The sequence below is a fragment of the Piliocolobus tephrosceles genome, chromosome 16 (assembly GCF_002776525.5).
Source record: "Piliocolobus tephrosceles isolate RC106 chromosome 16, ASM277652v3, whole genome shotgun sequence".
NCBI lineage: Eukaryota > Metazoa > Chordata > Mammalia > Primates > Cercopithecidae > Piliocolobus > Piliocolobus tephrosceles.
This window is the reverse complement of record NC_045449.1, coordinates 35,754,000-35,814,544: the sequence shown is the minus strand read 5'-3', so window position 1 is coordinate 35,814,544 and position 60,545 is coordinate 35,754,000. Positions and strand designations below refer to the sequence as shown.

Here is a 60,545-nt window from a genome sequence, read left to right as displayed (position 1 = left end):
AAGGAAGGAGGAAGGAAGGAAGGAAGGAAGGAAGGAAGGAAGGAAGGAAGGAAGGAAGGAAGAAAGAAAAAACTGCTAGGAGAAGGTAACAGAGCCTCCTCCTGTCTGCTAGGGAGACATATAACCCATCCCAAATATTTCTTTTTCTCATCTACAAATCCCTCCTCTCTCCAAAGGGGGCTGCCTGGCAATGTCCCCATCCCTTCCAACAGCTCATGCTGCTCCGGGACACCATTCAGAGAAGCTCTGCCATCTGCACACCCCTCCAGAGGCCAGGGACAGCTTAAGCCAGAGTGCCTGGGTTCCTCACTTCTCTGGGGTAGAGCTAGTGGATGAATCCCAAAAGGGGTAAACATGGGCATATAAAGCCATCCTTGAGACAAGAAGTCTGTTTGTTTGGTGTTCTAGGAAAGCAACAAAAGGAAATGCATTTGAGTCAGGAAAGAGAAAAACAACCCTGCCCAGCTATGAATGACAGCCAAGCCAGCAGACAAGGGTGAAAACAGACAGCTAAGGAAGGGACTAGCTGCGCGCCCATGGGAAACGGCACCTGACATGGGCCCAGTGTGAGAGCTACAATCACCTTACACAAACAGATTGGTCACTGTGTTACTGACCATGAGTATCCTTTGGATCAACCAAAGGTTGTGTATGCAGCATGCAGCATTCTAATTCTAGAAGGCGACAGGTGAGCCAGCTATGTCCAAAATCAGTCTCATTTATAAACTGTGTGTTTCTGGGAAGTGTGCATGCATGTTTCTGTATGTGTGTGGGTGTGTGTACTGCCATGTGCCAGCAATAGACCTTATCTTCATTGGGTACTCCCTGCTGCTGCTGCTATTGCTAAAATATCTTGGACTCTGCACTGTCATATGAGAAGCTATTGGCCTTTTTAGCTTTCTCCTGGACTTTCTGCCTTCCACTCTCCATTTCTCAGGCCAATTTGCCATTCTCACGTGGGAAGACATCTACCTGTGCTACAGATTTGACTAGACGGAGATAAACCCATGACAACATGTCATCACATGTCAGCAAAGCTCTAAAATAAAAATTAGCTATAGGACAATAGGCATGTCACTGTCAGACTGACTGCCTCCAGGTGTGCTTCATGCCAATATCAAGGAAGGACATTACTGGGCTGGAGTTGACACTGCCACATCCTATTTGACCCATTACAGAAAGACCAAATTTAGGACATATCATATCATGTCATAACGTGATAAAACCCAGGAATGATCAGACCTGTATTTTGCTATTACCCTGACTCCATAACTCACTGTATTTTGTACATAGGAAGCAATGTTATCCCATAGGGTCTCCTAAAAGGAAGTTCCATCTTCAAATTATTCAGAACCAACTAGGTCAAGATCTGCCTAATGACACAACTTCCTGAACACATTAAGCATAAAACTGAGAGGCAAGAACCTTGAGAAGCATGTGCCAAAGTTCAGGGAATGGTCAGACAAAGAAACAATGCTTGGCTAAGGAGATGAAGTATGTTTCAAAGAAAACAGGAAGAGCCTGATGTCTCACTCACCTCTCCTGGACACCTGCCTTCTTCTGAGATGCCCAACTCATTTGCCTGGATTCATCACAAGAGAAGCAATTTTTAGACATATTCCATAATCTAGAGAAAGGAAATATCACTTTTTTGAAGGTGAACCAAGAAGTCTGGTTTGGGGTTGATACATTTTTGACAGTTGCTCCCAGAGTATTTTCAGCTCAGAGTATGATTTCGTAAAGAGGCTTATTATGTTTTAAATTGTCTGTCTGTAAAATACACTCTCATGAAATTTTGTTTTCTCAGAATCTTCCTGTTTCCTTCTTGTATGAATCTAATGAGCTTGAATTTCTAAAGTCATTGAGGTAGGAAAGGTATGTAGCATTATTCTTGAGCTTTAGGTCAATAATTTATAGGATAGTGGTGGTTTGGTTTTGTTTTGTTTTGTTTTTTGAGACAGAGTCTCGTCCTGTCACCCAGGCTGGAGTGCAATGGCATGATCTTGGCTCACTGCAACCCCTGCCTCCCAGGTTCAAGTGATTCTCCCACCTCAGCCTCCCAGGTAGCTATTGCTAAAATATTACAGGCATGCACCACCATGCCTAGCTAATTTTTGTGTTTTTAATAGAGACGGGGTTTCACCATGTTGACCAGGCTGGTCTCGAACTCAAGTGATCCACCCACCTCGGCCTCCCAGATACTGGAGTTTTTTAATGGGCCACCCTATAGAAGGCATGAAGTCATAGAATCATAATAATCACCAAAACCAACCATTGATTTCAATACTAGAAAATTTGAGACACCAGAAGGTGAAGTGACTTGCCTAGAGCCATACAATGGCAGAGGCAGGGACTGCAACCCACTATCCTAATGACAAGCTTAGGGCTCTTCTCACCCTTTGATGGCCAAAAGTATTTTGAAATTTTGACCAAAAAAAATTAATGTTTATTAATCATTTTAAATCCAAAAGATGAATCCATTGGATTCCACAGTAAACTGGGTGGAAAGTAAGGGAGGGATCAAAGGGCAGCGAATATATGAATGGGGAGGAGAACCATTTAGGTTGGTGCAAAAGTAATTGCGGTTTTTGCAATTACTTTTGCATCTACCTAATAATTGTTCATAATTCTAAGAGCTATTCGGATCCCATTAGGAGTTTAAGAGGGACAAATGTGCCCAGGGCGTGCAGCTTTGCCTTCCAGGACTAGATCAGGATCATGCATTTAAGTTGGAAGATGGAAAGAGGAGCTGCTTCACCCACAGTCAGTGGTATTGCATCAACCAATCCCTGCCATTCTGCAGTTTCCTGGTGCATGTGCCCAGAGTCACATGGTGTTTCCTGCTAAGCCTCAGCGTCTCCTCCAAGCCACACCAAAATCTTTCCTTCTGGGCCTTTCCCAGAAATACATTCTTGCTGGAAGTTATAAAAACCAGCTCCTCCAAGCAGAGCAACTCCCTGGCTGCTGCGAAAAGACAAGGCACTGGGCAGGTAAGACTCGTCAACTTTCATCTTTCCTGGTTTCTGCAAAGTTGATGATGAAATTTCCTAACGTCTTCTCAGAAAGCTTAGTACTGGATTTGGACTTGTCTCTATCAGGCATTTTCTGGTGCCAGCTTTAGCCACCCCATGGCACACTCCCCTTGTTTGGTATATGAGAGAATGTAATTAAGCCTCCCCCACCACTGTGGGGAAAAAGGCTTCTCTGTGTCTGAAAACTATGTCACAGAATCATGGACTCTTAGGGCTGGAAGGTACCATAGACCTCTCTTATCCACCCTGCTTAGGAACTGAGATCTAAGCAATTTAATGTGTCCAGAATCATATGGGAATTTAGGGAAAACCATTGACACAATGGTGCTCCCTGTGCTATTCTTGAGACAGTGTGATGAAATCTGGCCTCTCCACTATAGTGGAAATTTTGCAGTGTTTTAAGGTGTTCCCTAAGCCGGAGCTGTCAGGTCTTCATCTCATTTCCAGCATCTCATGCCTGCCATCTGCAGCAGATCTGACCATCTAGTTTGCCCAGTCCTAGCTGTCTGAAGTGCCCTGTGGACACCTGGCTCTCAAGCAGATGTGTGACCTGTTTGCAACAGTACTAGGCAGGCTTCATTTTGGGAGAATGGGATGGTTAAATCATATTTGTTTTTGATGCAATTGTGTGCCTCAAATCTTTTGGTTGAAGTAGATTATTTCTGCTCTAGAGGGCTTGATAAGAGCTATCTCTTCATTCTCATCCTGATCTTGGAGTCACTCAAAAGATCAAGAGAGTGTTCCTGTGGGTGATGGGGCAAGAATTATGGCTTTCCTATTGGCTCACTCCACCACCCTCCACAGGGCTCTTTCCAGTCATGGAAGAGAATCTCACTGACTTCATCCCTTATCAGGCCTTCCCCCATCTCTTTGGTGACTGCTCAGCAATATTGAGAACCAAAGTCTGGAAGGCCTTGGTACTCAGAGTGTGGTCTGCAGACCAGCAACATCATCATCACCTGGAGCTTATGGGAAGTGCAGACTTTCAGGCCCCTTCTATGACTTTCTGAGTCAGAATCTGCGTTTACCCCAATCTCTAGGTGATTAGTAGGCACATTACAGTGTGAGAGGCTTGCCAAGAGACCATCTCTGCCCTCTCCCTCTGCAACCTCCAGATGCCGAACTTCTCTGCTCTAGGAGTTTCATTCATTCAGCATGCACCCAACACCTATTATATTTTGACATACTTAGGTCCTGGAAAACAAATACATTAGATGGAGCCCTTCAGGAGTTCATGGTCTGATAGGGGAAACAGATATGAAGACAGTAATATGAGATATGGATGAAATATTGTGGGAGGACAGAAAAAAGAACGATCTAACTTTTCCAGCAGAAAACTGGTAAACTTCACAGAGAAGGTGGCATTTGGTCTGGGTTTTGAAGGATGAATAGGAGTTTATTAGGCAGAGAGGGTATTGTATAAGGAAGAGCATGAGTGGAGGCATGGGATTGTGGACCAGCCTGGCATTTGAGGGGCAAAGGCTGTGGCTCTGTCTCCAGATAGTGCTTCACGTCCCAGGGAAGGCTCCAGGCTTTGCTGCAAACCAAAGGGCTTGGGAAATGGTTTCTGCACTCACCATGTTGATAAGAATGCAGATAAATATCCACACATCACAGAAGACTCTTGTTGGCCTTTTACACTCTAAAGCCCCATGCCCTCTTGCCCTGCGTGGTTCTGGCTGCAGGCAGTGTCCCTCTAGAATCTTTTTGCATACCCCCTTTTCGGTGACATGACCTTGTATTTACCTGGCTCTGATTTTTGTTCACACCCTTCCTTCACACCCACCAAGAACATTGCCAAAGACATGGGAAAATAATTTATCTCCGGCCTTGAAGTCCCCCCTCCTCCATTTTCCAGTGAGGAGAGCATGAAGGGGGTCCCAAAGAAGAGGAGAGGAGAAATGAGTACTTAAGTATTATTTCCTGTTTAATTTTCTCAACTTTCATGTCTTCTTCTATGATCTTGTCTTCCTCAGGCTGTCTCAGATGATGCCTTTTTAAAACATGGACTAATTTTTTACCTTGTGTTTGTCATTTATTATGAAATGCATTAGTCATTCAAAGAACAACATAATGAATGCTTGTGCCCACAGCCCTCTTAAAAATATCAGTGATGTGCTGGCTGCCAGGAGCTGGGGGGAAGAGGAAATAGGGAGTTGGTGTTCAATGGGTTAGGGTTTCAGTTTTTACAGGATGAAAATGTTCTAGAGATCCATTGTACAACATGTGAATACACCTGACATTATAGTGTTACATAGTTTAAGTGACTAGGATGCTAGATTTTATGCTATGTGGTTTTTTTGGGTTTTTGGTTTTTTCTTTTTTTTTGGAGATGGAGTCTCACTCTGTCACCCAGCTGGGATGCAGTGGTTCAATCTTGGCTCACTACAACCTCCACCTCCCAGGTTCAAGCAATTCTCCTGCCTCAGTCTCCCCAGTAGCTGGAATTGCCAGTGTATGCCACCACCCCTGGCTAATTTTTGTATTTTTAGTAGAGACAGGGTTTTACCATGTTGGCCAGGCTGGTCTCCAACCCCGACCTCAAGTGATCTGCTACCTTGGCCTCCCAAAGTGCTGGGATTACAGGCATGAGCCACCACACTTGGCCATTTTTTTTTTTTTTTTTTTTTTACCACAATTTGTTTTTTAAAGTCAATGATACCTTTTCCTCCAAAACCATCATCTCTGTTTGTTTGAAGGGCAGATTTCTGCTAACTCAATGAACCCTGCAATGGGTCCCCTGAAGTTGCAAAATATGGTGACAGAGGGATAGGAGGTCACAGAATCTCTTCCTCCTTGGGGCCATACAACTCTAAGGACAAGAGCCCACTGAGAGGTCAAGCTGTTTGAGAACTCATCTTGGGGAAGGGGGAAGTAACAGAAAGAATCTTGGCCAGAGAGGTATTTATTCATGCCTTGCCTTTTCTCTAGAGTTAGCTTACAGAAAGTACATCCAACAAGATACAAATTATTAGAGGGAAAAATTGGAGGCGGACAGGGGTGAAAGAGGCTGAAATGACCTGATCCAGATACAGAGTTTTCCTGGTCTGGCCTATTCCAAGTGGAGAAGATTTGGAGAGGGTCTGCAAGACAGGTGGGGAAATCTGTCAGGCAGAGCTCCAGAATTTCTCTCTGGGAGCTGAGCCTTGGGGAGACGTGGCTGGGGCGCAACCTGAGGCTGCTCTCCCTGGTGTGCTTCTGGATTCCACCAGTGAATGCCATGCTGCAGGGAGAGCCCATGCGCTCTTGTGAAAACTGAGGAGCCTCTCAGGACCATGTTCTAAACACACAATCATTCCATCTGCACGCTATGGCTGCCTCCCCGGGCTGGAGCCAGAATCTCCTCAGAAGATATATGGGGTCTGCTCCACTAAGCCCAATGAAGACCCTCATCAGAAAACAAAGCTGCACAAAATTTAGTCTAAAGACTTTCGTTCAGAGTTAAAGCTCATGGCGAAGGTGTTAATCCATGAGCTGGAATCTTTCCAGGCAGGCTGGGGCACAGCTGTGGGCTCAGGGGAGCTCTGAGCTTTGTCATAACTTTCTTTCAGTATTGCCATCAAGGTGGCACTTTGAGGGATGGGGAAGCCCCTGCCAGGTTTCCGAAGGGAGGCGCTGAGTGTCTACCTCTCAGGCACTCTCCCCTGGGGCTGGGCCAGAGGAAACTGGCTTGCAGGGAGCAATGCATCCTGGAGGGAAGGAGGGAGGAGAACTCAAAGGCAGGCTCCAGGCTTGGTAATAGCGTTTCTCACACATGTGACAAGACAGGCACAGTGTCTCAGGACCACAGGCTGTCAGGACAGAATTGGACATTCTGGATCACTTGGTCTCACCTCCTCCCATAGCAAGCCAGGACCCCAGAGATGTTAAGTAACCTGCCTAAGGTCACAGAACTATTTGGAACAAATGCAGAATGATAAATCAGGGCCTTCGATCCTGAAGCCTGAGTTCTTTCCCTTCCACCACGGCTTCTCCTCTTTCCATCGCTCCCAGCACCTAGCACAGGCCTGTGCATAAAGTAGATGTTTCATTCGTTAATGTGGCTTCTCCTTCCCTGTTCCAGTGTTAGGGTGTCTGGTGTTCCTTGGGATTTCTCTGCTTTCTGTGATTCAAACCCTCCCACTTGGGCTCTAGAGAGGCTCACAGAGTGATCCTGCATCTTGTTTCAGCGATGAGGATCCTCCTCCATCTCCCAGCCCTCCTGGCTTCTCTCATCTTGCTTCAGGCTGCAGCATCTGCCACAAGAGGTGAGTCTCTCCCTTTATGGGTTTTCTGGGGCCACTGTCACAAAGCACACCAACTGGGTGGCCTAAAACAACGGAAATGTATTCTTTCACAGTCCAGGAGATAGAAGTCCAAAATCAAGGTGTTGGCAGGCCTGTGCTCCCTCTGAAGGCTCTAGGGAAGAATGCTTCCTTTCTTCTGCCAGCTTCTGCTGGTCCTGGTACCCTTGGTGTTCCCTGGCTTGTAGCTGCAACACTCCAATCTCCGCCTCAGTCTTTGCATGGCCTTTTTCTTTGTGTGTCCTCTCCTCTTCTCAAAAAACCACCATTCATTGGATTTAGGGCCCATGCTAAGGCAGTATGACCTCATTTTAATTCATAATATCTACAAAGACCCTACTTCCAAATAAGGTCACATTCTGAGGTTCCATTCATATGTGAATTTGGGAGGGCCATTATTTAACCCACTATGCTCTCCTTGTTGAGAAAACAGATCCTGTCCTCTATGCTCCAGACACCAATACAAGAGGGAACAGGGAATCCCATTACTATCATGCCATCCCCTTCTCTACGTCAGGGTCCTGGTGATCAGTGGGTCCTCTTTAATGAACTTGTGATAGTGCATGAGACCATCTCACCAGGAACCAGAAAAATCCCCACAGCCCAGCAGCCCAAGCACCCTGAGTGGCCACACTCCCTCTTCATCCCATCTCTGGGCATTCTAGTGAGATCTCGAAAAGCAATTTTGACATCTTATTGAAGATCCAAGAGTATTCTTCCCATTCTGTGCTTTTTACCCTTAAGGACTCTTATGAAACTTTCGTAATCTTGATCTCCTGCCTGCCCAGATTTGCGGGGTGGGGGTAATGGCTGAGAAAGAGGGAGACAGAAGCAGAAGACATTGCAAAGGAGTCGTGTCTGACAACCTACTTCCTGCTCCCCACTCCAACCCCAAGCACAGACCACCAGAACCTCTGCCATCTCCGATGCTGTGAGTCAGGCCAAGGTCCAAGTCAACAAGGCCTTCCTGGACTCCCGAACCAGGTACGTGAGACACACACACACACACACACACACACACTTCCCTTCACAGGCTTCCTGTTCATGACAAGCACATCTAGGCCAGTGAGGCGAACAATGATAAAACTTGCCTTTCCATCCTCCCAGCCTTCCAAGTACATGACAAGTAGGAGCAATAGCCCACATTCCTAAAGTCCCCAGCCTGTACATCACCTGGAAGAGGACAGCTAGTCTAACCCTAGAAGGACCTTTTTTTTTTTTTTTTTTTGAGACAGAGTCTCACTCTGTCGCCCAGGCTGGGGTGCAGTGGTGCGATCTCGGCTCACTGAAAGCTCCACCTCCCAGGTTCACGCCATTCTCCTGCCTCAGCCTCCCGAGTAGCTGGGACTACAGGTGCCCGCCACCATGCCCGGCTCATTTTTTTGTATTTTTAGTAGAGATGGTGTTTCACCGTGTTAGCCAGGATGGTCTCAATCTCCTGACCTCGTGATCCACCCACCTCGACCTCCCAAAGTGCTGGCATTACAGGCGTGAGCCACTGCACCCGGCCTAGAAGGACTTTCTTCCACGTGGCCCAATGTTTCCTTTGGCCGTGCATTCCAGAGTCCCAGAAAGCCTCTCAGTAAAAGTTCTTCATTCATCCAACTGATATTGACTAATTGAGGCCAGGTCCACCAGAAGTTAAATGCGAGCACTGCATTCAGATGCAGGTGACATATTACGCAAATGCTCACAGGGAAGCTGTGACAGGGTGAAGAAGCAGAAGAAGCAAAGGGGGAGGTTAGACAAATAAAGTGACTTCAGGTCTAGCCTCAGCCTGACCCTACAGGGAAACCTGGAGCCGAAGTTGCTCCTCAGAGCCTGTTCCATCTTGGAGCGAGGGAGCAGAGCCCTCATCTGCCCACATCAGTCAGACATGGCTGCAGGCTTGCAGGTGGCTGAGAGGTGTTGCGGCACACCTGTGGAATTCCCCGGCACCCCCAGCCAGGCCACTCCAGTGGCTCAGAAGCAGGCACCCAACAAGATTACTGGAGTGAGCTTGCAGCAGATGCACCCGTGGCAGCAAGGGGAAGAGCCCAGGGCCCACAGGGCACCAATAGAGTCAACCACCCTCCAATCCTCTGCAGGAGCAACGTGGGCGCCTTCCCTCAGGAAACGCACACTCTAGGGAAAGGGGAGACATTGAGAAAAAAAGTAACCTTATTCTTTCCTCTCGCTGTCCCTTTGCACTGGACCTGGGCCACCACTCACTCCTCCTTGGCCCTTGAATGAACTCTCAAGCCGTCAGATAACTTTTTTGGTGACTTAGATGATAAAACATGCTCTGGATGCTTCTAGTCCCTAGACCAGGATTATCTCAGGAATTAAAGTGTCAGCATAAGAAGATAAAGCCCAGACCTGTCCTCTTCCTTCAGCTCAGAACTGCTTGAGGCCTCTGGCGGGAGAAGAGAGTACAGTCTCCTTCTCCCTCTTTCTGGGGCTCCTCCTTCCCAGCCTGGGATTCTGCTCCTTGGTTAAGCTGAGGGAGGGAGGAAAAAGGGGTGGTGAGTCTACATCCCCTGAACAGCTCAGTCCTCAAGAGGCCAGAAGCTCTCTCTCTGTCTCCCCTTGGGTACTTTCCTGGTTTCAGAGAGAGATTCTGCTGCCAACTCTGTGATCTGGAAAATTCTCTGGCCAGTGACTCCCAGCTCTAACCCTCTCTGCCTGGGAGCATCGGACCCACTCCTTCACCCCTCCCTACCCTGTCTTGGGGCAGGTCCCTTTTAAGCAGCCTCCAGAATACTAGCAGCTTCGCCCTGCTGTTGAGGCCGTGCAGATTCTGGATTCTGCAACGGGGCTGCCCTGCCCCTCTCTCTGTGCTGTCAGGACACTGCTCTTCAGGCAGGTGTCAAACCCCAGCCAGGACTCCAGGACACACAGTCAAGCCCTCCTCCTAAGACCTTTCTTTCTAGAATTAAACTGGCAAAGGAGGAGCCTCATGGTGGTGGGAGGGAAGTGACCAGTATTTCTGCAAATGTCTCCAAAGGAAAATTCTCTCTCCCTCCTCAAATTCATTCCCTTTATAGCCGCACGATGGGGGACAGCATAAAAGCCACAAAACCGGTGTTCATACACCTCCTTTGCATGTCCTGCACACGCCAATCAGTGCCCTGCTTTGAAATGTGGAGGAGCCCTTCCCCGCTTGTTAGTCCTTGGACTCAGGGGCCTCACAGTGACAGAACAAGTCACATTTAAACATTCTGTTACCCAAGTACACACACAGTGCAGTGACTCACAATTTATAAGGAAAATGAAGGAAATAAACAGGACAAGGGATGCCACTCTAGGCACAGGGATCAGGGAAGCCTGTTGGAGAATGGTAAGGAGCCACCCAGGCAGAGGGCATGGGGGTGGCATTCCAGGCACTGCAACAGCACAGGGTCTGAGGCAGGAAAGCCCGTGGGGTGCTCAGGAAAAGGAAGGCCAGTGGAGGCAGGAGGCAAGGAAGAGCATGCATAAGGCGAGAGCAGAGAGGTGTGTTGCCCCAGAGTAAGCCATTAGAACACTTGAATCAGCGGTGACATGGTCTGATTTTTATGCTAAAAACATCACTCCAGCAACCCTGTGGAGAACGAATGGTAAGAGGACAGGAGTGGAAGTAAGAGCTGTCTAGATGGGAGAGGATGACGGCTAGGACTGGGGTAGAGACTGTGGAGATGGCAAAGAGGTCCTTCCAAGACCTGCCTGCCCCCAACAGAGCCCAACCCCAGGGCAGAGCAGGAGGTGAGTCCCTGGTGAATCTGTGTCCAGGCAGGGAAAGCATGCAGAGCCCGGGGCAGGGCGGGAAAGGAAGGAGCATCTGGAACCTTGGATTGCACCTTACAGGCTAAGCCCGGGGGGCCCAGCGGCCTGCCTGCCTTTGTTCATGGTGTGAGGCAGAGACTCTAAAATACCTTGCAGCAGCCCCTCTGGGACCCGGCTGATGGTGACAGTGATGCTCGCACATCCTCTGTGCAGATGCAGCTCTGGGGGCTCTACATTCATTCCTCCCCCAAAATCCTAGGAAGTACTGAATCGAACTGTAGAAAACAGCTGTTTTCAAGGTCAAAAATGATGAAACAGCATGGTTCAACCTAAGGTTACTATCATTATTTTCATTATACCAATAAGGAAACTGAGTGCAAAGAGCTTAAGTAATTTGCCTCAAAGGCACACAACTGGAAAGTGGCAGTCGGGAGCCAGTTCCAGTCAGTCTATCCCAAAGTCCAAACATAAGCCTCTGATGGGATAAAACTGTGATTCCCAGTTCATAAATGAGGGGAAGTCACTCAGAGGTCATATAATTAAACCAATCCTGGTGGAACTCAGATCCACCCCTATGTCTGTCCAGCTCTAAGCCCACTTTAGGCTAGCAGGGTCCAAGATAACTTTCTAGGATGATGAAATGTTCTCTATCTGCACTGTCCAACAGAGTCATCACTAACCACACCTGGCTACTGAGCACTTGATGTGTGTCTAGTGCTGCTGAGGAGCTGAATTTTTAATCTTCATTTTAATAAGTTTCAATTTAAATAGCCACATGTGGTTAGTGGCTACTGTATTGGACAGTGCAGCAGCCTGGGTTATGAGGCCATGTGGTACACACATCCCCTCCCCCCCCCCCAGCGGTCCCCAGCCCCCTTCCTACAGGGTCCAGGCCATGATCCCCATCTCCCTCCACTGTAGGCTGAAGACTGCCATGAGCTCTGAGACTCCCACCAGCCGACAGCTCTCAGAATACCTCAAGCATGCCAAAGGCCGGACGCGTACAGCCATCCGCAACGGACAGGTGTGGGAGGAGTCTTTAAAGAGACTGGGGCAGAAGGCGTCCTTGACCAATGTCACAGGTACAGAAAACCCACCAGCCCTCTGTGGCAGGAAGGGGTCATCTCCCCACAGGAGAGAGCAGAGGCCACCCAAAGCTGCACTTCCTGTTGAGAGCTATCTACTCAGAGAAACACTCCCGTCTCTCCCTTCTTAGACCAGTAGACGAGACTGGCGGAGCAAGAAGGGGCTTAGAGGACAGCTAGGGCAATGCTCTTTTTGCAGGGGAAGGAACTGAGACCTAGCAAGCTCACATTGCCAACTCCAAGTGAGGGGACATTGGTGCTCTTTGTATAACACTATCTGGAAGGCCTCTGCCCAAAGGAAGTGCTAAAGTCAATAAGCATGGGTTCCTTGTCCTAAACCACAGTGTCACCACTTCCTCTAGTGGAAGGGATATTTAGGCCACCTGTGTCAGGGGGATTTACTGGGATAATGTCACAGGAGCTAAGATTTCCATCTTGTTCTGGGTAAGATGGAGCTATCAGTAAACGCACTTAACTGATGAAGTCATGGCCTCCTCCATCCCCTCCATTCTCACCCCCAACCAAATGCCACAGCCCACACAGGGTCATGAGGAAGGGGTTTGGTCCTGACAGGAGGAAGAAGCTGCCGGTTCTCCCTGGGAAAACATCAAGTGAGGGGGGATACCTTGCCTAGGAGTTGGGCAAATTCCAAAGCTCCAAAAAAAGGAAACTGGGACAGGGTAAGAAGTAGGAAACACTTGGCCTCTGAAATCCAAAAGGTTCTGAGAGCTGAAATCCTGCCACCTTTCAGAGATGGCCCCCCAGAGAAGCCCCCATAAGCCAGATTCCCTCACCTCCCTGTTTTTGCAGACGCCAGGGTGGATGAGGTATGCATATGAGGGTATGCGTTCAGAAGTGGGCATGTCTCTCCACTCTGTGCCCCCACTGAACCCTCTGATGCCTAAAGCCCCTCTACTCTGTCACTCCTCCCACAACCCCTGCCCTCCCTGAAAAATTACCTGTCCCTTCCCAACATCTGTCCCCGCTATGTCCCTGCTTGCTTGGTACTTTAGATGTAAATGAAGCTTTAGAAGAAAGCGGTCTTATCACACTAACTGATACTAACATATGCTTAACCTCCCAGGGGTATTTCCATTCTAAAAGAAAGATCTGTCAACTCAAATGAATCTGGACCTGGTATATCAGGAATTACTAGCAATTCTGGGGACATTACCAGTTACTCTGTGTGGCCTTGGGCAAGTCTCTTGAACACTGTAGTCTCATTTTCTTCCCTGTAAAATGGGAATAAAATTTGTTACCTTAATGTGCTGTCAGATTAATTGAGAAACACTTACTTACAATGGAATGCATTCCAAAACATGCAGGTTCACCTCTGGTCTCCATTTTCTGCCTCCCACGGGTGCCTGTGAATGGAAAAAGAACTCAGTCCCTTTGGGGTCCCTTCTGTTTCAGACCCCAGGCTGGACTTGACTTCGCTGTCTCTGGAGGTGGGCTGTGGTGCCCCCGCTCCCTTGGTGAGATGCGACCCGTGCAGCCCTTACCGCACCATCACCGGAGACTGCAACAACAGGTGGCGGGGCTTGGGGTGTGGGGACCGACCCTTCCAGCCAGCCCGCCCCGCCCCGCCAAGGCTTTTGCTCCTTGGGCACTCCAGGCAGATCTGCCACTGCCTTGCCCACCTGGGCTGGCGTTCCCACCTTCCCCACCTTCTCAAGACCGCGCGTCTCCAGCCCTCTCCCGCTAGCCCACTGTGTGTCTCTGGAAGCGGCACCTTTCCCGGGGGCAGGGGAGCCCCGCGCCTTCAGGGAGTGGGCGCAGTTCAGTGACCACACATTTGAGAGGCTCCCTTCTCTGCGTCCCCTCCGCCTCGAGCAGACGCTCCTTCCCCCATGAGGTCCTGGGCTTTGAAGCCCCGGAGCCGGCCTGCCGAAGCTCAGCGAAGATCGTGCTGGTTTCAGGAGGAAGCCTGCGCTGGGCGCCGCCAACAGGGCTCTGGCGCGCTGGCTGCCCGCGGAGTACGAGGACGGGCTCTCCCTGCCCTTCGGCTGGACGCCGGGGAAGACGCGCAACGGCTTCCCTCTCCCGCTGGTGAGGGCAGGCCGGGCGGGGGTGAAGGATGGGAGTCAGAGGGGACGGGATGTTCGCAGGGAAAGGAGGAGGAGAAATCCGTGCGGGCAGCAGGGGTGCGCGATGGAGATCTGCACAGACCCTCACCTGCCGCTAGAGGGCAGCAGAGCTCGGAGCCCGGCGCTCAGCCGCGTGGTGGTCGCGTCCCGGTCGCCGCAGGCCAGATACCCTGGGGTCTCCCGGACAGATGGCCTCCCTGCCCCATCCCGCTCGCGCTTACCCCAACCCTCGCCCCTGGAGTGCATCAGCTGTTGTTTGCCTGGAGGTCCTATTTGTTGGCCTTATGGGAGCTGGCAGCCCCTACCCAAAGCCCCTCTCTATTCCCGGACACCCGGCACCTCCATAGCTGGTATTTCAGAGGCAGCCTGTCTTTGTTTACCGTCTCTTAGTGGAAAGTGCACTGGCCTGGCAAGTCATCAAGTCATACGGATCTGGGTTCAACCTCATCCCTGTCCCGTTGTAGCAGCAGGACCTTGGAGAACTGACTTTACCTGTCCAGGATTCAATCTCCCCCTCTACAGAATAGGCTAACGCCACCCACCTCACAAACTCCTTGTAGGGATTAAGTGTACTTGTAACATGGTAGGTAATTAATAAGCTGTAGTTGCATCTGAATCCTCAAAGCACTTTTTCCTCTAATCTGCCCTCCCCTTCTGTTTCCATCTGTAGGCCCGGGAGGTATCAAACAAGATTGTTGGCTATCTGAATGAGGAGGGTGTTCTGGACCAAAACAGGTCCCTGTTCTTCATGCAGTGGGGTCAGATTGTAGATCACGACCTGGACTTTGCCCCTGACACCGAGCTGGGGAGTAGTGAGTACTCCAAAGCCCAGTGTGATGAGTACTGTATCCAGGGAGACAACTGCTTCCCCATCATGGTAAGGCCCTGCAGCTGGGCGTCTCTGACTAGCTAGCCCCTTGCCCACCCTGATGTAGCAGACATTCCCAGCTCATCAGCTAGGATCTCTGGATAGATCATGGATACTGATTTGGTAGTTTTCCATGCCTCACTCATTCATTTTTTCAGTAAACAGACATTGACCACCCCATACCAGGCAATGCACTAAATGCTGAGGATTCCAAAGGGAACAGGACACTGCTCTGGCTCTGAAGAACACAGGGCCAGCGTGGGAATTGGACAAGTAAACTACTGATAGCAGAATGGGAACACTGCCGAAGGTTGTCTACATCCCTGACCTAGCAGCATTGGTAACACCTGGGAGCTTATTAGAAATGTAGAATCTCAGTTGGGAGAGGTGGCTCACGCCTGTAATCCCAGCACTTTGGGAGGCTGAGGTGGACAGATCACCTGAGATCAAGAGTTTGAGACCAGCCTGGCCAACATGGTGAAACCCCGTCTCTATTAAAAATACAAAAGTTAGCCTGGCGTGGTGGTACATGCCTGTAATCCCAGCTACTCATGAGGTTGAGGCAGGAGAACCGCTTGAAACTGGGAGGCAGAGGTTGCAGTGAGCCGAGATCCCGCCACTGCACTCCAGCCTGGGCAACAGAGAGAGATTCCATCTCAAAAAATAAAAAAGAAAAAGAAAAAAAAAAGAGATGCAAAATCTCAAGTCTCACCCAAGATGTTAGGAAATAGATTCTACATTTTTACCAAGATCCCCAGAGATTCATTTTATGCATGTTAAAGTTTGTGCTGCTGTACATCATTGTAGAGGATGACTTCAGCTCCACTCAGAAGGACCTGAAACCTGGATGAATCCGAGTGAGCAGGGATTGTAGGAATTTCCATCTGGAAGGGAGAGGAGCTTGCAGCAATGCATCTTTTCCTATTATTCGTGGGTGTTACAGTTGGAGAGTCATTTATTCACTCACAGAACAAATCGAGGCTATGTGCTGTGGTATAAAGAGCATAAACTGTGGAATGAAGCCAATGATCTGAATCCTACATGTTTCCCTTCCAGTGTGTAAGTTCTTAGGTAACTTACTTAACTTTTCTGAGCCTCAGTTTTCTCATCTATAAAATGGAACTGAATTGTCCACCTTACAGGGTTTTTTCGAGGACTGAGGTGAGTTAAAGTATGCATAATTCCTGGCACATAGTAAGCCCAAAATAAATACATGGCAGCTGTCGTTAGTAGCAATTATTAACAAATCTGTTCCCACCTCATGTCCTGCTTTCCTGTCCAGGAAGCTCAGGACTCCCTCCCCACCAAAAATTTGGAGTCCTCACTGTGAGGACTGAATGATTACCCTCAGCGCTTTCACACAGCAGGATGTAATGAACTTCAGGATATTATGAGCCCAGGGTGTGTAATGTCAGCAAGAAGTGTCTGGGGTCAGTGTCTGGTACCAGGATCCCAGGAGGGCGCCATCAGCATCTTTGCATCCAGACTTGCCCTGGGGAGAGGTTGCCAGGGCCCAGCTGTTCCACTCCTGCCCAGTCACCTATGCCCAATCTCTCTGCAGTTCCCACCCAATGACCCCAAGGTGAGGACTCAAGGGAAATGCATGTCTTTCTTCCGAGCTGGATTTGTCTGCCCCACTCCACCCTACAAGTCCCTGGCCCGAGAGCAGATCAACGCTCTGACTTCTTTCCTGGATGCCAGCTTTGTGTACGGCTCCGAGCCAAGCCTGGCCAGCCGCCTCCGCAACCTCAGCAGCCCCCTGGGCCTCATGGCTGTCAACCAGGAGGTCTCAGACCATGGGCTACCCTACCTGCCCTATGACAGCAACAAGCCAAGCCCCTGTGAGTTCATCAACACCACAGCCCGTGTGCCCTGCTTCCTGGCAGGTGAGTCTAGCCTGGGAACAGAAGGGCCCAAGGACAAGGGGATTATCCAGGGAAGCTTTACCACTGCCCCCTTCTTGTCATCTTTCTGGAAAAATGCACACTGAGCCATTGCTGTCGCTAGCCAGGTCCTGGTCCAGGACTAGCAGAAAGGCCCAGATGAATAAAGAATTCAAGAACATGTATTCACTGTAAAACAACATCAGGAAGTCCAGAAAAGTAACAAAGAAAATAAAAAGAAAGTACCAGGCCTGGTGGCTCATGCCTGTAATTCCAGCACTTTGGGAGGCCGAGGTGGGCAGATCATGAGGTCAGGAGATCGAGACCATCCTGGTTGACATGGTGAAACCCCGTCTCTTCTAAAAATACAAAAACTTAGCCGGGCGTGGTGGCGGGCGCCTGTAGTCCCAGCTATTTGGAAGGCTGAGGTAGAAGAATCACTTGAGCCCAGGAGGCGGAGCTTGCAGTGAGCAGAGATCACGCGACTGCACTCCAGCCTGGGCGACAGAGCGAGACTCCGTCTCAAAAAAAAAAAAAGAAAAGAAAAGAAAAGAAAAAATTCACACAATCCCACTACCCACCAATAATCATCATTAACATTTTAATGCTTATTTTCCAGTGTTTTTCCTATCACAGATACAGTTCTACATTGTTTTACATAATCGGGTCCTACTATAAATAATGCTCCAAAACCTGACATTTGGAGATGTCATTAATCTACTTCATGTCAGTAGATGACATTAATCTACTTCATGCCATTAACTGTTCTTCTATGACATGATTTTTAATGGCTGCCTAGTATTGCATGACACATATTACCATCATTCATTTCTTCAACCCTACTTGGGGGAATTTGGTTATTTCCAGTTTTTCTGTGTTTTGTTGCTGTTGTTTAGGTAAGGAATATCTTCACTGATAAATCTTTGTTCTCATTTTTGATACATTTATTAAGATAATTTCCCAGAAGAGGAAGTTCTAGGTGAAGAGGAATGTATATTTTTAAAGCTTTTTATAACCTGGGCACAAAACCCCCACTCCATACACCTGTGCGTGACCAAAGCCCTGCCAATTCTGTTCATTCCAGGTGCCCTCCTGGTCCTCTCTGTTTCCGGCTTCTAGAGGGCATCTCACCCTCAAACATCCTCTCTCTTAGGACAAACCCCCTGGCCACCGTGACGTTGCAGAAGGCCAGCTCATAGGCCAAGCTACCTTTATAGATGTTTTGGATTTTGCGTTCACATATACCCCACATCAATCCAGACACAAAACTGAGTTCTTTTTTGTTTTTCATAAAAATATGCACTCACACCAAGAATTTACAATTTTAAATAGACTTTCCTGGCCTGGTGCAGTGGCTCACACCTATAATCCCAACAATTTGGGAGGCTTAGGTGGGAGGATTGCTTGAGGCTACAAGTTCAAGACCAGCCTGGGCAATATAGCAAGACCCCTGTCTCTACAATAAATTTAAAAACTAGCAACACATCATGGCACATGCCCGTAGTCCCAGCTATTCTGGAGGCTGAAGCAGGAGGATCACTTGAGCCCAGGAGATTGAAGCTGCAGTTAGCCAAGATGATGCCATTGCACTCCAACCTGGACAATAGAGCAAGACTGTCTAAGATAGATAGATAGATAGATAGATAGATAGATAGATAGATAATAGATAGACTCCCCTAAAGATTAGAGGGCACAGGGGGAAGTTCCTTATCCCCTTATGAGACACCTGGTCTTTGGCCATTTAACTTCTCCCCCATCCTTACTCTTCTCTCCCTCCCACTATAGGCCCCCATCTCCAGATTATTCTCCCTTTATTACCCAGAGGAACTCAGCCCTACCCAAGCTCCTCACCTCAAACCCGCATTCCTAAAACCTTCAAAGTTGCTCTGTGAAGTAAAAAGCTCCTCATTCATTCGAAGCCCCCCTTCCTAAAAGGCGATTGGGTTATAATTAGCAAAATGTTACTGTGTAGTGTGTCACCACTAGCCTTCGTCACAGTCCTATGATAGGCTTTATTCTCATTTTCATAGGTAAGAAGACTGAGGCTCAGAAGTGTTAAGTAACTTGTCCAAGGTCACACAGATAAAAAGTGTGTATATAGATAGAACTGAGAGTCAAACCTATGATTCAGCACCCCCTCCCCATCCCTCTCCACCTGACAGGAAGGAGGGCTTGTTGATGGGGGGGTCCTGTGGGGCACCATCATTTCTTTGTGCAGGTTACTGGGTCCTGGGGCTGTTAGGGAGAATCTACCTTCCTGTCTTCTGGGCTTTCAGGAGATTCTCGAGCTTCAGAGCATATTCTGCTGGCCACATCCCACACCCTCTTTCTCCGTGAGCATAACCGGCTGGCCAGAGAACTAAAGAGACTCAACCCTCAGTGGGACGGAGAGAAGCTCTACCAGGAAGCCCGGAAAATCCTGGGAGCCTTCGTGCAGGTAGGGAGGCCCAGGAGCACTATCATCCAGACCCACCTGGCTCCCACTCCTGACTCTGCCCTCTGCTCACTGCTGCGCCTCCGGCTCCCTCTTCTGTTCCCACACCATTTCCCCGGCCTCTCTGCTGCTTCTCTCCTGTTGTCTCATCCTTTGAAATCCCCCTCCTTTCAGTTCTTCAGCTTCTCTGTCTCAAAATGAATCTCTGGATTCAGAGTGTTGGAAAGTCACTTTGCGTTGGTCCCTTCAGTGTGCCTGCCCGGTGCCATCACTGGGAATGTAGGCTCCTTCACTTCCGGGACTGCTACACCGCAGTGATTTGGGTTATTTTGATTTGATTGTCTTCCTTTTTAATTGTCTACATCTAAGCCCATCTCATGGGCATACTCAACAGATATGGTTGATTGGCTGATCAACTAACTAGAAGAGACTTACAAAGGTTGATGTGTTGATATTAACCATGCACTTATTGTTTAAACATTTTATTTTGAAATAATTATAGATTCTAATATATTGCAATAGGAGTGGGGTTTCAAAGGATGAGACAATAGGAGAGAAGCAGCAGAGAGGCTGGGGGAAACAGAGGTTTGGGAACAGAAAAGGTAGCTGGAGGCCCAGCAGCGAGCAGAGGGCAGAGCCAGGAGTGGGAGCCAGGTGGGCCCTGGTGGTAGGGCTTTTGGGCCTCCCTCCCTGCAGATGATTAGATTCTAAGAATTATACAGGAATCTTAAAAAAATGTACAAGGAGGTCCCATGCACCCCTCACCCAGTCTCCTCCAGTGCTAATGTCTTACATAACCAAGATACAATGGCAAAACCAGGAGGTTAACATTGATATAAACCATAGAGCTTACTCAGATCTCACCAGTTATAAATGTAATCATCTGTATGTGTGTGTGTGTCTGCACAGCTCTATGCAGTTTTATCATATATGTAGCTTCAAGTAACCACCACAATAAAGACTCTTAACTGTACTGTCCCCCCAAAACTCCCTCATGCTATCTCTTCATAGCCACATCCACCCTCACCCCTATATCCATAACCCCTGGCAACCACTGATCTGTTCTTCATCTCTATAATTATGTTATTTCACAGATGTTATATATATGGAATTATGCGACATGTATCCATCTGAGATGGGCTTTTTTCATTAAGCATAGTATCTTTGAGGTTCATCCATGCTGTTGTGTATATCAGTAGTTCATTCCTTTTTGTTGCTGAGTAGTAGTCCATGGTATGAATGAACTACAGTTTGTTTAACCATTCAACTTTTGAAGGGCATTTGGATAGTTTCCAGTTTGAGATTGTTATGAGTAAAGCTACTATAAACATTCAAATATAAGTTTCTGCATGAAAACAAATGTTAATTTCTTTGAGATACATGCCTAAGAGTGCAATTGTTAGATCACATGCTAAGTCCATTTTTAGGGTTTTTAAAAAATTTTTTAATGTTTTTAATTTTGTGGGTACATAATAGGCGTCTATATGTATGGGGTACATTGGATGGTTTGATAAGGGCATACAATGTAAAATAAGCACTTCATGAAGAATGGGGTATCCTGCCGGGTGCGGTGGCTCATGCCTGTAATCCCAGCACTTTGGGAGGCCGAGGTGGGCAGATCATGAGGTCAAGAGATTCAGACCATCCTGGCCAACATGGTGAAACCTCATCTCTACTAAAATACAAAAATTAGCTGGGCGTGGTGGCACGTGCCTGTAGTTCCAGCTACTCAGGAAGCTAAGGCAGAAGAATCGCTTGAACCCAGGAGGTGGAGGTTGCAGTGAGCCAGGATCGTACCACTGCACTCCAGCCTGGGCAACAGAGTGAGACTCCATTTCAAAAAAACAAAAAAAGAGTTATCCATCCTTCCAGGCATTTATACATTGAGTTGCAAACAATCCAGTTACAATTTTAAAATGTACAATTAAGTTATTATTAACTATAGTTACACTGTTGTGCTATCAACTAGTAGGTCTTACTCTTTTATTTATTTTTATTTTTTTTGAGACAGTCTTGCTCTGTCGCCCAGGCTTCCTTAGCCTCCTGAGTAGCTGGGATTACAAGCGCCCGCCACAATGTCCTGCTGATTTTTGTATTTTTAGTAGAGATGGGGTTTCACTGTGTTGACCAGGTTGGTCTCGAACTCCTGACTTCAAGTGATCCACCCACCTCGGCCTCCCAAAGTGCTGGGATTGCAGGCATGAGCCACAGCGCCCAGCCATCATTCTATTTTTTGGTACCCACTAATCATCTCCACCTCCGCCCCCCACAGCCCCTCACTACCCTTGCCGGCCTCTGGTAACCATCTTTCTACTTTCTATGTCCATGAGTTTAATTGTTTTGATATTTAAATCCCACAAATAAGTGAGAACATGCCATGTTTGTCTTTCTGTGCCTGGCATATTTCACGTAACAATGATTTCCACTTCCATCCATGTTGTTGCAATTGACTAGATTTCATTCTTTTTTATGGCTGAATAGTACACCATTGTGTATATGTATCATATTTTCTTTATCCATTCATCTGTTGATGGACACAAGTTGCTTTCAAATCTTAGCTATTGTAAACAGTGCTGTAACAAACATAAGAGTGTGGGTATCTCTTTGATATGCTGATTTTATTTCTTTTGGGTATACACCCAGTAGTGAGATTGCTGGATCATATGGCAGCTCAATTTTTAGTTTTCTGAGGAATCTCCAAACTGTTCTCCATAGTGGTTGTACTAATTTACATTCCTGCCAACAGTGTACAAGGATTCTCTGTTCTCCACATTCTTGCCAGCATTTGTTGTTGCCTGTCTTCTTTATATAAGTTATTTTAACTGGGGTGACATAATATCTCATTGTAGTTTCGATTTGCATTTCTCTGATGATCAGTGATGTTGAGCACCTTTTCATATGCCTGTTTGCCATTTGTATGTCTTCTTTTGAGAAATGTCTATTCAAATCTTTTGTCTATCTTTTGATTGGATTATTAGATTTTTTTCCTGTAGAGTTGTTTGAGCTTCTTATATATCCTGGTTATTAATCCCTTGTCAGAAGGGTAGTTTGCAAATATCAATATTTTCTCCCATTCCATGGGTTGTCTCTTCACTTTGTTGATTGTATCCTTTGTTGTGCAGAAACTTTTTAACTTGATGTGATCCCATTTGTCCATTTTTGCTTTGGTGGCCTATGCTTGTTGAATAGTGCTCAAGAAATTTTTGCCTAGACCAATGTCCTGGAGATTTTCCCCAATGTTTTCTTGTAGTAGTTTCACAGTTTGAGGTCTTAGATTTGTCTTTAATCCATTTCGATTTGATTTTTATATATGGGTAAAAGATAGGGATCTAGTTTTATCCTCCCACATGTGGATACCAGTTTTCCCAGGACCATTTATTGAAAAGACCGTCTTTTCCCCAGTATGTGTTCTTGGCATCTTTGTTGAAAGTGAGTTCACCGTAGGTGTGTGGATTTGTTTCTGGGTTCTCTATTCTGTTACATTGGTCTTTGTGTCTGTTTCTATGCCAGTAGCATGCTGTTTTGGTTACTATAGCTCTGTAGTATAACTTGAAGTCAGGTAATGTGATTCCTCCAGTTTTGTTCTTTTTGCTTAGCATAGCTTTGGCTACTCTGAGTCTTCTACTTTTAATTTTAAAAGGAACTGCCAAACTATTTGTTAGAGTGGCTGTACCATTTTACATTCCTATCAGCAATGTATGCATGAACCAATTTCTTGGCATTCTGATGATGTCATCACCATTTTTTGTTTTATCCTTTCTGATAGGTGTGTAGTAATAGCTCATTGTTTTAATTTGCATTTCTCTAATGGCTAGTAATGTTGAACATCTTTTCCTGTGCTCATTTGCCACTTCTGTATCCTCTTCAATAAAATACTTGTTCATATATTTGGCCTATTTTCAAATTGGACTATTTGACTTGTAATGTTGAGTTTTGAGAGTTCTTTATGTATTCTAGACACAAGTCCTTTGTCAGATATGTGATTTGCAGAGATTTTCTCCCAGTCTATAATTTGGTGGGCTTTTTGTTTCATCCTCTTAAGAAGGTCTTTTATAGAGCAAAAGCTTTTAATTTTAATGAAGTCCTTTTAATCAAATTTTCCTTTCCTGGATTGTGCATGTGGTGTCAAGTCTCAGAACTTTTCTCCTAGTCCTAGGTCCCAAAGACTTTCTCCTGCTTTTTCCTTCTAGAAGTTTTATAGTTTCATGTTTTACATTTAAGTCTATGATCCATTTTGGGTAATTTTTTTGCATAAAGTGTGAGGTTTAGGTCAAGATGCTTTTTTAATTTTTTCTGGCCTATGGATGTCAAATTGCTCCAGCACCACTTATTGAAAGGCTATTGTTTCTCCACTGAATTGCTTTTGTTTCTTTGGCAAAAATTATTTGGGCATATTTACATGGATCTATTTCTGGGTTGTCTATTCTCTTCCATTGGTTTGCATGTATGTCTATTCCTCTACCAATACCACAGTGCTCAATTACTGTAGCTATACAGCAAGTCTTAAAACACTTTATTCTTCTTTTTCAAAATTGTTTTGGATATTCTAGGATCTTTCCCTTTCCATACATATTATTAAGTAAGTTTGTGTATGTCTACCAAAAAACCTTACTGAAATTTTGATAGGAATTGCATTAAAACTATATATAAATTTAGGGAGAGTTGACATCTTTACAATGTTGAGTTTTCCAATCCATAAACTCAGTATGTCTCCCCAATCTTTAGAATTTTTTATTTCTTTAATCAACATTTTGTAGTTTTATCACACAGATTCTGTACATGCTTTGTTAGATTTATACCTCAGCATTTCATTTTTGTTTTGTTTTGTTTTGAGACAGAATCTCGCTCTGTCACCAGGCTGGAGTGCAGTGACGCGATCTCGGCTCACTGCAACCTCCCAGGGTCAAGTGATTCTCCTGCTTCAGTCTCCTGAGTAGCTGGAATTATAGGCGCCTGTCACCACGCCCAGCTAATTTCTGTATTTTTAGTAGAGATGGGGTTTCACCATCTCTGAGGCCAGGATGGTCTCAATCTCGACCTCGTGATCCGCCCGCCTTAGCCTCCCCAAGTGCTGGGATTACAGGCGTGAGCCACCACACCCGGTCCAGTATTTCATTTTTTTTTGGAGGAATTATAAATGGTATTACAGCTTTATTGCAGTTTCTACTTATTTTATCAGTGTATGAAAATATAATTTATTTTTTTTTTTATGTGTTGATTTTGTATCCTGTGACCTTGCTAAACTCAATTAGTTCTAGGCATTCTGCTGGAGATTGCTTGCATTTTCTACACAGGTAATCATGTAATATGCCAATAAAGACAGTTGTATTTCTTATTTTCTAATCTATATGATTTTTCTTCCTTTTTCTTGCCTTATTACGTGTCAATTCCTAGAACTTCCTAGTGGCTCAAACTTCCAATAATATATTAAATGCACATAGTAAGAAAGCAGGCATCCTTGTCTTCCCAATTGAGAAAGTATTCAATCTTTCACTATTAAGTATAATATTAGTTATAAATGTTTTGTAGTTGCCCTTTATGAAATTGAGGAAGTTCTGCTCCATTCCTAGTGTACTGAGAGTTCTTATCATGAATAGATGTTGAACTTTATCAAATGGTTTTTCTGCATCAATTGATAGAATCGTATGATTTTTATCCTTTAGACTATTCTGCTTGCTTTGGATTTATTTTGCTCTTCTTTTTTGAGTTTCTTTTTTTTTTTTTTTTTTTTTTTTGAGACGGAGTCTCGCCCTGTGGCCCAGGCTGGAGTGCAGTGGCGGGATCTCAGCTCACTACAAGCTCCGCCTCCTGGGTTTACGCCATTCTCCTGCCTCAGCCTCCCGAGTAGCTGGGACTACAGGCGCCTGCTGCCACACCCAGCTAGTTTTTTGTATTTTTTAGTAGAGACGGGGTTTCACCGTGTTAGCCAGGATGGTCTCGATCCCCTGACCTCGTGATCCACCCGTCTCGGCCTCCCAAAGTGCTGGGATTACAGGCTTGAGCCACCGCGCCCGGCCCCTTGAGTTTCTTGAAGTAGAAACTTAGATGACTGATTTGCAATCTTTTCTATTTTCTAATGTATTTAGTGCTATAACGTTCCCTCTTAGCACTGAGTTGACTGCCTCCCACAAATTTTGATATATTGTGTTTTCATTTTCATTCAGTGTGTATTTTTTAAGTTTCCTTTCAGACTTCATCTTTAACCTATGTATAATTTAGAAGTGTGTTATTTAATTTCCAAGTGTTTGTAGATTTTCCTGTTGCCTTCCTGTTATTGATTTCTAGTTTGATTCCATCATGATCAGAAACTATACTCTGTGTGATTTCAATTATTTTAAATTTGTTAAGATTTGTTTTATAAAACCCTGCTGTGGACTATCTTGTTGACTATTCTATGAGTTCTTAAAAATAATGTGTATCTTGCTGTTGTTGAATGCAATGCTCTGTAAATGTCGATTGGATCTGTTGGTTGATGGTGCTATTCAGTTCTGTACTCCAGCTAATTTTCTGTCTAGTAATTCTCCCATTTACTAACAGTCAGGGGTTGAAATCCCTCGCTATAAAGGAGAATTTGCCTATTTCTTCTTCCAGTCCTATCAGGTTTTGCTTCATGTATTTTTTTTTTTTTTGAGACGGAGTCTCGCTCTGTCGCCCAGGATGGAGTGCAGTGGCCGCGTGTCAGCTCACTGCAACTCCGCCTCCTGGGTTTACGCCATTCTCCTGCCTCCGCCTCCCAAGTAGCTGGGACTACAGGCGCCCACCAGCTCGCCCGGCTAGTTTTTTGTATTTTTTTTTTTAGCAGAGACGGGGTTTAACCGTGTTAGCCAGGATGATCTCGATCTCCTGACCTCGTGATCCGCCCGTCTCAGCCTACCAAAGTGCTGGGATTACAGGCTTGAGCCACCACGCCTGGCCGCTTAGTGTATTTTAAAGCTTTAAAGTGCTGTTGTTTGATCCCTATCATTTAGGACTGCTTCATCTTCTTGATGGATAGATCCTTTTCTCATTATGTAATTTCCACTTTTGTCCCCTGAAGTCAATTTTATCTGATATTAATATAGTCACTCCTGCTTTTAAAAATTGATGTCTCCATGATCTTTCTTATTCCATCAATTTCAACCTACCTATGTCATTATGTTTGAAGTGAGTTTCTTTTAGACAGCATATGGTTGGGTCACTTAAAAAAAAAAAGGAAAAGAAATATACTCTGCCAATCTCTGACCTTTAGTAATCATTACTTTTAAATTATCTTTAAAGTAATTATTAACATGTTAGGTATTACATTTCCAATAGCTCTCATTGTATTATTTACTTTCTGTTTGTTCCTTCTGTTTCTTGTTCCTCTAATACTGCTTTTCTTGCCTTCCTGTGGGTTAATTGAACATTTTTTAAAGGTCCAGTTGATCACATATTGCTTTGTATAATTTTCTTAGTGGTTGTTCTCAGGATAGATAGCTAGACAGATATAGAAATAAAGATAGAGATAGAGATATGGATTTACGATGTATCAACCTATTGGTGTCGTGCCTTATCATTTCAAGTGACATGTAGAAAACTTACTTCCATTTGGTCCCTTCACTTTCCTCACTTTTGAAATATAATTGTCTGAAGCATTTCTTCTAAGTACATTTTATACCACATCAGATGGTGCGTCAACCATAAAATATAATGAAAAAAAAAATCATGAGGTGGAAAAGAATTGATGTTTACTTCTATTTTTACCCATGACATTATTCTTCTTTCCTTTCTGAGGGTCCTGTCCTTCTTCTGTTACCGTTCTTCGTGTTTAGAGAGTTTCCTTTAGCCATTGTTTAAGGATAGGTCTGTGTGCAGCAAATTCTCTGAGTCTTCCTTTGTGTGAGAACGTCTTTTTTTCCTCTTTATTCCTGAAGAATCGTTTCACCAGCTATTGGATTCAGGGTTGACAGTTTTTGTCTTTCAGCACATGAAAAATGTGGCACCACTTCCTCTGGCTTCCATGGTTTCAGACGAGAGCTTCACCGATATTTGTTTTTTTTGTTTTGTTTTGTTTTGTTTTTGTTTCTTTGAGACAGAGTCTCGCTCTGTCACCCAGGCTGGAGTGCAGTGGTGACATCTCAGCTCACTGCAACCTCCGCCTCCCGGGCTCAAGCGATTCTCTTGCCTCAGCCTCCCGCGTAGCTGAGATTACAGATACGCACCACCACACCTGATTCTTTTTGTATTTTTAGTAGAGACGAGATTTTGCCATGTTGGCAAGGCTGGTCTCAAACTCCTGACCTCAGGTGATCCACCCAACTCGGCTTCGCAAAGTGCTGGGATTGCAGGCGTGAGTCACTGCGCCCAGCCATTTACCATTATTTGAATTGGTGTTTCTTTATAGGTACTGTGTCATCTCTCTTTGACTATTTTAATACTTTTGGTTTTCAGAAATTTAATCATATGCCTTGGAGTGAATTTCACTATGTTTATCCTGTTTGGGATTCATTCATTTTCTTGAATCTGTAAATGTGTGCCTCTCACCAATTTTGAGAAATTTTCAGGCACTATTCAAATGCTTTTTCAGTTTCACCCCCTTTCTCCTCTATTTCTGGGACTCCATTGATAAGAATGCCAGATCTTTTGTTATGGTCTCATAGAACCCGGAGGCTCTGGTTTGTTTGAGCAATTTTTAAAGTCTATTTTCTTTCTGCTGTTCAGATTGAGTAAATTCTGTTGATCTGTCTCCAATTCTCTCCTCTGTCATTCCTACTCTGTTACTGAGTCCATTCAAGCTTTTTAAAAATTTCAGTTAGTGTATTTTCAATTCTGTAATTTTGATTTGTTTCTTTTTTATAATTTCTACTTCTTTGCTGTGATATTGTATTTGTTTCAGGAGAATCTATAATTGATTATTGAAGCATTTTTATAATGGCTGCCTTTAAAATTTTATCAGATAATTATAGCATGTGATTCACGTCAGCCTTGGCATCAGTTGATCGTCCTTTTTACTAAAAACGTGGCATTTCTGGTTCTTGGTATTATGAGGGATTTTCATTTGTATCTTAGACATTTTGGTTACTATATTAGGAGACCCTTGATCCTATTTAAATTTTCTATTTTTGGCCAGGCACAGTGGCTCACATCTGTCATTCCAGCACTTTGGGAGGCCCAGGTGGATGGATCACCTGAGGTCGGGAGTTCAAGACCAGCTTGGCTAACATGGTGAAATCCCGTCTCTACTAAAAATACAAAAATTAACCGGGCTTGGTGGCATGCAGCTGTGGTCTCAGCTGGTTGGGGGTGCTGAGGCAAGATCACTTAAACCAGGGTCAAGGCCACTGTGAGCTGAGATGGCACCACTACATTGCAGCCTGGGTGACAAAGTGAGACCCTGTCAAAAAAAAAAAAAAAAAAAAGAAAGTAAAAAGCACTTCTATTTTAGCACATAGTTACCCTGTTTAGATTTAGCATGTAGGTTCTGGACTGCTTTTGTGGGCTTTAGGTCCACCAAACCTTAGTTTCCTGAGCCTTGCAATGCTATTCTGGTCTACTTCACTCTTCTGGTGTTTGGGGGCTTCCCACTCAATCCCTGCTGGTGCTGTCTGCAAGGCAGGAAAGTACTTCCCCGACTGGCTGCTGTTGCTGAGCAACCTTCTAGGGGAACAGGAACCGCTGCACCTGAGCTCCTTATGGCACTGGGTTAAGAGCAAAGAGACACAGGGCTTCACTGTGAAAGCTAGATAGAAATGTGGAAAACATGAAGTGAAAAAGCAGAATACACAGGTATGCATTCTGTAGGATTGTAACTATGTAAAAGTGGGTAACATATAGGCAAAGACTACAGGAATAAAAATTAATATAATTATTAGGTTATGTGGAGGCATTTTTCTTTTCTGAAGATTTTTTATTTGTGGTAGTTCATTGTGTTTTTATGTAAAAGAAAACCAGAAACCAGTCTTTCCATTCTGCTGTATTTCTTTCAGAATTGGAGATTGGATGAACTTTCCTCAGTTGCCCCTGAATCATTCCTGTGGTTTATTATTCCTCTTGCCCTGATATTGTTACATTAAAGTGACACACAAAGACTGTCACTTTAGCATCAAGGTCATAAACTTAGTGCAAAGATGACAAAGAGAGTACGTTTCATATGCCAAATTCAAATGACTGATTAGTAGAGCCTATGTTGAGACAAATTGTAAGAGATCAACAGAAAAAATGTCATGATTGATTAGCAATGTCTGCTATGATCATAGTAATGGGACTGGGCACATATGATATCCATTTGCCATCCTTGATTTTCAACAGCTCATCACTCTTGGCTGCAGCTCTTTCACAGCCTCCCTCTGCAGAGGTTTCAGCCTTCTTACACCCTTTCCTCTTGATTTTATTCTCCCTCCAGATTATCACCTTTAGGGACTACCTGCCCATTTTGCTAGGTGACTACATGCAGAAGTGGATACCCCCATATCAAGGCTACAATGAATCTGTGGATCCCAGAATTTCCAATGTCTTCACCTTCGCCTTCCGCTTTGGCCACTTGGAGGTCCCCTCTTCTGTGTTCCGCCTGGATGAGAATTATCAGCCATGGGGGCCAGAACCAGAACTCCCCCTCCACACCCTCTTCTTCAACACTTGGAGGATGGTCAAAGATGGTATGCCCTTTCAGGGAAGTACTGTCACCTGGGTCTCCCACTCTGCAGCCTATTGTAGGGAAACTTGCCTTGGAAGTCAGATTCCAAGCACTTTTACATGACCTTGGGCGAGTGAATTCACCTCACGGAGCCTCAGTTTCCTCATTTATAAAATGGAGACAATAATAGTACCCATCTCACGAGGCTATCCAAAACATTAAATGAGATATACATGTGGAGCACCCTACAATGGTTCCTGACACACAGGAGGTGATCAATAAGTATTAGTTATTCTTTCTTTCCTCTTGGCTTCTAAGGTGACTGGGATTTCCCTACCTCCTTCCCCCGCCCTAGGCTCTGACTCCTACAGAAAGAGTTCGTGGGTTTGGTAAATACATTGCTCTTTTATCTCCTCTACAGTTTTTCACTTCATAGAGGTGCCAGAGGTTGGACCCAACTTTCCTTTATCCCTAGGCTATGTTGTGTTGAAATTAACTTTACTTAAAGCCTAACAAGTCAAGGCCATTTCCTTGAGATTTATGTAACCTTTTCCCATTATGCAATGTTCCTCAGCCGAACATATGGAAGAAAAAGCTGACTCCATGAACTAGGGCTTTAAAAATATCTCTTTTTTTTTTTTTTTTTTTTGAGACAGGGTCTCCTTCTGTCATCCAGGCTGGAGTGCAATGGCACAATCTCGGCTCACTGCAGCCTTGACCTCCTGGGCTCACGTGATCCTCCTCCCTCAGCCTCCCTTGTAGCTGGGACTACAAGTCACACACCCTCATACCCAGCCAATTTTTTTGCCTTCTTTTTAGAGACGGGGTTTTGCCATGTCGTCCAGGCTGATCCCAAACTCCTGAGTTCAAGCAATCTTCCCACCTTGGCCTCCCAAAGTGTTAGGATTGCAGGCATGAGCCACCATGCATGGCCAAAAACTATCTCAATGTTTATATTCATGCCATCATCCCATGAATGCCCCTTTCTGCCCACCCCCACAGCAGACAATCTGGATGCCCCTGTCTCCCTGAGCATACCCTTCAGGCTGCACTGTGCTCTTCTCTCCCTCCTTCCAGCCTGGGATATCCAGCTGACCCACATTCAACCAAGAGAAAATGTCTGGTGGAGGCAGAGGCAAGCCATGGATGATGTTCCCACCCTGCCCCCATCCTAAGCGTGGCTTCTGGGTCTCCCTTCACAGGTGGAATTGATCCTCTGGTGCGGGGCCTGCTGGCCAAGAAATCCAAGCTGATGAAACAGAATAAAATGATGACTGGAGAGCTGCGCAACAAGCTTTTCCAGCCAACTCACAGGATCCATGGCTTTGACCTGGCTGCCATCAACACACAGCGTTGCCGCGACCATGGGCAACCTGGTGAGTGGGTCTGAAGTCTGGCCTGCACCGGGAAAATTTTAGCTAACTTTCTAGGGCTCCTGGAGACTCTCTTCTATAACCCTGAGGATCTGATCATCAGATCAATTCTGAAACAAAAGTCAGGCCAGTTTTTTTCGTTTGGGTTTTTTTTTTTTTTTTTTTTTTTGAGACAGGGTCTTGCTCTGTTGCCCAGGCTAGAGTACAGTGGTGCAACCATAGCTCACAGCAGCCTCATACTCCTAGCTTCAAGTAATTCTCCTGCTTAAGACTACCAAGTAGGTGGGACTACAGGTGTGCCACATGCCCAGCTTTTTTTTTTTTTAAATATAGACATAGTCTTGCTATGTTGCCCAGGCTGGTCTCGAACTCCTGGCCTCAAGCAATCTCCCACCTTGGCCTCCCAAAGCACTGGAATTACAGGTGCAAGCCACCATGTCCAGCCCCAGGCCATTTCTAAAACCCACTTTGTTCCTCTATGAAGCAGAATCTTCCATTTCCCCTGATGCAGAGAAAAGAGCATATATCTGGTACTATCTTGGCATTCCTTAAATGAAAAAGAGATCACCAACTAACTTTAAAAACAGTTTAAAAGCCCTGAAAACATTAAGAAAACTAGAGAGAAACCAGTGACTGTTAGACCTTTCTTTTGTCCCCATGAAAGGCAGTTTAATTGAGAACCAGACTGCCTGAGTTCAAATCCCACCTATGCCATTTACTAGTTACAGGACTTTGGGCAAATTAGTTAACATTTCTGTTCTTCAGTTACATATTTGCACAGTGCTTAGAATAGTGCCTGAACTCATAGTAAGTACCACATAGCTTTCATGATTACTTAGTGGTTACATAGGACTTAACCAACTAGCCCCCTCAAGATTGAAGTGCAAATAAAAAACAACGGATTGCCTCCTTCCCCATCCCAAAGGCTGTAAGACCAGACTTTCCAGGGCTGATAGAGCTGGAGTGGACATGGCTCCAAAGGGGGCTGTGAACAGGAAGTCCCTGGGATGAGACAGCCTCAGCCTCTCCACCCTAGGGTACAATTCCTGGAGAGCCTTCTGCGACCTCTCACAGCCGCAGACACTAGAGGAGTTGAACACAGTGCTGAAGAACAAGATGCTGGCCAAGAAGTTACTGCGTCTCTACGGGACCCCTGACAACATCGACATCTGGATAGGGGCCATTGCTGAGCCGCTGATGGAAAGGGGTCGGGTGGGGCCTCTCCTGGCCTGCCTCTTGGGCAGGCAGTTCCAGCAGATCCGCGATGGAGACAGGCAAGTGCGTCCTCAGCCAGGGAGGGAAGGGCAGGCCCTTCTCCAAGAGGGGTGTCCCAACGTCCTGCATAAGCACTGACTCCAGATCTCAGCGTGAGTAGGGCTTTTCATGGTTCCGGTGACCCTTTCCTTCCCCTGTGACACAGTGGGGAGGGGCCAGCGGCCAGACTGTGGAGTGACTCTACTTCTGTCTCTGCAGGTTCTGGTGGGAAAACCCTGGGGTCTTCACGAAGGAGCAGAAGGACTCTCTACGGAAAATGTCCTTCTCACGCCTTGTCTGTGACAACACCCGCATCACCAAGGTCCCACGGGACCCATTCCGGGCCAACAGCTACCCCTATGACTTCGTGGATTGCTCAGCCATCAACAAGCTGGACCTGTCACCCTGGGCCTCAGTGAAGAATTAGGGGCCTGGGCTCCAATACCGCCTGCACTGCACAGAAAAGTTTCCTTTGGTCCACAGGGCCATTTCAAGCAAGTTCAATGACCTGGTCCCTTAGAGCTCCACACCCAAGTCCCAGCCCTTCTTTGTAGCTGGGCTTCTCTACACCCCCGGGTGAACAGCTTGCTCACACCCCCGGGTGAACAGAGGCCTCAGGGTGACTGCCTCAGCCCTCCCAGCTCTTACACTCGGCTCCTGTGGCTTCTCCTTTCTGTCAAGACTTAGCCCCTCTGAGGTGCGCTTCTGCTCCAGCTTGCTGAATGTTACCTGTCCTCTTCCCTCCACAAGTCTTGGCCCTTGACCTTTATCTTTCCTCCTGTCCTCTCACCTAGATTGTAAGCTCCCTAGTCCAGGACGTCAGCCTGCCTCCGAGGGTTCCCCGTGGCACCTAGCACGGTGCACAGCACATTAGAAGTGCTCAAAAACATCTGATGACTGACTAAAGATGCAAAGCGGACTTTGGAATCACTGCCAAATAAGTAACTAGATGTTTATAGGCCATACACGTCTTACCACTGAGATGGCGTGTACATGGGTCTTGGGGTGAGAGGGGATGGTTTGGTGGGATTTCTAAGAGCTCTCAAAGAAAGGGGAGGGGCAGGGGGCTCCTGGGGAAAAGAAGCACTGGCTGTGGAGTAGCAAGAGAGAGGGCGTCGGGGGGATGGTACGTGGCGGTGCCAAGGGATAAAACAGGAAGGAAAACCAAGCCTGGGTCCCCCACAGCTGAAGCTAATATCATTTCCAGTGGCCCTTCTGAGAAATACTGTCTTCTAGAGTGGTCCTGGCATCCTGTGATGTCTCTGAAGGGGCACTTCCAGAACATTCCTTGAGCTTCTGCCCAATACATATTCATATGTTCTTCTTTTAAAATGACCCCCTGGGAAAGATTAGCCCAGCCAGGGCCTTTAGATCCCCCGACTGGTGGGGTGGGAGTGGGAGACACCCAGTCATCCTGTGGGAAGAGCCCAGGAGCCGGATGACCTCAGCTGCAGCCTGGCACTGCCAGGCCTTGGACAAGTTGCTTCTTCAAGGCCTTGGACGAGTTGCTTCACCCCTCTGAGCAGCCCTCTCCTCATCGTGGAAATGAGGACAAGCAGTATTTATGCTGCTGCTTACCACAGTGAGGTCCTAACGTTACCAAGGGCCCCATGAGTACATTAGACTCCACTATCCTACACCACTTCCAGCCCCTCCCCACATTTGAGAAGGAAGGAGAGAGGGAGGGAGTCCTCCAGTCAGATGCAGGGTTCAAGCTCCAGGCAAGACTACTAGGGAAATATACTCCTTCCCCTCCCTCAGTGCTGGCCCTGTTCTCTGGGCCCAGCCATCTGCTCTCACTGCTCCAGGGGCCATGTGCACCATAAGTGAGAAGGAGTCTACTGTCTTGAGGGCCTCTGAACCCCTGTGCCAGGCTGCCAGGATGCAGGATGCAGGGCCCCTCTCATTGGGAAAGGGCCTGCCTCCTCACCAGGTCCCTGCACTTTCTCTCCTACCACACAGCATTTTGTCCCCTCCACTTCCTAGCCTCTGGCACAGGCCTGACACAGAGTGAATACATAGCAAACATTTGCTAGAGCAATTAACAAACATGAGGGCTTGGTGACCACAGTTCCCTGCAGGGTGGCAGGGGCGGAGGTGAGGGAGGAGGGTCTGCACCGCGTGCCCTGCACTCCATGTTTCCAAGAGATGACTGACCTGCACGTACAGATGTCAAAGGAAAACTCCCCGACACCCTCACCCTCAGTTCAGAAACACAGGGCCCTGAGCACAGACCACACTGGTTCAAGTGCAGAGCCCAGAGTAAATCTCTGCAAAAGTGCCAGTTCCTCCTCAGACACAGACAGAGTGGAGGTCCCCATCGGTAGTGCCTTTATTATCGTAAACATTGGGAGCAAATAAATGGTACAGAAAGTACAACAGGCCCAGTTCCTCTTCAGGAGGACTCCAGTGAATAAGCAAGAAATCAGGGTGAGGAAGAAAAAGGGGAGCCATGGCCTGAGCCTGGCTGTCTGGGCCTATAAGTCAACCACAGAGCCCAGCTGCGGCTGGCTCATCCCTCCAGGGCACCACTGGTCCAGCTCTGCTAACGGAGACACAGATGGCATCTTGGTATCTCTTTCTTGTCTCTATATGTTTCTCATGCCCAGTACAGTGCCTTGCATGTAGTAGGTGCTCAATAAATGAAGAACAAGAGGATACAAGTGGGCCCTCCAAGAAACCATGACAGATGTAATCTACAAGGAAGAAAACTCTTATTTAATGAGGGTAATTTGCTCAAGTTCACATAGCTAGCAAGCCACAGAGCTAGGATGGGAACCCAGGCAGTCTAATTCCTGAGCTGTGCGCCTCACCAGTCCGTTCTGCTGCCTTCCACATACTCAGTATTCTCATCGGCACAAACACACACTCACATAAATGGCACATACACATAACCCATGAAATACTTCCCATGTTCAGGCAACACACATACATGAAATGCCAATTTATATGCTTTGCAGATACATGAGCACACAAATGAATGTCTAGTCATTCATTTTCTCAGCTGCACCCAGAACAGGGCTGGGCTCACCTAGGGCAAGGAGATTGGCCAGCCCAGATGGTTCCAATTGGCCGTGGTTCCAATTGGCCAGCCCAGATATACCCCTCACTGCTGCACCGCCTTACCTAGCCTCTAGGAGGCTTCCCTCCAGGAAGCCAGGTTCAATGCAGGAAGTGTACTGCAGTTGACAAAGTCCCGGGGATACGAGTTGGACATGAAGATGTTGTTCTTAGACACGGTGGTGATGCCCGTGTTGTCGCAGATGATCCGGGGCAAGGAGATCTGGGCCAGGGCCTGTCGCTGCTGCATGCTGAACACACCCTCGTTCTCCCACCAAAACCTGCATGGGGAACACCCCTGGACACTGTGCCTGAGGATATTCTGGGCTGGCAGGGCATCGGTGGGCTTGTGCTGCTCCCTGGATATAACAAGGCCACAGCAAATGCCACCTGGCAGCACAGGAGGGCCCCAGGCCCTTGGGCAGTTCAGGGGCTTTCACACAAGTGATGTTCCACTTGTTGTGCAGGGTAAAGCACAGCTGCCCAGTGGCCTTTCCCTTATCCCTAGCCCGGTGGCCTCCAGAGCACCACGCTGGAGGGGGACCCGGGCCCACACACTCCTGAAGCCCTGTGCCCAGGCCAGGGGCTGCATCCACAGGAGTGGGAGAGAATCTTGGGGGTGGTTTATAATTCATCCACCCAGAGAGGGGCACCTTTTTCTAATTTTCCCAAAGGTGCAGTACAGGCTAAGCAAGAACTAGACATGAAGACGTCGGGACCACGATGAAATGACACTAAGGGGAGCTGTGGGAAAGCTGGGAGGGGACTGCCCACTGGTGGCTGACACCCCCGTGGTTGCACAGTGAAACCCACGGGAATAAGAAGCTAAGGGTGGCATTTTTTATCTTCCTCCCTTTACAACCAGGGGTCCAGGTCTCTCCTTGCTGCACCCCAACAGGTTCAGGGCACATTAGAGGCACTCCAGGGCATCTGGAGGATTCCTGGAACACACTGGAAAATCACTGACTCCCTCCAGTCCTTCACCTGACGGGAGGAAATTTGGGCTCTGAGAGTCAGGGATAGGCCCACAGCCACCCAGCGGCCCACGCCGCCTGCCCCTCCTCACCGATCACCATCCCGGAGCTTCCTGAACTGGATGCCGATGATGCAGGCGAGGAGTGGGCCCACGCGGCCGTTGCGCTCCAGGGGCTCAGACACACCACCCATCCAGATGTCGATGTTGTTGGGTGTGCCATACTGCGCCATCAGTTTCCTCGCCAATCCCAGGTTCCTCAGCACCGTGCCCAGCTCACCCACCGTGTTGGGCTGCGGGAGCCCACAGAAGCGCCTCCAGGCATTGTACCCTGCGTAGGGGAGGGGACAGGTGGCTGTGGGCAGGTCCCTCTGCCTCAAGGTGGGGACATCGTTGGAGACAGCCGGGAAGATTCACATATCTGCCAGCAGCCCAGAAAACCCACCTTCCCAACACAACCAAGGTCATAGAGGGAGGGAAGGACCTCACATCAGGGAACCCTGAACCTTTGGCTCCGACCAAGGAGCACAACTGGGCCTCTCTAAGACCATCACTGTCTTTCTCTTGCCCATCTACCATAAGGCAAACCCTAAATTGCCACAGTTCCTGCTGGGTCCCAGAATAGGGACATCTCCTTGTCCCGCTCCAGAGCAGCACAATGTGTCTGTCTCTGACCCATGGGAGGTGAAATGTGTCTAGGAGCCTCAGCCACATGGGCTACCCCTTAACATAGGCACAGGCTTTGGGGTTAGGCTAATCTGGCTTCAAATTTCAGCTTTGCCACTGACTTGACTAAAGAACCTGTCCAGCTTCTGAATCTCGTCAAGCCTCAGTTGCCTCATCAGTAAAATGAAGGCAACAATAATCTCTTCCCCCAGAGTTAACGTACAATGAAGCAAAATGAAATGATGACAGAGACAGATTTTCAGACTGTGGGTTATCATTATGATGATGATGCCCCTAAGATGAGAATTACAGCATGCAAAAGGAGGCTGAGAGGAGCTGGAAATTGATCAGATGGGTCCAGGGAAAGGCAGGGGCCAGGTCTCAGACTACTTCCTGAGAGCAAAGTGCCTCTAATATGCTCTGGAGAGGGCAGGGGCCGTAGAGTGGGAAGAGGAGTGATGGGCTACCTAGGAGGCAGCTCAGGGGAGGAGAGTGTCAGGGGAGACTCTTGCAGCCCCTCACCTGGAAGGCCGTGATCCCTGCTGCGCTGCATGTTCAAAGCAGGCAGGTCCAGCCCAATCCTCATGACCTGTTCAAACAATCGGTCCCGGATCTCATCCACTACAATTTGGTTCTGACGATTCAGCTTGGCAGGGGTGGCCATGAGGCCCCGGAGGATGGGGTCAATGCCACCTGGGGACCAGAGGAGCCAGCTCAGGGGAAGGAAGTATCTGGATCAGTATCAGAGCTCAGATTGGAGTCAGGGAAAAGTCCAAGTAAGGTCAGGAGTATTCGAGAAGAGGGCTGGGCACATGCAGTGCCTGGTACCAAGGTGGCTCCAGTGAGCAGGTCCTCACCAGTCACTACATGATCCAGGGACATATAGATCTCAGGAGATTATGCCATTTAGACTTGCAAGATTGCGATGCTCCCAGGCCCTGGCATCCTGGGTCACAGCAAGCCACAACACATAGGAAGCAGCCAGTTACCTCTGAGAGCCATCCCCACTCCCACTCTTTATTATCAGATATGGAAGCAGAGTCAGGGGAACTGAGGCTGGAGAGTCAGACCAGATCTCCAAGATGGGAGGAAAGCAGATTGCTCCCAACCCTAGCTCCCTAGAGCCAAGGTGACCCCCACCCCACCTTTAGCTGCCAGCCCACTCGCTCCTGGCCTAGGTCCCGCTTACCTTCCAGCACTACTCTCCAGGAGGCAAAAAAGACCCGGCTGAGGGGGACACGGGAGTTGGGTTCCATGGGCTGGTACCGATTGTCCAGGCGGAACATGAAGGGTTGGATGAGGGTGTGGCCGTAGCGAAAGGCATTGGTGAAGACGTTGGCGATGCGTGGGTCCACTGAGTCATTGTAGGAACGGTACCTGGGCAGGTACTTCCTCATGGCCGCTGGCCCCAACACCAGGGGCAGGTAGTCCCGGTAAGTGATGATCTAAAGACAAGTCATTTGGAATGGCCTCTCTAGCCACTCCTCCACTGCAAATGCCGCCTGGCAGCACAGGAGGGCCAGAGTCTCTGCCTGCTCTTGGCTTGGGGAATCCCTCCCATCCCTCTATGGTCAGGGAATAACCTCCCACAATACTGGAACTGGGCCTAACAGAGTAGCACTGAGAGGCATGAATAGAGTCCTACTGCTTGCTAGCTGGGTGACCTTGGACCAGTCATTAACCTCTCCGAGTCTGAGTTCCTCAAAGGTACATTAAGGATAATTATATTGCCCTCTGCCTTAGAGGACTAAATAGCAAATCACTTTTTTTAGTCATTGTGATAACTTCCTTGTCCTCACGTTATTAATCTGTCATTTCTGCAACTATCTTATAAAGTCCTTGAGAGCAAGGGAAATTGAAGTTGTTGAAATTCTTCATAGTGCCCACCAAGTGCCTGCCCACAGTAAGGCTCAGTTTAGGTTTGTGGAAAACAGGGAGGCAGGAAGGAATGAAGGACCATCTGGCATGATTTTCCTGTGAAAAGTGAAGACATGGAACAGTCTCACTCTACATTCTAGATTCTAGAAGTTCTTTTGGAGTGTAAATGAATTTCACTTGAGTTCTTAGTGCAAATCAAAAACTCACCCTTAGCACCGGAAACTCTCTCCTCCAGAATCTAGGAGTGTGTGTGTGTGTGTGTGTGTGTGTGTTTGTGTGTGTGTGTGTGTGTCTGCATCTGTCTCTGAGGGAGAAGGTGGGGGCAATGAAGCACCAGATGTTGAGACAGAACCGGGAACATTGCCCCAGGAGTAAATGAGGCTAAGGATGTTGGGTGGATTATGACAGAGCTGAAAAGAAGAGGTGAGTGGGCCGGACACAGTGACTCATGCCTGTAATCCCAGCACGTTGGGAGGTCAAAAAGGGCGGATCAATTGAGCCTAGGAGTTTGAGACCACCTTGGGTAACATGTCAAAATCCCGTCTCTATAAAAAATACAAAAATTAGCCGGGCATAGTGGTGCGTGCCTGAAATCCCAGCTACTCAGGAAGCTGAGATGGAAGAATGGCTTGAGCCTGACAGGTGGAGATTGCAGTGAGCCAAGATCGCACCACTGCACTCCAACCTGGGCAACAGGGTAAGACGCTGTATCAAAAAATAAAAATAAAATAATAATAATAATTTTTAAATTTTATTTATTTATTTATTTTTGAGACGGAGTCTCTCTCTGTTGCCCAGGTTGGAGTGCAGTGGCACCATCTCAGCTCACTGCAAGCTCTGCCTCCCAGGTTCATGCCATTCTCCTGCCTCAGCCTCCCAAGTAGCTGGAACTACAGGCACCCGCCACCATGCCCGGCTAATTTTTTGTATTTTTAGTAGAGACCGGGTTTCACCGTGTTAGCCAGGATAGTCTTGATCTCCTGACCTCGTGATCCACCCGCCTTGGCCTCCCAAAGTGCTGGGATTACAGGCATGAGCCACCGCGCCTGGCCCTATAATTTTTTTAATTTTAAAAAGATGTGAGTGGGTAAAGGAGCTAAGAGCAACAGTGAGATGGAAGGAAGAAGAATTTACTGAACAGCTACTCAGGCACTAAGTCAGACATTCAACCCTCTCAACACCAACAACAGACCCACAGGAAAGAAGACTGCAGGGAGCAAACCTGCGAAGGAGAGGGAAGGGAAGGAGCCTTTGTCAAGCACTTACTATCTATCTGAAAGGTGTTTTCATATATGTATTATAATCCTTATAACCTCACGGATGAAGAAGGCAAGGCTCAGGTGGGTTAGGAACTTGCCCAAGGTCACACAGCTAGGATGTTGCAGGGGCACATCTGGATCCCGTGAGCCCAGTGCTCAAGACAGCCTACCTGGACCATGGCCCCCACAATCTTCCGGGCCTCCTGGTAGAGCCTCTCCCCATCCCACCTAGGGTTCAGGCGCTTGAGTTCTGTGGCCAGCCGGTTGTGCTCCCGAAGTAAGAGGGTGTGCATGGAGGTGAGCTCAGGCATCTCACTGGAACGGGTGTCCCCTTAGGGAGGCAAAAGCCACTATCATTCCTGAGTCCTCCATCCCAGAAAAGATTTGCTCCACTGAAACCCCCTCCCCAGCCAAGGCCTGAAATGCCTCCTACTCAACCTTCCTCCCCATCCATCTTTTTACACCATCCCCAATTTACACTCCTCTAGGAGGCCTGCCCTGATGCCGCAGTCCACAATAATAGCTTCTGCCTCAGCTCAGGGACACTGCTGGTTGGGGATGCTCATTCAATAGGCATCACTTCCAACACATGATGTGCCACTTTCCTGCACCTGAAACGGGGAGCTCCTTGAGCACAGGACCAAGGCTTGTGCCTTTTTATATTTTACCCTCCCTCCTAGCACACATATGGATACATGGGGCTTAACACAGTGCCTGGTACAAAGTATGAGACTTATGAACACTGCTTGGTTCATTGATTCTCTTGATTCCAAGGAGTGTCTGGGAAGAAGCATGCCTGTCAGCACAGCCTACGTCCACGCCCATGTCTGATGCAGCTAAAATTGGATGCCACCTCAGAATCCTTCTCAACACAGAATTCCAGAAAGCCACTACCGTTTCAACAGAGTTGTCAGCCCTGCCCTTTACTACATGCCAGTGGTGCAGCCTGCTCCAGGGGAAGGGGCTAGGACATGAGATGTGTGGCATCCACACCTGAGACTGTTCAAAAAAACTAAGCAGATCCCCCTTGGTTCCCCTAGTCTTCCCACAACTCTTCTCTGCAGGGCCCAGAGGGCTAGGGTCAGGACACTAGGGTCAGTCCTTGCTAACTCTAGAAGCTGGTGGAAAGAAAATTCTCTGAGAGCAGCATCTCCATCCATGGGCAGCTAGAGGTCATAATGACCCAGGCTTGGGATATGAGACTCATCAAAGCCAGGCTGGGGGCAGCTGAGTCTGGCTAAGGAGGGCTGCCCTTGCCTAACTAGGCCAGAAGAGGTCGGGCCTCTCTTATAGGAAGTCCAACCTGGAGCCTCCTCCCAGGGTCCCAGCCAGGGAGAGACCAGCAGGAACCATTAGGAGGAGGCAGAGGGAGGCCAGAGGAAAGGGCCTGAGGTCCACTATTGGGCTTACATTTTAAAACACTGGAAAATGGCCAGGCACAATGGCTCACACGTGTAATCCCAGCACTTTGGGAGGCCAAGGCGGGTGGATCACGAGGTCAGGAGTTTGAGACCAGCCTGGCCAACATGGTAAAATCCCGTCTCTACTAAAAATACAAAAAATTAGCCAAGCATGGTGGCAGGCGCCTGTAGTCCCAGCTACTTAGGAGGCTGAGGCAGAAGAATCGCTTGAACCCAGGAGGCAGAGGTTGCAATGAGCCAAGATTGTGCCACTGTACTCCAGCCTGGGTGACAGAGTGAGACTCCGTCTTAGGGGGAAAAAAAAAAAAAACGCTGGAAAATGTCTGGTCATGGCTGCCATCACTGCCCCAATCATGTCTCCAAAACTGCCAATTGTTTACATTTAAAATTCCATCATCTCTTATTATGGGCAATTAAGATGCGCAGGAGGGGATATTTTGGAGCAGTATGGTCCAACTCAACCTTCTGAGATGATGAAAATATTTTATATCTGTACCACACATTAGGGGGAGCCACTAAACTGTAAGGCAATTGAGCATTTGAAATGTGGCTAGCACCGCTGAGAAGCGGGGTTTGTTTAACTTAAAATAACTAAAATTAAAATAGCCACATGCAGCTAGTGGCTACCACATTGGATAGTGTCGCTCTAGAGGGCAAGGGCACCACAGCCCTCTCTGTCCTTTAGTTCCCCGCTCCTGAGGGACTCAACTCGCCTCTCTTCCAGAGTCCAGAAGGGAAAAGAGGGACGGAGAAAGCAATGGACTGATGGAGAGAGGCTCCTCGTCCATCCCTGGGTCTCCATCTTAGGGTTGGAGAGGTTGTTTGCTTTTCTGCTTTTCTGGCTCCATCTGACTTGTTACCAAGGCAACTGGATTAATATCACAAAGTTGATAGTAATGGCTGGTGAGGACAGTCTCTCTAAGAACAAACCCACTAGCTGCTCACAAACAGACTCACTGTGGCTCCAACAGGGAACACCTCCTATGCCACCCCTGGTCCCCACCCCAACGCTGACCTGCCAGGAAGCAGGGGATGCGCGCCGAGCGGTTGGTAAGGAGACAGGGGTCATCGTGCAGGTTGTCAAAGGGCAGCAGGGCCCGGCCGTTGTCTTGGAAGCGCTGGTTGACGGCCAGCAGCCCCAGCTGGTTGGACATGTTGCGCAGGTTCCTGGCCAGGGGCTCCTCGCTGCCGTACACCATGCTGGCATCCACGAAGGACGTGAGTGCGTTGATCTGGTTGCGGATGGTGATGTTGCTCTGGGGGCAGGCCGGGCAGGAGCGGAAGAACGGGATGCAGTCGGCTTGGTTCTTGATGCGGGGGTCGTTGGGCGGGATCTGAGGCACAGAGAGAGGCTAGACTGGCTCACCGAGGGCAGGGAAGGTGCCCAGGCAGAAGTGGCTCTCCCCCTGCCCTCAGGACCTCTGGTACCCTCAAGCTGTAGAGGCCTCTGGAGGCCGGAACAGGATCGCTGCCTAGGGCGCCACCAGCAGCAGCCTCTGAGCTTCAGGGTTAATGAGCAGAACACTGAACTGGGAACCTGGGCAGCCCCTGGGTCTGGGCACCGCCAGGCCTCCAACCCTTCCTCTCTAAAGCCTCGCCTGTCTCTCTCCCCTTCTCTCTGCTGTGCCTGCTCTCCCTCTGGCCCTGACATTCTCCTGTCCGTCTCTCTCCCTCTCTCAGGCACTCTCTCCTTTCTCTCCTCCTCCTTGCCTACTCAGCGAGGTACCTGACTACCTTGCCCACTCCCAGCCCTATCGCACGGCACCGACCAGACCCCCAGACTCTCTCCTTCTTTGTGATGGGGGTTGGGGCTGCCCCCTCAGTGGGGAGGAAACAGGACTGAGCATGGAGGCTTGGGGGGCACTGGGAAGGTCCTCCTCCCAGAACCCTCTCCCAACCTAATAAAAAGCCAGTGATTCCACCAACAGGACTCCTGTCAGCCAGGGGGGAACAACTGTCTCTCCCTTGGCCTGCCAGAGGCAGTGAGCAAATGGACGGCCCTGGCTGCCAGCTGGCTGAACCCAGGCACAGGAAGGAGACAGGTCACAGCTGAGCAGCCAGTGCTTCTGGACAGAGGGGAGGCAGGGCCAGCCTTCCTCAGCGGCTGGGAAAGGAAATCTGGGCACAGAAAGGAGATGGCCCCTTCCAGAAACAATCTCCCCTCTCCCCACCTAGGCAGTGGGCGGGAAGCAGGGCCACCTTGAGTGGGAAGCAGGGCGGCTGCTGCACGCAGCTGATCTCGCAGTTGACGCCAGTGAGGAAGGAGGCCCGGGCGGCCGGCTCAGGGGTGAAGTCGAGGTCGTGGTCCAACAGCTGGCCCCACTGCATGAACATGAGTGAGCGCTCCTGGTCCGGGGTCAGCTGATCGGTGGGGAAGCGCACGATCGCGTTGGAGACAGCGCGAGCCTACGGACACGGAGTCAGCTGGCGCCTGGGTCCGCGCACCGCTTGGCTGGGCCTCGCCCCCTCTGCCCTCTCCCCCCGACCCCCGGCGCTCACCAGAGGCACCGGGAAGCCATTGCGCTTGACCCCGGGCGTCCAGCCGTAGGGAAGCGAGAAGCCGTCCTCATACTCCGCCGGCAGCCAGCGCACAAACTCACGGTTGGAGGCCCCCAGCGTGGGGCTGCGTCTTCAAGGGGATGACAGGGCGCTGACACCAGGAAGCCTGAGGCATCCGGGACGCCTCTCTGAGCCCGGGTACTGCAGCCACCCCCTGCCAGCCGCACCTGTTGTTGCACATCCCGGTGATGTTGCGGTATTTGTCCTGCTCCGGGCAAGTCACCCCCACGTTCTGGTAGGCGCAGCCGCTTGACTTGGACAACAAATTCAGCTGGGCGGGCGTCAGCACATCTACCGAGGGAAAGAGCAATGGGGAAGCTGAGCCGCCTCACTTCCTATCCCAGGCAACCTGAGGCTGAGGAGCCCTGGAGACCCCTGAGACTCCCTGGAGGAAGAAGTTGAGGGGATCACTGGGAGATGGCTGTGGTCCCTAGGAGGAGTCACTAGTGGAGCAGGGACCTGGGGTGGGATGGGCAACAGTACCAGTGACGTTGAATGACCCTCGCCACAGGGACCTCAGTTTCCTCTCCAGCAGGTCTAGAGCCACGTGCAGGTAGTCAGCAGCCCTCACCGCTGTTCTGGTGGCTGCCACGGGCTGCTTGAAGTAGGATAGGAGTTCCATGGGGCTGGCTGAGCCACTGCGAAGCCGCTGCTTGATGCTGCTTGGAGAAAGGAGTGAGGGCCAGAGAAGGGGTGCAGACCCACCCAGCAGAGCCCCAGCCCAGGGGCAGACATGCAAGACCATGCAGATGGGCCCACGGGTGGGAGGAAGGCTTCCTTTTAGAAAAAGGTTATGGACCTGGGTGTCCAGACAGGCAAGGCTTTGGGAAGGATGGCTTTTAAACTTTTCTCCCATCCAGAGACACAGGGACAGACATACAGAAAGGGAGTCCACATGGGTCCCCGTAATGCCCCTCTCCCACCTTCAAGTTCCCTGCTGTCTGCTCCTTCTCTGCAAGGCCTGGGACAGCCTTGCCCAGAGCTGGGCAGTGCCTCGTGCCCCACCTTTCCCGCCGCTCCTTGTAGGCCTTGTCCACCAGCTGCTTGGCCTCCTCCATGCAGCTCAGCACCAACGAGGTATCCACCTCCCCCAGGACAGCTGCCCAGAGCAGGGATCACAAAGTCAGGAATGGGCCCCAACCCCCTATCAGGCCCCAGAGCTAAGAAGGCCTGCTCTGAGAAAAGGGGCCTCTGGAACACAACCACCCCAACACACCATCTTCTCCCACCTTGGGAACTGTTACCTGGAGAAGCACTTTCAGAGGGTTGGGGCATGGCCAGAATGACCAGGAGCCCTGCTAAGGCCAGAAGCAGCTTCATCTCTGCAGTGATACCCCCAGCCCAGCAAGGTCCTGAGTCCACCGTGCATCTGAGAGAAGGGAAGAAGGGAACCCCCATCTCTCTTCTCCTGGGCTGCTCAATCCCCCTTTTTACCTCAGCCCCACCTCAGAGGGCCCTGCCTCTGGATAAAGCCAGACCTCCTTGAGGGAGGGGCTCACTGCACCCTTATCCCCTTCCAGCTGCTGTCATCCAGTCTCCAAGGACCCCACCTCCACAGCTCACCTGATATTGGCAGCTCCTCTTAGCTCAATCTGCGCTTTTATGTCCTGTAAGCTGGGGGCGGGGTGAGGCAGAGGAAGGTCTGATCCTGGAGACTGAACTCTCTCTCCTCCCCCACTGGGGTTGGAAGGTACACACAGAGGGGCCCCTGAAACGGGGGGAAGGGGCAGGAAAGGAGGGACCAGCATTGTCCTGTCTTTTTTTTTTTTTTTTTTTGAGACGTTATCTTGGTCTGTTGCCAGGCTGCTGTGCAATCGTTCAAGTGATTCTCCTGCCTCAGCCTCCCGAGTAGCTGGGATTACAGGTGCCCACTACCATGCCCAGCTAATTTTTGTATTTTTAGTAAGATACAGGGTTTCACCATGTTGGCCAGGCTGGTCTTGAACTCCTGACGTCAAGCAATCCACCCGCCTCAGCCTCCCAAAGTGCTGGGATTACAGATGTGAGCCACTGGGCCCAGCCTGTCCCCAGCCTTTGAATTTAGCACTTCCAACCCAAGTTTATCAGCTCACCATTGTGTGCCTATACCAGTGCTGTCCCCAGGGGATACACACAACTAACCCCTCTGAAATTCTGGTTACATTGGTTATCCAGGGTTCCTTTAAAAGGAACAAAAGTCAGGAACTGGTAGCCCAGGAACTGCGGGGAATAGAGTGCCCCCAGGGAAGACAGGAGGATGAAAGGGAGACCTGGAGTAAAAATGACACAATTGGCCTCAGTTGGCCATCCCCCAATCCAACAGTAACCTGCGTTCTACAGCCAACCCCGCTGGGCAGCCTCAGGTTCTTGGTGGGGCTAAGGGAACAGGAAATCTGGTTGGCGACCGTTGGACTTCACAGGGAAGAGGACCCTCGGGGCTGTGGGCGCAGGACCAAGATAACTTCCTCTATTCCTCCTCACTCCCCTTTTTTCTTGGCTTCTGGTAGAGGGTTGTCTCCAGACTCCTCCTCCCCACCACCATCTGCTCCGGGATTTCAGGAACCAGGAGAGAGCAGAGCTGGTTGTGGTTAGTGATCAGTTGGGTAATACAGCCCAGGGCCTCTCTGGGACAAGATCAGTGCAGTTGGGAGGACTTGGGTTAATGATTCAGAATCATTCTGAAATAGAAGAGGATATTTCTTGCTTGAGAAAGCCCAGCAAAAAGGCCACCAATCTCAGGCAGGAAAAGTACTACGACTTTCGACCAAATCAATGTACCTCTCTGAGTCCTGGTCAGGCTGAGCTCGTGCCAACCATGCCTCCCATGTCCCATTTAGGTTCCCCTCCTACCTTCAGCCACCTTCCTGCCACTATTGGGGAAAACCCCATGCCCAATATTTATCATGGGTTCTTTTCTATTTCCTAAGCGTCTCAGCTTGTTTGAGAAATAAAGGGCAAGAGTACAAGAGAGAGAAATTTAAAGCTGGGCGTCCGGAGGAGACATCACTTATCAGCACGTTCCGTGATGCTCCCCGAGCCGTAAAACCAGCAAGTTTTTATGAGCGATTTTCAAAAGGGGAGGCAGTGCACGAATAGGGTGTGGGTCACATAAATCACATACTTCACAAGCAACTGGAGGCAGGGAGACATCACAGAATCACAGGATGGGGCGAAATTAAAATTGCTAATGAAGTTTTGGGCATGCATTGTCATTGATAATATCTTATCAGGAGACAGGGTTTGAGAGCAGACAACCTGTCTGACCAAAATTTATTATGCGGGAATTTCCTCGTCCTAATAAGCCTGGGAGCGCTACAGGAGACCTGGGCTTATTTCATCCCTTCAGCTTCAACCGTAAAAGGTGGTCACCTTAAGGGGCCGTCTATAGACCTACCCTCAGGATGCATTCTCTTTCTCAGGGATGTTCCTTACTGAGAAAAAGAATTCAGAGATATTTCTCCTACTTGCTTTTGAAAGAAGAGAAATATGGCTCTGTTCCACCTGGCTCACCAGCAGTCAGGCTCTAAGTCTTATCTCCCTTGTTCCCTGAAGATTGCTCTTATCCTGTTCTTTTTTCAAGATGCCCAGATTTCATATTGTTCAAACACACCTGCCCTATAAACAATTTGTGCAGTTAACACAATCATCACAGAGTCCTGAGGCAACATATATCCTCCTCAGCTTACAAAGAAGATGACAGGATTAAGAGATTAAAGTAAAAACAGGCATAGGAAATCACAAGGGTATTGATTGGGGAAGTGATAAGTGTCCATGAAATCTTCACAATTTATGTTCAGAGATTGCAGTAAAGACAGGTGTAAGAAATTATAAAAGTATTAATTTGGGTGACTAATAAATGTCCATGAAATCTTCACAATTTATGTTCTTCTGCCATGGCTTCAGCCAGTCCCTCTGTTTGGGGTCCCTGGCTTCCTGCAACATGCCACCCATTCTTCTTTTTTTTTGAGACGGAGTCTCGTACTGTCAGCTGAGCTGGAGTACAGTGATGTGATCTCAGCTCACTGCAACCTCTGCCTCCCGGGTTCAAGCAATTCTCCTGTCTCAGCCTCCCAAGTAGCTGGGATTACAGGTGCCTGCCACCACACCCAGCTAATATTTTGTGTTTTTAGTAGAGATGGGGTTTCACCACGTTGGCCAGGCTGGTCTCAAACTCCTGACCTTGTGATCTGCCCACCTCGGCCTCCCAAAATGCTGGGATTACAGGCATGAGCCACCGCAACCAGCCCACTCTTGTCTTCTATGCCCAGACCACCTCTTGGCCAAGGGACAAGGGACAGCAACATCCAGAACATCTTCCCAGTGTGTCCAGGGATTCTGTCCCCTGCTGGGAAGGGGAACCCAGTTTTTGCCCTGCCAGTGACTTGCTGTGTGTGCAGTTGGTCAAGTGGCTCTTTGTGAATCAGGCTCTAGAATTTTATAGGCTTTTGGAAATGATTTTTCAATCCTTTAAGTAATATAATTTTCATTGATGAAAAGTTTGAGAATATGAGTATGCAAAAATAAAAATAAATCAAAATTACTTAACATCAAGTGAGATTGTGGGTACTTTTTTTTCTTTCAAGGTTTATCATTGTCTTCACATAAATAAACAGTAGGAAGGAAAATAATTGCCCATAATCTCACCACTCACCAACACCTCTTTTAAGATTTTGATATCCTATATGTAGACATATATTTTTAAATATTGATAAGAAGAACTTTAAATATTGTTTTACCATCATCTTTTGGTACTTAACAATTTTAGTCTGGGCATCTCCCTGTATCAATAAACATAGGTTTGCTTCATTTCTATGTCTGTATAATATTTCATATAACTATTTTATATGATTTATTCACTAATTCTATCTTGTTAGATTCTTAGGGTTCTGATTCTCATTATTATAAGTAGTACTAGGATAAGCATCCATGGACTTAAATCTCTAACCACATCTTCAGTTATTTCCTTAGGCAAGAAGTAAAATTCCTGCATATTTGGGTATGTGTGTTTTAGGGCTTTTTAATATCGATAGTCAAATGGCCTGCTGAAGATTATACCTCATCCTCCCATCAGCCATGCGTGAGAGTGCCTGTCCCCTGTCACCCTTGTCAACCTTGAGTGTCCTTTGCCTCCTCTAAGGGAATTGTCAAGTCTCAAGAGGGGAGAGACATTTAATGCAAGCCCCTTATTGCAGAGCTGAGAAAGAAGGAGCCCAGGGAAGGAAGCAATTTGACCAAGGTCGACAGTGTGGCACAGTTCAGAATAACCTCCGTGCCAGGTCCCCTGAACTCCAAACCAGTGCTCTTTACCCAGTAGTCCCTGGACACCTGTTCCTGACCTTTCATTCAATGATTTCTTCAACAAGTATTTACTGAGCCCTTGTCAGGTGCTGCACCGGGCACTGGGCATTCTCCACTGAGCCGAGCATGAGCCTTATCCTCAAGGAGCGCACAGAGGGGGGCAGAAAGGCAAACAAATGGCACCCCAAGAGCCCATGCAGGGATCTTAGGGAACAGCAAAGAGCCTTGGATCAACTGGGGGAGGTCAAGGAAGGCTTTCTTGAGGAGGTGCTTCTGGAGACTGTCTTGAAGAATGTCTCGAAGCTGACCAAGTAGACACAGAGAGGGAAGAGCATTCCAGGCCCAGAGAATGACACTGTCGGCCTCACTCAGTTCCAACACAGGGAGAGGGTGGACAGGGTGAGGCTGGTGGGCCAGGCAGAGGCCCAGGATACAACACATTCGCAGACCTACTGAGAAATTATTGTCCCGAAGCCCCAGGGAGTCATGAGGTGTGTGAAGCAGGAGTGCCTGGTCCAAGTTACTTTAGAGAGCTCACCCGCTCGGCTGCAGTGTGGACAGTGCACTGGAAAGGCGGGCCCAGACACGGAGACCTGGCAGGCAGCATGTCAGTGATTCACCTGTAAAGAGGCTTGCTCTGCTTCCTCACAGGCAGCAATCAGGCCAGGGATGTTTGAAAATACTTTTCCAACAATGACATTTAAACTCCCTGAGTCCTCCACTCACATATAGAGGTGAGAACACTCTCAAGATGTAGATTCCCCAAAGCCCCTGCCTTTGGCCCGGGGGTGGGTCTGGGGGTGCACAGGTGTGTGCCAGGGCTAGAGATGTTCTGTGACTTGACATGTTTCCAACCAATTGATAATGACCCACCTGAGATCACCCGGAGGGGGTCAGCCTCTCCTGTCTGCACCTCTGTCATTCCCTCATCTAGGCCCTGTTTGTCGGGCCGGGTGTGTCTGAGGCTCAGAGGGCTTCTCAGCACGCAGAGTAACCAGGAGAATGCAGCTCCAGGGGGTGGGAGGGATTTCAAATAAGCCTTGCCCCCTGTAAGTTACCTGCCAGCTCCCCTTCCTGGGGGTAGCCTCTGGAGGGCACTGCTGGAACTGCTACATCTCAAGACTATAGTCATTTGAGGGAGCTCCCCGCGTCCAACACACACACACCCCCCACTGCCCTCTCTTCTGCCCACTTAGATTTCCCAAATTTATCCCCACCTCCAGGGTGAAGCCCAACTGCTGGTGGGATAACGGACCCCCTTCTGCTACTGCTTGCAACACAGCTTGTTCTTTCTTAGTGCTGTTTAGGAAACAATTCAGTTGGGATTTCAGCCAGATTTCCTGTGTGTGTGGTTGGAGAGAAAGAGGCACCCCCAGAAGGCTATGGAAGCTGGGGAGAGGGGAGAGGCAGCGGCTGCTTAGACACACCAGTTTTACCCAGCCCATAGATCTTGTTTTTTCTCTTTTTATAACGGTTTTAATTAATTTTGAATTCTACAGGTAATACCTGGATATATTTGGAATAAAATGTAAAGTTACAGACCAGGCTAAAGCTCCTTTTAGACTAGGTTATTGCGTCATTCCCAATTCCAGTCCCCTTCCTCCACTCTTTAGATGTAAACACTGTTGACATTTTTGCATTTGACCTTCCGAATCTTTTAGTAATACTTTACATTCATTCATATTTATGGATCTGTGAGAAATATTTTTTTTCCTGATTTTTCTCCATAAATGATATCACATTATATGTATTGTTTTGCTATGTGTTTCTCTCACTCAGTACATCTTTAGATCTATCATGTATCACTTAGAGCGTGATCTCACTTTCTTTAAGTTTTTCGGTTTTTGGTGTTTTTTAGAGACAGGGCCTCTCTCTGTTGCCCAGGCTGGAGCGCAGTGGCACACTGCAGCCTGGAACTCTTGGACGCAAGCCATCCTCCTGACTCAGCCTCGTAAGTAGGATCACACTTTTTTAACTTGCATGATATTGGCCTGTCTCTCCATTTTGTGACCATTCCTCTATTAATGGAAGCTGACATTTTAACATTATTTTTTTCACTATTAAAAACAATCCCTCAGCTGGGCATGGTGGCTCACGCCTGTAATCCCAACACTTCGGGAGGCCAAGGCGGGCAAATCACCTGAGATCAGGCGTTCAAGACCAGCCTGGCCAACATGGTGAAACCCTATCTCTACTAAAAATACAAAAATTAGCCAGGCATGGTGGCAGGCACCTGTAATCCCAGCTACTCGGGAGGCTGAGACAGGAGAATCACTTGAACCTGGGAGGCAGAGGTTGCAGTCAGCCAAGACCGTGCCACTGCCACTGCACTCCAGCCTGGGCAACAAAGAGCGAAACTCCGTCTCAAAAAAAAAAGAAAAAAAAAAATGCCTCGAGAGGCCTTGTTGTACATATACACAAGTGTTCTCCGTGGTAAAAATGAAGAAGTGGACCACAGGTTTTGTTTATTTACAGTTTTTAAGGCCAGATGCAGTGGCTCATGCCTGTAACCCCAGCACTTTGGGAGGCCAAGGCAGGCAGATCACCTGAGGTCAGGAGTTCAAGACCAGCCTGGCCAACATGGTAAAACCCCATCTCTACCAAAAATACAAAAATTAGCCAGGCATGGTGGTACACACCTGTAGTCCCAGCTACTCATAGGGCTGAAGTGGGAAAATCATTTGAATCTGGGAGGTCGAGGCTGCAGTAAGCTGAGCTTGCACGACTGCACTCCAGCCTGGGCAACAGAGTGAGACGGTCTCAAAAATAATAATAATAATAATAAAAATTGGGCGCTGTGGCTCACTCCTATAATCCCAGCACTTTGGGGGGCCGAGGTGGGCAGATCACCTGAAGTTGGAAGTTCAAGACCAGCCTGGCCAACATGATGAAACCCCGTCTCTACTAAATATACAAAAGTTAGCCAGATGTGGTGCACACCTGTAACCCCAGCTTACTTGGGAGGCTGAGGCACAAAGATTGCTTAAACTCGGAAGGTGGAGGTTGCAGTGAGCTAAGATGGCACCACTGCACCCCAGCTTGGGCGATAGTGTGAGACTCCATCTCAAAAAAAAATTTAAGTCCTGGCACAGCAGCTCACACCTATAATCCCAATATTTTGGGAGGCTGAGGTGGGAGGATCACTTGAGCCCAGGAGTTTGGGATCAACCTGAGCAACATAATAAGGCTCTGTCTCTAAAAAAAAAAAAAAAAATTAGCTCGGCGTGGTGATGCTCCTGTGGTCCCAACGACTTGGGAGGTTGAGGCAGGAGGATCACTTCAGCCCAGGAGTTCAAGGTTACAGTGAGCTATGATCACACCAGTACACTCCAGCCTGGGTGACAAAGCAAGATCCTGTATCTAATAAATAAAATATTAACAGAAACATATTGCTAAACTGTCCTCCAAACTTTGTAAAAATCTCATGGGCAAAGAATGGAATCATATTATTGGTTCAATTTTTATTTCTTTGGTTAATAGTGAGGTTGAGCATATTTTTATTTGAATTATATCTTCTGCAACTTTCCTGTGTTTTGTTTTGTTAATTTTTCTATGGTTTTGTCACTCTTTTTATTGATTTGTAACAAGTATTCCATATTCTGGGTAAGCACTAAAATCTTTCAATCGTTATGTATATTCCAAATTTCTTTTTAGTACGTCGCTTTTCATTTTTTTTTTTTTTTATAGTGTCTTAATTTTGAGGTGGTCAAATGTATCAATCTTTTTTTAAGGATTTTGCTTTTGTTTTATTTATTTATTTTGTATTTCGCTCTTTCAACTTTTTTTTAAAGGGGCTCTTCCTTTCTTCAAGATTACAAACGTATTTTCCTGTACATCCTTATAATACTTTAACACTTTGCTTTTTACACCTAGGTCTGAAATCCATCTGGAATTTTGTGTGTGTGAATGGTATGAGGTAGGGAGCCATCTCTTTTTTTTCTCCCAAACAGATAATCAGTTGTCCCAATGCGTTTAATTGAATAATCTGTCATATCTCCACTGAATTCAGATACTAGTTTTGTCACTGACCATAAATGTGTGTGCCTTTCTGATTGTTCTACTCTACCTTCCTAGTAGTCTATCTAGTCCTATGTCAATACCTAATCATTACAATTACTATAACTTTCTAATGTGTTTTCATTACTGGTGACATAAATTATCCTTCCTCTTTCTTTTTAAAAACAATCTTTAGCATTTTAACATATTTACTCTTGCTTAAGAATTTCTGAATGTTTGTCTAGTTCCATAAAAAATCCTGTTGAGATTTTTAATGATATTGCATTCAATTTATACATAAATTTGGTAACAATTGATATCTGTATGATATTGTCTTCTTATCCCTGTACATTCATTCATTCACTCAACATATATGTACTGAGCACCTACCACGAGCCAGCACTGTTCTGGGTCCTGGGGATACAGCAGTTAACCAATTACTTGCTCCCATGGAGTTTACATTCTTGAGTAGTGCAATGTATCATTCCATTTGTCTTCTTTTGTATCTTTCCTTTAAATGTTATTGTTTTACCCATATAGGGCTTGCTTGTGTCTTGTTAGGTTTGTTCCTAAGCACTTCCTTTTTGAAAAATGAAAATGTGGTCATTAAGTTTCTCTACAAAACTTGCAACATCTTACAAGTATTTTTGTTTAACCTTAAAAACATTCAAAGGAAGCTTTTTTCTTTTCTTTCTTTACCTTTTTTTTTTTTTTTTTTGAGATAGAGTCTCGCTCTGTCGCCCAGGCAGGAGTGCGGTGGCGCAATCCTGGCTCACTGCAAGCTCCGCCTCCCAGGTTCATGCCATTATCCTGCCTCAGCCTCCCGAGTAGCTGGGACTACAGGTGCTCGCTACCACGCCCAGCTAATTTTTTGTATTTTTAGTAGAGATGGTGTTTCACCATGTTAGCCAGGATGGTCTCGATCTCCTGACTTCGTGATCCACCCACCTTGGCCTCCCAAAGTGCTGGGATTACAGGCGCGAGCCACCGTGCCTGGCCCTTATTTTTTTTTTATAGAGACAAGATCTCACTATGTTGCCCAGGCTGGAGGTACAGTGGCTATTCACAGGCACAGCCATTGCACACTACAACCTTGAACTCCTCAGCTCAAGCAATCTTCCTGCTTCAGCCTCCTGAGTAGCTGAGACTACAGGCGTGTGCACTGTTCCCAGCTAAGGTAAGTATTCTTAAAGAAAACGAAATGCAATGGGATTCTATTCTTTTAGTTTTATATAGAAGGTAGATTCATTTATGTGAAAAGCACTGTACATTTCTAACCGACCTTTCCAGAAAGGTTAGATTCTCTATTTGATGAAGATACAATGTTTTGTTTGTTCGTTTTGAAACAGAGTTTTGCTTTGTTACCTAGGCTGGAGTGCAGTGGCATGATTTCAGCTCACTGCAACCTCCACCTCCCAGGTTCAAGCAATTCTTCTGCCTCAGCCTCCCGAGTAGCTGCGATTACAAGCATATGCCACCACACCATGCTAATTTTCATATTTTTAGCAGAGGCATGGTTTCACCATGTTGGTCAGGCTGGTCTTGAACTCCTGACCTCGTGATCCACCCACCTCGGCCTCCCAAAGTGCTGGGATTACAGGCATAAGCCACTGCGCCCGGCCAAGATATATTGTTTTTAAAGAGTGAATTTTCGGGCAGGCGTGCTGGCTCACACCTGTAATCCCAGCACTTTGGAAGGCCGAGGCAGGCTGATCACAAGGTCAGGAGTTCAAGACCAGCCTGGCCAACATGGCGAAACCCCATTTCTACTGAAAAAATACAAAAATTAGCCTCATATAGTGGTGCACACCTGTAATCCCAGCTACTTGGGAGACTGAGGAGGGAGAATTGCTTGAACCCAGGAGGCGGAGGTTGAAGTGAGCTGAGATCATGCCACTGCACTCCAGTCTGGGTGACAGAGCAAGACTCCATCTCAAAAAGAAAAGAAAAACAGAGTGAATTTTCAAAATTTTTTAGTTTCAAATTCAGTTTTCAAATATGCTTAGGTCAGTACTGTAAAAGTTAAGGCAAGTTAAATTCTGTGATTTTGCAAATGCTTAATGGTTTTTCAGTTATTCCACCCTTTATATTTTTGGTTATTTGGGGAGGGGGTAAGCTTCCATTAATCAAAGTTCTACAAAAGACACTAAAAACAAGCAACATTAAACTCAGAGAACAAGGATTAAATAGCGTCTTCACCAATAAGACTAGTTAAAATAGAAAAGACTGAAAACCCCAGCGCCAGTCAGGATGTGAAAAAAAATAAGTGTAGCTTGGCCCCATGCCATAGGATGGCAATCTGACAATGTCAGTCAAACTCCAAAATGCTCTGACTCAGCAATTCTACTTCCAGGTAGGAATTTATCTTTCAGACACATTCTTACGAAAGCATAAAGATACCTACCCAAGTGTGTTCATTTCCGCCTCATTTGCAACAACCGAAAGACTGGAAGCAAGACAAATGTCCATCAGAAAAGTTTTGCCAGGTTGTGGTATATCCTGGTAAATGTGTTTTATGCAGGTTTTAAAACAAAGGGAGATCTATTTGTAGCAAAATAGCAAGATTCAACCTGAGAAAACTGATTGGAAAAAAAGAAAAAGAACAAAATGGCAAGAAATGTTGCCAAAAGAAAATAACTAGTTACAAAACATTATATACAGCATGTTGCAATTCATACAAAACACACCAACACACGTGTGCACAGGCACCACACACATGCACACATAGTGTTTACATACACATAAAGATTCTGAGAGCAGGCACAAAAGCCTATTAACAGTGGTTACATCTGGGGAATGAACTGAAAGGGCTGAGGAACGAGAGCCTTTTGCTTCATACTCAGTGCTCTTCCGAAAGTTTTACAAGGAAAATATAAATAATTTTATCATGAAAGAACTAAAAATCTCTCCCTCCACCACAATCCCACAAAGTAGCAAACTTTGGTTTTACTTAATCAATAGGTTTGGATTACTTTTACATTGGTTTACTAGTATGAAGCCAGACACTAACAAAGATTGAAATGGTAGCATTGGGCCAGGCGTGGTGGCTCACTCCTGTAATCCCAGCACTTTGGGAGGCCAAGGCAGGCGGATCACTTGAGGTCAGGAGTTCGAGACCAGGCTGGTCAACATGGCAAACTCCTTTTTTTTTTTGAGACAGAGTTTCACTCTTGTTGCCTATGCTGGAGTGCAATGGTGCAATCTTGGCTCACCACAACCTCCGCCTCCCGGGTTCAAGTGGTTCTCCTGCCTCAGCCTCCCAAACAGCTGGGATTACAGGTGCACACCACCACACCCAGCTAATTTTTCTCTATTTTTAGTAGAGGTGGGGTTTCTCCATGTTGGTCAGGCTGGTCTCGAACTCCCAACCTCAGGTGATCCGTCCGTCTCAGCCTCCCAAAGTACTGGGTCTACAGGCATGAGCTACCGCGCCTGGACCTCTGTCTTTACTAAAAATATAAAAATTAGCCTGGCATGCGGCGCACACTTGTAATCGCAGCTACTCAGGAGGCTGAGGCATGAGAATTGCTTGAACCTGGAAGGCAGAGGTTGCAGTGAGCTGAAATTGAACCACTGCACTCTAGCCTGGTTGACAGAGTAAGACTCTGTCTCAAAAACCCAAAACCAAAAACAAACAAACAAAAACATTCTTTGCAAACTAAGATGAAAAGGAACTTCTTCAAGTCTGACAAAGGATATCTACAAACAAAGATATCACTAGCTTGATACTTAATGGTGAAAGACTGAATGCATTCTCCCTAAGACTGGGAATGAAGCAAAGATGTCTGCTTCTGCCATTTCTATTCAGCGTTGTATTGGAGAGTCTGTGCTGTACAACGAGACAAGAAAAGGAAATTAAAGGGATCAGAATTTGAATTCCGTCTTTGCTTATATAAAATATGATCACATATATACATACACACACAGAGATACACACACACACATATATATATGATTCTAAGGAATCTATGTAAAGGAATCTACAAGGCCAAAATACAAAAATTAGCTGTGTTTCTATATACTAGCAAAAAGAAAAAAAAATCAGAAATTGAAATAAAAATAATAATACCACTTTTAACAGCATCAAAAATATGAAACAGGGATAAATCTGACAAAAGAGATACAAGATTGATACTGAAAACAACAAAACATTGCTAAGAGAAATTAAAGGAGACCTAAATAAATGGAAGGATATGCTTTTTGATAGGTCAGCAGACTCTATATTGTGAAAATGTCAATTATTCCCAAATTGATCTACAATTCAATGCAATCACAATCAAGATATTAATAAGAAATTCCAGTTCTAGGTAAGATAGAATAAACACATTGCACACTGTCTGTCTCTCTCACAATGAATGCAGCTATAAATTTTGTACAGAGTGCATGGAGCAACTATATAAAGACTCTGAAAGTAAATCAACGCAGGCAGATTGGAGAAGAATAATATATTTGAACATACCACCCAAGGAGCAGTGAGTTTACTGTATTTTTTCCTAAGGTATCCCCCAATCTGAATTCAATGCGGTCCAAAACCCAATATGGGCATCTATGGGGATAGGGGGCGCTCCAGGAGAAAACTCTCTGGATCTGGCTTAAGTCGCAGGAAAGAGATTTCCTGATGTTCACAGAGTACAGTGATGTCTCACTTTTATCTTTTTCTTTTCTCCATTATCTTGCACCCCAGTTCCAAGCAATCCTTGGTAATAGCGGCAACAGCAGGAGAAGGGGCCAGAGAGATCCTAGAACTCCGAGGGAGGGCAACCTTCCTCTCCAGTCAGAGGAGCTATGCTCCCAGGAAGGTGGAATGAATCCCTGATACTCTTTCTTCTCTCTGTCTTCCCATTGCCCCGCCCCAGTGCAGGCATGGTCACAGGAAGTACATCACAGAGTTCAAGGTAAATAAGATTTCTGGCCGAGGAATCAAGAATCTCAAGGAATCAGAATGCATCAAGGAGATGACAGAAAGGGAGGAGCTCAGGAAAGCAATCCTTTAAAGAATCTGTAGGACAATACCAAAAGGTCTAATATTTGCATCATCCAAGTCTCAGTAGGAGAGGGAGAAAAATGTGGTATAGAAACATATTTGAAGAAAACTTCAAATTTGGCCAACCTCCCCAAAGTTGGCAAAGACCTATAGAATCAAGAAGCTCAGCAAATCCCAAATAGAATAAACATAAATAAACATAAAGGAACCCATATTCAACACAGTCAAACTGCTGAAAACAAAGGACAAAGACAAAAATCTTGCAAGAAACCAAAGAAAGATACATTACTATAGAGAATCAACAATTTGCATGACTGTGACTTTCTTATCAGAGATTATAAGACAGCAGGAAGGGAAACAATATTTTAAAGTGTTGAAATAAGGAACTTTCAACCCATAATTCTCTATCCAATGAAAATATCCTTCAAGAATGAAGGTGAAATAAAGACATTCTCAGTTGAAGAAAAACTAAGATAATTCACTGTCACCATTTCTCTGAAATGACCCCAGAAGGAAACTTGGGACATCACATATAAAGAAAGGAAACAGCAACAAAAATGTTAAATATCTGGGTTAAATATAATAGACTATTTCTCTCCTTTGAGTTTCTTAAAACCTATTTTCTGGTTGAAAGCAAAAATTATAATGCTGCCCAATGAAATTTTTCATGTATGTAGAGTCACAAGGTAACTGGGGAGAAAGACTAAGGAAAATATTTGGTGGTAAAATCTCTAAATCCCACTTAAAGTGCTAAAATATTGATTTAAGTAATGAAAAGTCAAATGTATATGCTATTGTACCTAAAGCAACTACTAAAATGTTATATATGTATATGTATACATATAATGTGTGTGCATGTATATATAAATGCCATAACATTTAAAAGAATACCAAAAATTGTTCAAACAACCCAGAAGAAAGCAAGAAAGAGAAAACAGAGGGAACAAGCAGAAAACAATATAATTGTAAACCAAAATATAAATAATCACACTGAATGTAAGTGAATGGTCTAAACACATCAGTTAAAACACAGATTGTCAGAATTATTATTATTATTTTTTTAGACAGGGTCTCACTCTGTCACCCAATTTGGAGCACAGTGGTGCAATCTCAGCTCACCACAACCTCCTCCTCCCAGGCTCAAGCGATTCTCCTGCCTCAGCCTCCCAAGTAGCTGGGATTACAGGCACACGCCACTACCGCCCAGCTAATTTTTGTATTTATAGTAGAGATGGTGTTTCACCATGTTGACCAGGCTGGTCTTGAACTCCTGATCGCAAATGATCCACCTGCCTCAGTTTCCCAAAGTGCTGGGATTACAGGTGTGAGCCACCATACTCAGCCCAGAATGATTTTTTAAATGACTCAACTATATATTGTCTAAAAGAAGCCCACTTCAAATATAATGATATAAGTAGGTTAAAGGCAAAAGGATAGAAAAAGATATACCATGCTAACATAAATCAAAAGAGAGCTAGGGTGGCTATACTAGTATCAAACAAAAATACTTCAAAGTAAAGAAAATAATTAATGGTAAAGCAGGAAAGAGTTAATTCTCCAAGAAGACATAACAATTCTAGATTTATATGTATTTAGCAACAGGCCTTTGAAGAACAAAGCAAAACTGACAAAATTAAAAGGGAAAATAAATAAATTCACAATTGTAGTTGGAGGCTTTTACACTCCTCCCTCAGTAATTAATAGAACCAATGGAGATTCCATTTCCTTTCTTCTGATACTCCAAACATGGATTCACACAATCCTCCCACTTCAGCTTCCCGAGTAGCTGGAACTATAGGGGAACATCACTAAGCCCAGCTAATTTATTTATTTATTTA

General features: G+C 46.9%; 2 protein-coding genes across 4 annotated transcripts; one reads left to right on the top strand and one right to left on the bottom strand.

Moving 5' to 3' along the window:
* Positions 1–2,768: 2,768 nt before the first annotated feature.
* LPO (lactoperoxidase) lies at positions 2,769–33,540 on the top strand. 3 transcript variants are annotated; one of them, XM_023203970.3, is made up of 13 exons: positions 2,769–2,990; positions 7,202–7,279; positions 8,212–8,299; positions 11,981–12,141; positions 13,558–13,675; positions 14,064–14,193; positions 14,902–15,108; positions 16,661–16,985; positions 19,259–19,419; positions 29,777–30,029; positions 31,210–31,383; positions 32,417–32,654; positions 32,854–33,540. In XM_023203970.3, exons 1-13 carry the CDS (start codon positions 2,831–2,833, stop codon positions 33,059–33,061), a joined length of 2,301 nt encoding a protein of 766 aa, XP_023059738.1. In that variant the 5' UTR covers positions 2,769–2,830; the 3' UTR covers positions 33,062–33,540. The 3 variants fall into 3 exon arrangements, with proteins under 3 accessions (XP_023059738.1, XP_023059740.1, XP_023059739.1); XM_023203971.2 differs by having other exon boundaries at positions 2,873–2,990; positions 7,096–7,279; positions 32,854–33,061; XM_023203972.3 differs by lacking the exon at positions 8,212–8,299 and having other exon boundaries at positions 2,837–2,990; positions 32,854–33,522.
* A 1,402-nt stretch (positions 33,541–34,942) lies between these two features.
* Positions 34,943–46,022, bottom strand: MPO (myeloperoxidase). The gene is made up of 13 exons (XM_023204597.2): positions 45,695–46,022; positions 45,456–45,549; positions 44,934–45,109; positions 44,618–44,741; positions 44,391–44,520; positions 44,091–44,297; positions 42,907–43,225; positions 40,641–40,801; positions 38,523–38,778; positions 37,856–38,026; positions 36,761–36,998; positions 35,761–35,975; positions 34,943–35,330 (listed from the first exon to the last, which is right to left on the bottom strand). The coding sequence occupies exons 1-12, from the start codon at positions 45,846–45,848 to the stop codon at positions 35,768–35,770; spliced, it is 2,238 nt and encodes a 745-aa protein (XP_023060365.2). The 5' UTR covers positions 45,849–46,022; the 3' UTR covers positions 34,943–35,330; positions 35,761–35,767.
* Between the last annotated feature and the right edge of the window lie 14,523 nt (positions 46,023–60,545).

Excerpts from the sequence above, each read along its gene's own strand:
- LPO (XM_023203970.3), top strand. The coding sequence starts at position 2,831 with ATGGTGTTTCCTGCTAAGCCTCAGCGTCTCCTCCAAGCCACACCAAAA. Across the intron at positions 8,300-11,980 it reads TTCCTGGACTCCCGAACCAG|GCTGAAGACTGCCATGAGCT; the intron begins GTACGTGAGACA and ends CCTCCACTGTAG. Across the intron at positions 31,384-32,416 it reads CCGCGACCATGGGCAACCTG|GGTACAATTCCTGGAGAGCC; the intron begins GTGAGTGGGTCT and ends TCTCCACCCTAG.
- MPO (XM_023204597.2), bottom strand. The coding sequence starts at position 45,848 with ATGGGGGTTCCCTTCTTCCCTTCTCTCAGATGCACGGTGGACTCAGGA. Across the intron at positions 45,550-45,694 it reads CTCTGAAAGTGCTTCTCCAG|CTGTCCTGGGGGAGGTGGAT; the intron begins GTAACAGTTCCC and ends TGCTCTGGGCAG. Across the intron at positions 44,521-44,617 it reads ACCGGGATGTGCAACAACAG|ACGCAGCCCCACGCTGGGGG; the intron begins GTGCGGCTGGCA and ends ATCCCCTTGAAG.